Genomic DNA, 63,080 nt, shown 5'->3' on the forward strand with positions numbered 1-63,080 from the left:
TTTGAATACAGCGCAAGTAGCCGCTTCCCTTCAGTAGCTGACAGGCCCGAGGCCTCGTCCACTTCTTTGTCGGCAGAGAAAGACGTGTCTTTTAAAAGCCAGACTGACGGCACAAAGCCCCAAACGTACTCCTCCTCGATGATGGCCTTTGATGATACGGCCGCAGACTACGGCGAGAAAGGAGGGTGTTTGGAGATTGACATGCGAAAACTGACAGCAAAAGATGAGGAGGACTATGATGACGATGTTGTCGATGAAGACGACGATGACGAGGACGAGGAAGATGAAGATGAAGATGAGGATGAGTACGACGACGACGGGGATGCGGTTGATTCTGATACGGAGAAAGGCGCCAAAGAGAAGTCCGAGAAGGAAGTAAAAAGTCCGATCAGTGAAATGTTTGGCTCAGACAAGCCTGAATTTATGGTTTCTATGGCTGGATACGGCTACAACAGCCAGGGGAAGCCCAGCAGCTCTAGCTCACTCACAAAGACTGAGCCCGAAGCGAAGACTGACTCCTCACCCCTCAGTGGAAAGCCAGCAGATTTAGGTGCTACAGGTTTCTCTGGCTACTCCTCTGGGTTTGACTACTCGTATGGAAGTGGTGAGAAAGACTCATTTTTATCAAGTCAGACCACAGACAAAGGTAAAGAGGATTTGAAATCAACAGGGGACAGTTATTACCAGAATCAAAAGGTTGATGCTGATTTTGAGAAACAGAAAACACCCGACCTTCTGAGTAAGACATCGCTGGACTCCAGCTTTCAGTACACGACCACCGCTGCCCCCGGGTACTCCTCCTCTTCGGCCTATAGCTACTCCTCCTCCACCTCGGGCTCTCTCTCCACCAGCCGTCAGTTCGGAGAGGAGCTGGAGACGCCCGCCGAGCCTCTCTTTGAGTACTCCTCCTTTAAAGAGGAAAACACACTGCTCATGGACTCTTCTCTCTCCGGCTCCGCTGGCGCAAAAGACGACTATCTAGAAGTGTCTGAGAAACAGATCGCAGCTACAACCGCGGCTGAGTCCATCTCTGGTTTAGCTCGTTTCTCACCCCTCAGCCCGTTTGAGGAGGTCAAGTCCTTCCCGTCACTCTCGTCCACTGCCTTTGCTGAGGACAAGAAGGAGCATAAGAGCCCATCAGGTGGAGTTATGGACAAAGGCCCTCAGCCAGACTGCTTCTTTAAGCCCGAATGGTCCGAAGGGTCCAAGCTGGGCTCGGCTGCCGGGTTTGGGGCCTCAGCAGGACCGTTTGCTGAACATTCAGAGATCTCTAAAGACAAAGAGGCAGCTAGTGCCGCCCTGTTTGGCGTCACTTCCTCACCGCGCCCTGACATAGAAGGAAAGCATTACTTTGAAGAGACGGACAGCAGTGAAGAAGAGGATGAGGAGGCTTACATGCGCGAGATGACTCGGAGGTCGCCGTCCGGCGGCCTGGCTGGTAGCCTCTCATTTTCTGACAAACCTGTCGCTCCAGCTCCCAGTGAAAAGACAGCTGGTGCACTCCCTGATGTTCTCGGCTCCAAAGTGACCTCACCTCTCCAGGCCAGCAAGCCAGACACAGCCAACGGCCCCACGGAGGTCGGTGCAAGCGCCACCCACATCCCTGCTGGTGCAGCGGCAAGTGGTGCATTTTCAGGCCCGGCCAAGGTGGAGCCCAGAGAGGGAGCAGCATCTTACCGGAGCTCTTTCGAGTGGGAGACGTCAAAGTCCCAGTTGGGGATGGTGCCCGGAGACTCCCCTCCCCATTACCGTCACGATGAAGAGTTCGAAGAGGAGTGCGAGATGGAGCCGGAGCACCCGGCGCGCCCGCTGTCTCTCTCTACAACCGATCAGCCGTTTCGCTCTCCGTTTTACGCCGAAGAGTGCAGCCGAGGTGGGCATGATGACGACGATGACGACGATGAGGACAGCGATCAGGATCTTGGCGGCGATGTCCCCATGGGAGCCACCTCCTCTTACACCAGTCGCAGCTCTCCTGGGTATTCCTCCTCCGAGTACAGGCAGTCCAAACAGGACCTCTCGCCGTCCTTCATCAACCCGTGCATGCGGCAGTTATCCAGCGACGAGGACGACGAGGAGCGTGAACGCAGAAGCGATCAATCGCAGGAGGCCGACGGGCACGATCTGTCAGTGAAGACAAGGGCTCACAAGCAGCCGCATCATCACAGCATGGACGGCGGCGCTCTGCAGCAAGCCGGCGGTATGTCGGCAGGGCTGGGTCTGGCCACAGAGGACACACCGCCCACCTCCGTCAGCGAGTCTTTAGCCTCCCAGTCAGACTCTGATGCCCCTCCAGGCACCGAGGAGGGCAACATGGACTCAGACGAGGATGCAGACTACATGCCCATTGATAAAATGTCCGCCGCGGGAGGAGGCAGCCATCATTCCTCTAGGATGAGCAGCGACCCTCCTCCTGCTCCCCTCATGGACCCCTCCCCTCACCCACCACGCCCGGATGTTTGCATGGTGGACCCCGACTCTCTGGATAACGGTTTAATTAAGAAGGAGCCCAAAGCAAAGGGCTTAAAGAAAACTTCCGGGAAAACCAAATCATCGTCCCCGGCCAGGCGCAAGAGGTCTCCCATGCCCGTCAAACAGATGCCGTCTCCTCGCAGCGCCTCGCTGAAGAAGAAGGAGGCGGACAAGAGCTCCCGTATGTCTCGTCTGTCGGACGGACAGGGCTCCAAGGACGATGACCTCTCCAGGTCGAGCTACAACCCCGGCAAGACGCTGACTAACGGTGTCAAGAGCAGTTCAGGTGAGAAAAAATGTATTAGAACAATTATCCTGAAAGATTCTCACATATAATTTACATTTAATTCTACAAAACAAAAATCATTTGCACATAGATTATTTATTTGGAGCCAAGAGGCAATTTTACATCTGTAGTCCCTGGACAGATGTTAAAAAGTCACCCTAAAATAACCAGAATATGTGATTCAAATTACCCACAAAAGAGAATATTAATAGAAACATCATTCAGGACACTTTTATACTACATTGTACTGTAGTACAAGTCCTATTAAGACATGCAACACAGAGGCTCATAGAACAACAACATGCAAAGCGAATAAACGAGGGATAATTATGTTAAATAGATGTCAGAAGCATAAAACATAAAGGACATTCATGCATAGTGACAGTTTGGTTTCGTTCTCCCTCTCAGGTTCTCAGAAGTCCGGCTCTGCAGGTGCTCCTGGCCTTCCTATTTACGTGGACTTGGCCTACATTCCAAACCACTGCAGTGCCAAGAACGTGGACCAGGAGTTTTTCAAGCGCATCCGCTCTGCGTACTACGTGGTCAGCGGGAACGACCCGGCGGGGGGTGAACCCGGCCGAGGAGTCCTCGATGCACTGCTGGACGGCAAAGCTCAGTGGGGATCAAACCTACAGGTAACAGTTTTGAAGCTGACGGTTGACTTCTCTTCTTAAACGATCCACATATTAACGTGTTTCAGGGTTTTAAATGACCTCCTTCTATGTTTTCTCCATGGTATTAACTTGTTGTTTGTGCATGTTGAAAGATTTAGTCCCTGCATTCCACCATACAACCATTAGCATGAGCCGTAATTGACTCAAATCCAAGTAAAGCGTATAGCTCTCTATAAAAGAAGGTTTTTCTGAGCGCCATCGTCCTCTGAGTGAATGCTCCGAGAGAAGTCTGGTGGCTTTGAAGAGAGCAAAGGTGGATTTTAAAGATTTAAGCGGTGAAAATATTCCAAATATAGTGTACACTTAAACTGATATAGATTTTTTCAGGTGTCTAAAACATATTTTGCTCCTCCCTACCCTCCCCCGCTCCCCCTCCACCCTCTCGCCCTCTCAGGTGACGCTGATCCCGACCCACGACTCGGAGGTGACCCGCGACTGGTACCAGCAGACCCACGAGAGGCAGCAGGAGCTCAACATCATGGTCCTGGCCTCCAGCAGCACCGTCGTCATGCAGGACGAGTCTTTCCCCGCCTGCAAGATCGAGTTTTAAGGCCCCCCCCCTCCCCTCGTTTCCTCCCCCTCTCCTCCTCAGTGTAGATCTGGTTTTTAATTGCTCTTCTCTATAGCCTGATATGCAAATCTGTTTCTGCTTTGGGCACTTTAACCAAAGCAGGAGCAGAGCTGGATAACTGTCTATTTTTTTCTAGATTTTTATTCGTTTATAAGCTTGTCGTGGCTCTCACCACTTATATTACAAAGGTAGTTCTCAGACTACTATGTCCACCACTACATTATTATTTCTCAGTTTTGTTTTGTTTGTTGTTGTCCCCTAACTTGAGACAATGGAGTCTTTGTTCATTGGCCGAGACAAAATGCCCATTGTGTTGTAATAAGAAAAATAAGGATAGGGAAAAAACAAATTAATGTTTGGTCGCTTGTCTTAAAATTGGGTGAAATCAGAGCACAAGTTTGCGCACTTTAAAGCCGGCAAAAAAATGATTTTCTTCCACTGAAACTAAAACAAATTGAATGCGTTTGCTGATATAAAATCCTCATTACAAGCTCATTGTGATCAGCTTCACTTAACTCTCCTCTATTTCTTCTGTCTTTCTTCCAAAACAAATAACAGTCCCAGTGTTGAACTTTGTGCCTCCTACTGAAATAGTCAAATAGAAAAATATGTCGTTTACAGTATATTTGCCGTAGCGTAGAGGAGACCATATTCAAAAAAATCTGTCTTGTAGTGAGTAATGATATTTCTACGGTTATTTAAAAGCGAAAATCAAATCGTTGCAGTAGGACATTTCTCGGTGGCTGTTATTTCTTACAGTGGACTCCTGGAATAAGTTTCTCTCTAATTGTTTTCTGTAGTCTTTGGTGTATTTTTTCAGTGTATTTCCGGTTAACATATCGTTGCAGAGGACCTTGAGGAGAACTGAAGGCGGTGAGTCAAGTAACAAAAATCATCATTCCTGATCTTTGGATTCTTTATAAATCTTTACGTACAGACCGGCACTCAGAGTCGATGAAACCTCGTATCAGTTTGCTGCGTCTCAAAGATCTTTGTACTAAAAAAAAAGCTGCGTTGAAGAACGAAGAATGTATTCCACTACAACGATAGGAGCATGTGGCTGCGAGGAGGGAGCTGTGTTTGCGGTTGAGAGGTTGGATTGTCACCCACATGTGCCTTTCTGTCCTGCTGTGCTGGAAGGGGAAGTGTTTCTGAGGCGGTACGTCAGCGCGTCACGTCCACGGCTCTGTGGTTTGGAAGGTTTGGAAGGTTTTTTTCGGCGAGCTGGTCTCCTCTGTTGTTGTGCAAGTCTTGTCGGTGAGAACGTCAATGCACTTAAAACAAAAAAACTAAAAAGAAGTTGTACATATTGAGCATTAAAACGGCACTTTTAAACTCAGTATTTCAGACGTAGACTTTTAGAGTTCCTGGAGCTGCCACTCGGAGAAGCACAAACAGAAACCATTGTGCACAAACTTCAATTTAGCAACATAAAAACATACAATTACCGCACTGAAAACCTGATTTCTTCTGGTTACTTTAAAACATTATTTGCCGACATATGTTTTTAGCCAATTCTTTAATTTCAGTGGTTAATCAGTGGAATGTTTTCAAGTGACACTTTATTATATGTAGACATGCTTTTTAATTTGATATTAATATATATTTTGATAAGTACTTTAAAGAGATTTTAACAAAACAAAACAATCCAACAAACTACAGGACCAACACGCCTCACTAGGGTTGCTATTTTATGATCCGCAGTAGATAAAAAAACAAACTGTATGATATTTTACTCCCTCGACTGCGATGCATGCAGATTGCATGTACATACAAAAAAAAAAAAACATTAAAGGCTGCAGGGAGCGATAAAAAAAACACAACCTCCGAAGCTCCAGTTGAATGTGAAGATGCAGATTTACCTTTACGTTCTCCGTGGAGGACTTCGATCTCCTGGTTGCCTTGGTTACCGTGCAACGTATGGTACATCGGACTCAATGTGTGTCGTAGCCGGCGATGCATCTGGACCCGACACAGTTCTGTTCTTACGGATGAGAAAATGATTTCAGACAGTGACAAGCCGATGATGTTGGAGTCACGTTGTTCCTGTTAAAACAGGTCGAGCTGCATTCCTATTTAATACTTCACTGTAAAGGCTGATAACAACTCACACGTGAGCAGACCACTCAAAACCCAGACTGCCAGACACTCAACGTCAATACATTTTTACCTATAGAGGATTTCCTATTATTCACACTCTTTTCCAGACAAAGCTTAACACTCACACACACACACACACACACACACACACACACACACACACACACACACACACACATAACCGCTGCATTTTTACGTATTGTGCAAAAACAAAAACAAACAAAAAAAAAGAGGATAAAATAAAAACATCTGTTGCGTTTAAGCCGTGAAACAAATCATCATAAAGCCCGTTGGATTTCAGTGAGCCCTGCTTGTACGTGCATGTGTACCTTTTTTTTGTTTTGAGTTCTCCTGTAATGTAATAGCTGAAGAAAAAACTGACATAGAACTGCTATTTTAAAAGATTGTATATTTAAGAAGCTGAGGAGGCACATGTAACCTGGCTGTGCTGTAAAGAAAGCCTCGTGGTCGTTTCTTTTGCTTTTTTGGTTCCTCCTTTCTGCTTCATGGTTCTACTTTCATCTCTTGTTTTTAAGTGCAATATTCTCTTTATCGCTCTTTAAATGCTTACAAAAAGGTAAAATAGAAAAAAGATTTATTGTTGAAAAAGGGAAACAAGTGTGGTGAAGACCAATAAAAACATCATTTACTGAAAGAAAAATGTCTCCCTGTTCTTTTTTTTTTGCACAATTACATCACATAAATGTTTTTGCTTCTGTAAACTGATGAAAGATGTAAATCTTTTACTAAAAACCTTTTTAGCTTGAGACTCTTTGTAGCCGAGCAGAGTGTTTAAAAGCTTCTACAGCCACGCTAACAGCTCTGTGAGGTTCTACCGGGTAAATGCTAACATTAGCATGCTAATATGGTTCTGATAGATTGCTGCAGGGATGACGGATTGTTGTAGGACAACAAGGAAGTTAGCAGCACCGGTTCCCTGGACAAAAAGTATAAAAAAATAGTAGTTTTACATTGGAAATAAATCTTAAATTAAATCTTGACCTGATGATGGCACCAGTTGAAAAGTATGACAGTCACTAATGTTATTACAATTCATCCTCAGAGGAGCATGAATGTCTGAACTAAAGGTCATGGCAATCCATCCATAAGTTGTTATGATATGTCACTCAAAACTACAAATGTGATCCTCATGTTTGAGCTAGAGAAAAAGTCAGGGTAGCCCGAACAGTCATTAGGATTTATCTTCTGGGGACAATGATTGTTGGTGCATAATGTTGTTCCAGTCGTTCCTGTAGATGTTGAGATATCTCAAATGATGAGTGGAAACTTTGACCTGCTGGCAGCATAAAGAGAAAAAAGCAGGTAAATCACTAAACTTGTCAGGATTCATCCTCTGGGAACCATGAATATACCAACTCTCCTGGCAATCCAATCTGACAGTTGACGAGATGTTTCACTAAAAAGCTTTAAAATGTCAATCTCATGGAAGTGATTGCAGAGAAAAAAGCAATCACCAAAGTCCTTAGGATGTATCCTCCTGGGACTATGAATGTCCCAGAGAGAAACAGAAAAGAACCAGTCACACAGTTTTCCTTCCTCACCGCCTCAGAGTGTGAGGATGATGTCATCCACTAGCACTGAGGAACAGTGAGGTCTTTGTTCTGACTCTTTCCAACAGTCTGACAGCTCAAAGACGGCGAGGCCACGAGTGGTTGCCGCGGATACGAGACGTTTTGTCTCTTAGAACGAGACGAACAGAGACGGCACTGATTGGTGGAGCTTTTTTTTTTTTTGTGTTTCACTGTTTGGTGGCCTTTGTGAAGCTGATGCTGAGCTCTGGAGGAAGGAAGCTGCTGAATGGATGACATCACCTCCGAGGTCACATGATCAGGGTGGAGTACAGTGGGAACAAGAGGTGGAAAATAACCAAAACCAAAAATCGAGGAAAGGGAATTAGTTTCATTTAAAAATGTTCCACACAAGTACTGATTTCAACAGTGATACTCTTCTTGAAGACTTTACTTTGAGTGGTGGATTGTAACTAAGTAGAAATACTGAAGTACTTGAGGGGGATCGTCATGGTTCCCTCTGTAGAGATGAACTGGACGACTGTTTCATGCAGAACCTGATCACCAAACACCACCACGTCATGTTGGAAAGCCTGAAACCAGAAGACTGGAGGCAGATTAATGCTCATAGTTTTGAAAAGTCATATTCAAACAGTCAGTGGATGTAATGTTTGAGTGTCCACATACTTTTGAGTGAGACTTTTTCCAGATTTCACAGTGTTTATGAAACTAAGATCATCTCTTTTATCATTTCTGTGGATCATATTTCTACGACGGCATAAAAGATTCATTCTGTTCTACATGACATCTACTGAGCTACATCTCTCCTCTGCTGCTTCAGGGAGTTTGTTTTGTGATTCAAAATATTGTTTATAAACAAAATAAATTGAATTGAAAATTTAATAAATATGCCGGAAAAAAACAACAGAATTTCTGATATTAAATTCGGAAATCTAATGAATATTCTCCAAGATTAAAAAAATAAATAAAATAAAATAATTATGTTGTTTTCTACTCAATAGGCCCAAATCCCAGCAAAGTCTCTACAAAGTTTGCATGTTTATGAAATATATATATATATGAATCTGGGCTAAATCACAAGCATTTTCTTATTGATAAATCCGATTGCAAAGGATAAATTGATTACGTCATCCATTCCTTTTTTTCTTGGAAAATTGCAAACCGTAATTATTTTTCTTTTTGGCTGTAAAACGCCGTTTATTACTGACGGCTGCTCCTAAAAGGGAAATCTATCAAATCCATCTTTTATACTCTTAAACTGTTAATTATTAATCTGCCACATTTAAGGCAAATTTCGCCTTTTTATACATTTTGTTCTTATACTATTATTTATATATTTGGTTTCTTTTGAGAGGACAGAAACAATGATTCAAAACCAAACAACAAAACAGACCCACAGATGTATTTTACATTCCAATAGTTGTATTTTGTAACATTGTTAGACGTTTTACAGAATATTGTGCATGTTTCATATAATGAACTTTCTAAAACCAATATTTTAAACTTCACACAGAAGAACAGACGGGAAAAAAGGTTTGTGTAGTCGCTCAGAAGAAACACACATTGTGCATCTAAACCGAAGCTCGTTGACCTAACGGAGGGAAACATCAGAATATCAGCAGGGAGACTTTCACTGGATTAAAAGGTGGATTTCTGAGCAGGTTTTTAAAGGGTCAGTTCACCAAAATGACATTTATTTTAACCCCCAAAAATCTAGTTTCTGCTGAACTCCAGCAGTTTAACTTGTGACCTGTGAAACAGACTGAAAGCCAAGTTTTTTATCCAAATGTAGCAAACTGTATGACTGGCGCCTTTAAACAGTTGCAGAAGAAGAAGACGCAACAAGGAAATGATCTGATGTTTTCATCTGTTTTTTAGTCTCTAAATTCGACGTTAAAAAGTCACGATTCACATTTTGATTTATTCGTCCTTTTCCGTTGCACTTTGTCACATTTTGTTTTTAATCTTTATATTTTTTACCTAAACCAAGCGTTAAAACATTTATAGTGTTTTGTCTGTTTTTTTGTTGAATGCAAATTAAAAATCAGCAAAACAAACACAGAGCAGTCGTTCCAAAGACAACAGTGAGGTCTGAGGCTTCCAGAGCGATGGGGAATTTGAAATGTTTTCATCTCTCAAAACCTGAACAAATAAAACCCCAAACCATCTGCAAATAAGCAAATATTTAAGGCTTTTTGTTTTTAATATAATGTGAGTGAATTGACCCTTTAAGGAACCAGCAGCTGCAGCACAAACACAAACACGGTGATTATCTGAACACAGAGTCGTGTTTTCACCTCTACAGTCTCAATGTAACATGAATCCCACGGATTAAACACAGGACTGCACCTCAGCTACCTGAACTGGTTCATAAGCATGTGTGCAACCCACGCACAAACATCCACGCACACAACATCCACGCACACGCACACACGCACACACACACACACACACACACACCTGCTACATAACTGCTTGCCACAATAAAAGCACGTTTAATGTCAAATGCTCCTCCTGTTTGTTCAGTGATAAAATGAGAGATTAGCTTTCAGGTTTTTCCAACATTATGAGGTGATTTAACAAAAAAATATACAATAGCTATGGAACAATTAAATATCTGATGTGTATATCAAAAATACCAGACATTTTTTTTAAATTTTTTAAAGATGCAATTTCAAAATAAATATTTATTTTTCTCTCCATCATCTCTTATTGATTATATTAAATCTGCGATGAGGCTTAAGGACTTTGGCAGTAAGCGGCGCACGCACAGTCTGACCTGGGGATCGAACACTCGTTATGTTTTTTTACTGGCAGTTATGAAGATTCAGCTTTTGTTTTGAAATCACAGACGCAGGAACTAAACCACAGAGGACGGAACACGATGGCGTACGACGGAGAGCAGAAGAGACGCAGAGTGTATATTTTCTGCGAGTCGTTTCATGTGTTTGTCACGAGTCACCGAGTCTGGAAGCCATCGTATCCTGTAACAGACGAAGAGGGCTGAAGGTAAGGAAGATGCTGACACATTTTACAGTTTGAAGCTCCATTAATCAATATTTCTGTGGCCACTATGAATCAATTAAACACATCAAATGTGAAAAACTCGTAAAAGATTTTCTGTATGATTAAGACTCAACTCTCTCATCGACCAAAGATAAACCCTCTGTTCTCTACCTGACAGCACAAAAATGGCAGACTGACACCGACCACGTTCACAACCTCAAATATTCTGTTTTAAAACCTGCATTCTCTCTAGTGTCCATCAGGGGGCGACTCCTCTGGTTGTATAGAAGTCTATGAGAAAATGACTCTACTTCTCTCTTGATTTATTCCCTCAGTAAACATTGTAAACATGAGTTTATGGTCTCAATCTCTAGTTTCAAGTCTTCTTCAATACAGCATGATGTTCATTTAGTACATTATGTTTACCTTATTTTTCAAGCAGTTTATGCTCTAAATTGACATTTAATATATTTATATAAATGGAAATAAAGCAGCGAAACAGCTACTTTTGAGGGCTGCACATGCATAAAACATGGTGCTGTTCGTCTGCATGTGCAGCTGGTCTACGATCAGCAAGGTTTGACTTTGGGTACGTTACCGAACATTTATCAATTAACTTGACTAGGACTTCTTTTTCTCGTCATGATTTCAATGTTTACGCAGCAGACGCCTTGGATGGTCGGCCTGAAAGCAGACAGGTTACTGTGAGGTAAAGTAACATACGAGTAAAGAAAAAAACTAACAAAAAATGTATTAAAGTATTAAAAGTCCCCCAATGAACACTGTAAGTGGAATACATCTTTGTTTGGGAATGATTCTGTCCCAAACTTATTGATCCATATAAGATCACTAGAAGAGAGTTTACACTGTGGAATATTTATTAATATTTATTGTAAACGTAGTCGGTGTCAGCGACTTGCCGAACATCTCGCGGCTATGATTACATTTTTCTGAGGAGCTGACGGAGAGCAAACCAGAGTGAAACAGAGAGAACGTTGGATCTTAACCTCATCATGTTGGACTCAAACACAACTCCAACGTTAGGATCATTTAGTTTAGCTGGATGTGTAACACCTTTGACAGCTTTTTAGGCGTTTCTGCCCCCTAGTGGCCAAAATAATCGATTAACGCAGCTTTAAGGAAAGAGATTGTGCAACGGCAACAAAGCGACAGTAACAGAGAACAGAGAACAGAGTGTCTCCCTACATCTTTACAGACAGATGAACCGAACCAGTGGAGGCTCACTGGAGTCACTGGTGTGTCCCCAGTGTGCTTTTCTTTTTAAAAGGCAATGAACAGCACGTATGGCATTGTCATATGATCCTCCAACACAGAGCTCAGTGAGAGGATCAGCTGCCCATTCATGATCACTCAACACGCAGTCTCCTCACTGCTCAGTGACTTGACGAGGACGAGGTTACGGATGTAACCGCAGATCTGTGGGTGTGAAGGCTCCGCCCCTTTACGGTTCTGCTGCGTTCGTCGCCGTGACCTCTAGCGGCGTCTCTGGATGAGGGAGGCTCTCCGGACTGTCCATCCACAGCTCCATGGACTCCTGAGTGTCGAAGAACTCGTCGGGTCCCTCTGGAGACTGAGGCGTCAGGGAGCTGGAGCCGGCCTCGCTGCTGCTCTCCCTGAGCTCCAGCAGCACGGGGAGGGAGCCGGGGAGGCAGTAACCCTCCATCCGAGCCAGAGCCAGCTCCGCCAACGCAGAACACGGAGGCCTCGGCCCGGCGTCTGAAATCCCACCGGCGGAGGCGTCGCCGGCTGCGGACGCCACCTCTGCTCCCTCCGGTGTGCGTTCAGCATCGCTAACGGCGCAGAGCTCGCCGTCGTCCTCCGGTGAGTTTTTGGGAGTCAGAGGGACCTCGGTGGGGTTTGAAGTCGGGTCGACGGCGGGCGGCGGCTGACTGGAGAGGTTGTTAGAGGAGTGAGTCTCCTCGCTGCTCTGAGGGGTGAGGGAGATCTTATCGCTGAAGCTGAAGCGAGGCGAGGTGTCCGCTGTAGTGGGAGAGGACGGCCCGGCGCTGGACACGGTGCTGGACGGACCGCTGCTGTCTGCAGGAGGAGAGAGTAAGAGAGTAAACCCACAGAACCAGGATGAGAGGGAAGACGGACTGAACTGTGGAGGCGTAACGGACCGGTGTTGATCCGGGATACGTACAGATCCTTCCTCACGTTCGGCACACGGATTAAATACTCAGTTTAACCAGCGTAGTGACAGAAAGTTTAACTGACGATCATTAATCAGTAATCTCTTTTAAATCACTTCTTAAAACACATTTTTATAGATTGGCTTTTATGTGATGTCGTCGTTTTATTGGTTCATTTTCATTTGGTCTTGGTATTTTATCTTATATTTGTTTACTATATTTTACCATCATCACTTGATTTTATTTATTTCATTATTTTATTTATTTTGTTTGTTTATTTGATTGCCACTTGTTATTTCATTTTGTTTCTTATGCACTGTCTTGCTGGCTGGTTTGTCAAAGCACTTTGTAAACCTTGTTTTTAAAAGGTGCTATATAAATAAAGTTATTATTATTATTATCGGACGATATTCAGTAAAAATATGCGATCATGACATCATTCATTTTTTCTACCTCTACATTTTGAACAACAAATCAGTTGAAATTGACAGAAGGAGAGCTAGTAACGTTAGCAGCACTGCTAACGGAAAATGAATGGAGATGTTGTTAAGTTACATTATGATGCGTTCAGGCTCTGTTCAGTGAAAATGAGTATTAGTTGAAGGTAAATCAACACGCTATCATGATGTGTTCAAATGTAATCTTGTAAAATAGTTTTTTGTAAAAACAAGAATAAATCCAGTTGTTTGAAGATGATGTTTTAACATTAATATAAATAGATATTAAAGATGAATTTTGAGCTGTTTAACTTCCTAACCATAGCTCTAAGCAGATTATAATACATCATTAAAACTACTAATCAATGATTTTCTTTTATCAATAAAAATAGATATTTTATTGATAATAAATATTAAAAAAAAACCACGATAAATAACTATAACAAAGTAAAAGAATAACATTTAATATTTTTGACAGTTTACTGACTTCAGAGTGGTTGAAATTCTTTTTTGGAAGGTGGTAAAAAAACACCAACGTCTGCAGCTTTGTGGACCAGCTGCTATAATCAAACAAAACAACAATAACGATCCGTTTCTGCTGATATGGATCTTGAATGATCGGCAAATTTGTCGGCGGCACAAAAGCGTGATCAGGAGAGATATCCAAAAGTTATGTTTGCTCCCTATTCAATTTTGTACTGATCCGATCCGTGACTTTGATCTGTGATACGATCCGAACTGTGACTTTTATGATGGGTTGCATCACTACTAAATTGTCATATTTGTTTAGCTAAACATGTCAAAAACAGCACAAATAAAAATAAAAATAAGAAAAATAAATAAGTTTTCATCTGCAAACCCCCCCCCAAAAAAAACAAGTGTTGGTTCATTGGGTTCATCCTAAAACAGAACAAACAGACACTAAACAGTGAGGCTGTAACGGACGACTCGTATTCCAAAAATAATCGTCAGACGTTTGGAAATGAGACAGCCGAGAAATCAACCTAGAAATGTCAAATCATAGTGAGAAAAAAAAGGAGATGCGATACTCACACCAAGGGGGTCTGTCAGAGCGAGATCTGAGAGTGATGGAGGAGGTGAGGACTCTCTGAGGGATGTACGAGTCCACCGACGGCTGGTTGTGAGTGTCAAACATGGCCGTCAGAGCTGCAGGGGAGAAAGCAGAACACCCACGGGTCAAAGTTCAGTGATGATTATTCAGAATACACACTGTAAATAATGTAAATAATGACTAATTGTGTTGGTTCTTTACCTCTGGTGGTCCGGGTGTGCGGATCCCCGGCGCTCTCGCACACGCCGGTGAGGAACTCGTTGACCTGCTTCAGCGACAGCGAGTTGTGCAGCGTCTCCAGAGGATAGATGGAGGGCACCATGGAGCAGCCTTCGAAGCCTGAGGTGGGGGGAGGGGGGGCAGAGGAGAGACGAGACGCCCGCGGGCAACATCAGGCCTCGGTTAGAGCGCGGCGGTCCAGAAGAGGAGCAGGCAGAACCGCTCCAATGACACACACACACACACACACACACACACACACACACACACACACACACACACACACACACACACACACACACACACACACACACACACACACACACACACACACACACACACACACACACACACACACACACACAAACGCTCTGAGACGCTTCTGAAACGGGGCCCTAACCTCCACGACGAATCTCCTTCTAGCCTCTACGGGTCATTTCCACTCAGGCAAGTTGCAAAAATAACAAAAAAAATAAAATAACCATGCTGGACGCCAAGACACCATATCAAAACGGCAACAAGTCTACACATCTCAAAAAACGTCTCGCTGCATTTGCAAAAAGCAAGCAGGTCTAAAACATAACGCCTTCTTTGTGTGTGTGTGTGTGTGTGTGTGTGTGTGTGTGTGTGTGTGTGTGTGTGCGTTTGTGTGGTCGAATCCCGACACACAGCAGCTCTAACAGCACGGCGGTTAACAATCTGTCCAGACTGCAGCTCAGGTCCAACACGTGTTATTTCCACGGCAGTTCATCCACGGTTAGTTCACAACCAAGTCACCAATCACAAAGAGAACAAAAAACAAAAAAAAACAAACACAGCTCGCCTCCATCGTCTTAAAAAAAAACAAAAAAAACTTCTGAGTGTGTTTCATCTTCACCGGTAGTTTTGTGAAGACGCAGTCAAGCAGCAGTCACATGCTGGTTAATGTCTGGTTCAAACACAGCCAGCTGGGTCCAGAGAGAGTGAATGGAATGTGTGGATGAATGATAAATGACACCGGGTTCTGTACCTTTATGAAAACACCGAGGCTCAGGCTAGTGGTGAGAGATTATCTGCTTAGAGCTGGAAGTATAAATAAAAATATATATAAATCTTAAAGCCCGCTCTGTCAGCAGCAAACCGTATCTTTGTCACCTCAACAGGGAAATATTCACATGTGAAGTTGTCAAGAATCAACTTCTGGTATGACGCTACGTGAAATATGTTGTGGAGGAATGTCCTGATGAGGTCAATGTTTCTATTTAACTTCTACTCTATGTTGCGTGTCGGGGTGGGAATCTCCGTGAGTTTGGTACAAATATGATAAGTTTGAGTAACGTAAACATGTCCTTTCTACAAAACCTCTTATTCATCAGTGTTCACTGTTCACTAAACATGAGCAGAAGGATTATGACAAAATGAAATACATTCTAAAATTAGCAAAGGCTCCAAATTGAGTCTTTATATTAAAGTCATGTAATAAGCATTAGTTAATAGGCAATAAGGCCTTTATAAGTCCTTATAAGATGCTTATTAAAATTATTTTCTGTTAAAAGACTTTATATTAGTGTAATAGCATTATGAACAAGTTCATTGTTAGATTATAAAACATTTATTAACACTTCTAAGAAACGTCTTGAGTTTTTCTTGGCTGCAATTTACGTAAAAAATATTTAAAGTAAAGAAAAATAATATTTTAAAGAGTTGTCTTAGTGTTTTTTGTGCTTCGCTATAACATTTTTATTCATGTAGATCTTTGATATTTTATCAACCTTGAAAATGTGTAGTGCTCATTGAAAAGCATAGTTAACTGATAATAAGTGCATAATAAAGTATGGATTATTCTTAAGAAAGCTTAATTAAGGTTTAGCAACGACATAATATTCTTAAGCATTCTATTAACCATTTACAAATAAGTTTTTTAGAAATGCTTATAAATGTCTTATTACTATATAAAGACCTATATAGTCTTATTAGGACATAATAATGGTAATAATCATCTTTTAAGGACTTCTAAGGCCTTTTTTTTTTACTTTTAACTAGTGCTTATTACAATGACCTTAATATAAAGGATTACTGTTTGATACTTTCTGCTACAGACACATTCCAGTCTGCTTTAATCATTTGGAGCTCTGATGTCCAGCTGAGCCAGATGTCCTCGTGATCAGGGCAGGGTACCAAACATCAGCGGGTGAACTCAGCTTTTTATGATCGCTTTCTTTGTTGTTTGACGTTTTATGAAACCAACCATCGTCTCCCTCGTCTGTTGCTGCTGTCATTACAGTTCCTGCCCAGATAAAGTGTCATTTTTCATTTCAACTCGTTGGCCTCAATCTGAAAGCGACTGGAGCAGAAAATGGAAATGAATGTTTTTTCACTGTGCGCATAATGACGACAGTAATGTCAGTTTTACTCTTGTCTTGGTGCTCGTGGTGAGTTCACAATTCATAACCCAGTGTTGTGGAGTTCGGTAATATAGTTTGGGGAGAGCACAGAAAGTGGGAAGGACAAGAAAAGGAAGTCTCAAATTTGTACCTTCAAAGTGTTAAATGTTGGAGTCTGATATTTGAGTGCGTGCAGTTTATGGAACTTTGTTGTTTTCAGACTTCAGACATATGCCTCCTGTTATTTACATAAACTCAGCACTTCATGATTTATTTAAGCTGGTGGTTTCTTGTAAAAGAAAAATATACTTAAAAGTAAGCAACTGGAGCAGATGTTCCATGTACCAAAACAAGAGTCCCGGGTTCGAATCCGACCCACAACCCTTTGCTGCATATTGTCTCCTTTCTCTCCTCCATCTGTCTTATATACTAATATAAAGGCCAAAAGGTTTATATTAAAATCTATATTTTTGGCATCAAAATTATGTTATTATCTCTGCAAAGGAGGTTGACTTCAGTTTGATTTATTTATTTTTGGTCTGTCAGCTGGATTAGACAAAAACTACTGGCCTGATTTCATGAACTTGATGCATAAGCCATTGGAAAAACTGTACTCTCCAAGTGACCTTCTAGTTATCATTATTATTATTTTATACTCTTGATTAGAGCTTAAACAATTACTTGTTTGTCATTTTTAAGGAAAAGTACAAAGAATGTACCCACTCCAACTGCTCATATGAGAATACTAACTGGTGTTCTTTGTCCACTGTGATAAATCACACTTAACATCTTTGAGACATTTTACATTTTTAGAAATGGTTCCTGTTTTCTCAAGAAAGAAAAAAGGAAAATAGTTGTGAGTTGGAGCCTTACTTTTCCTGTCTTGTTGCATCTATTTTCCAAAAAGAAATGTGGCATACATTTACATTTTTTTATGGTTTAGGACCAAAAAAAAACGTACGGGGCAAAGATACCGACACCACTGCAGAGGGGAAGGATAGTGGTCGCAAAAAAATGTCCCAAACCCGCCCAAAAACAGCTCACACCACTCCAGCTTGCAATCTGCATAACCACAGAAACAGGCAAGCATGCAGGAACATCAAGAGGCAAAGCATGAGAGTCAACCACAGAACAAGCACAGTCCCAACTAAACCGGGAGCAGTGGTGGAACGGGGCGTGAGGCTTGGGTGGGGGGGGGGGGGTTGTTGGGGAGGGGAGGAATGGAGGGCGGGGGGGGGGGGGGGATAGGGGGGCCAGGGGCTAACCGTGGAGGTACTCTAGGGGGTCTTGGCCGGAGATGAGCCAGTTTCGGAAGAGGCGGAGGTGGTAGGAGCACTGGTGGAGGTGGTGGGCCAGCGCCCCGTCCAGAGAGAGGTGGCGGCCCAGACTGAGGTCGGTGGAGAAATGCCTCAACTGGGCCACACGGTGCTCCTCCAGGGGCTCTGAGGAAGAAGAGGGAGAGCGAGGAGGGACAGAGCAGTGGAGGAGGAGGAGGAGGAGGAGGAGGAGGAGGAGGAGGAGGAGGGAACGGTACAAAAAAGACATGAAACGATAGGATATAAGCGAGGAAGAAGAGGGAAGGCTTGAAGTACAATACAGATGAGAGGGGGAAATTAAAGGTTTGGAGAGAGAGAAAGGGAGGCAAACGGAGAAAGAGGAGGAAGGAGAAGTGGAGCGTGTGTGCGTGCGTGAAGGAGGCAGCCAACAAATCATCATGGCCGCCAAACAGCCGGAGATCAGAGGAAGCAGCAAACCATTTAAAAAACACAAAAACTAAAAAAAACATCAAGCACTTCAAACGAAGCTTGGAACAAGACACTGGAAACAAAAAGCATCATGTTGCTCCTCCGCAGAGTCTCTGCTTTTCTTAACAATCCAATTAATGAGACTCCACCAGAGGAGCAAGCTCAACACCAGACGTTTACAGGAAGCGGCGAAGCCCCAAAAACGTTGACGACAAACACTGCGGAAGCTTTTGCGTGTGCTGAAAGCTCTTGTGTCCACATCAACAAACAATTTGACTTCATCTTCTCACACTGTTTTTGCACAAAAAGCTGCAGCTGGACATTTTTGGAGCCAACACAAAACTGCATTGCCGGGGGGTGGGGGTGGGGGGGGGGGGCGTCGTACCTTTTGCAGTGCACCAGACAGGTGGAGCCACTGCTATGGTGGATGTGTCATCTTGTGTTCCTGTGGTGAATAATATATGTAAGAGGAAAGGCATGCCAATAGAGTGTGGGGGAGATTTACTGAATGTCTGTGGGTGGTATTATCTAAAACAGGAAGTGAACAGTTTGTGTGGTGTTTTGAAAATCTGAAAGTCGTGTTCACACTTTACTTCTCTGGCTCGGTTAGACTCTCGCCACCGAAACACTCGTGGATGAACATTTTTGACAAACAGGCCAGTTAAACAACAGAAAACTCTTCATCTGCATACGAAGCCATCCAACATGGCCGTTCAACCCAAAAGCTTTACAAAATCCAGACCGACCAAAACCATCTAAAAACCATCCGTTTCATCCAGATCAAGAGGAAAGACTAAAAAAGTATCCATGAAGTTCACAACATTACAATCTCCTTCTCGAAGCCTTCTGTCTTTAACTCACACTGCCACCTCCACCCGCTCCCTCAGATCCTCCTCTTCCATCCACCTCACTGTCCCCTCTGCCCGGCTCAAAGTATCCATGAAGTTCACAACATTACAATCTCCTTCTCGAAGCCTTCTGTCTTTAACTCACCGATAAATGTTCTCAAGAAATGATCCAAAAACCAATAGAAACATCAAAGTGGAGACATTCAGTTGAAGCCCAAAAACATTACACTTCTTCATCGGTTAGGGCTGTACCGAATAGTTCAGAGCTTCATTCATAACGTGGAAATTCAAATTTGAAATTAAAAAAATCAAAGCGCCGCAGCTTTCCTGCATATTCATACTGTATGAACGCGGTATATCTGCACAGCAGCACACAAAGATCAGGCTACACAAAGTTTTGTATTAAACTATTTGTAGACCCCGAATGCACTTAAAGTGAAAATTGACAATCAATTCACTGACTCTCCTGTGGTGAACTGAAGGCATCAGATATCAAATGCCAACACCACAGAACCAGCAGTATTTTAGGTTAAACAAACTATTTATCCACCATTATACCGATTAACACCTCATCTTTTTAAATGATTATGAATGAAAGTGTCGTTAGATAATGTGAAATTGGAATTTCAACGATCTGCTAGATGGAAGACGCATCGATCTGCTGGGAGTTCTTAGGACTTCAAACCGGCCATCAAGTAACGAAATTTAGGTTAAGTAGTGAAAGCTGATGTGACCTTCCGCCAGTAACGTTTTTTTGTCATTTAACCAGTGGAAGCGTCAGGAGTAGTTTTATTAATATTTAAGAATGTACTTTTTTGATAAAGTATCGTCATAAAAACAAGCAGCTTTGGTCACTTGGTCTTCATTTGACCCTCCAAAATGGAAACAAGGTCTAAGAGGCAGCAAAGCCTTCAGACGAGCCTCTTAACTCGTTAGGTGCGTTTCGACAATTTAACGATAAGTGTTCTTCAAAACGTGCGGGTCAGACTCTTTCAGTGTATTTGGCTTTATTGGATTCCAGTTGTGTTGTTTCTGACTAGTATGATCCAAACATTTACAATAACTCTAGAGCGTTGTTCAAGTGCAAAAGACGAAATTTATTGAAAAAAGATAGATGTAATAATTTGAAAAATTCCCAACAAGTTTTTATCTAGCGAAATATTTAGCTTCAATCCATAATTGTTGGCATTGAGCCTTTCAACACTCCTTTTTACACTCGCTGCACACAAAGATAAACATGCAAACGAACGGGCTACATTCATTAAAGCAAGTTTATGTTTTAGAAAAGAATAACTCATTTAATCTGATTAAGAACTTTTATCTTGAGTGCTGACGTCATAAAATATAATGACAGACATTTGAAGCATCATTCCAGAACCTCAGTAGAAGTTTTGAATGTTAAAAAATGTCATTCGGTACAGCCCTGTTATCAACAATAATATAATATTATTAATATATATTTGCCCTCAAGTCTCACGCACACTGGATAACCACATCTGTGCGCTGAAAACACTGAAAGCATATGTGTGCTTATGGATCAAAACAAAGCTGAGCGATGTTTCTCTCAGAACAGACACAGGAGGTGGGATGAGCAACGCTTTAACCCTTCCTCTGTTCATCGTCAATAAGAGCTGATCCTGGTTCAGTCCGCTGTGATCGAACCCTATTAACCCTTTAATCCTCATAATTACAGGCAGCCAAAGGCCAGCATTAATCAGAGGAAAGGTTAAACATTCATGAGCTGCTGGTGGCCGTGGAACAATGAGCTGGACTCACATCCTCAGCAATGGTGGTCGTGTGTTTGATGCAGTGTACACATGCACACACACACACACACACACATCTAAGAAAAACAACAACTGAATTATTGGATAATGGTGATCAATTTACAAATAGTATGCAGGATGTTAATCAGGGTTCCCACCCTTAGCTCAGTACAAATCTCCATCATGAGGCTCTCTGCTTTGTTAAGCTGCTTTTTGAAACATTAAAAATAGAGAATGAGATGTCGATAAGTTAAAAAAAGACAAGAGAAGATAACTGGTTGCTGTTAAAAAGGTCCAAAAAGCGGCCGACATATATATATACTACTGTGCAGTCGAATGTGTTCTGTGAGGAAAACAAGGTTATCTGTTTCATTCTCAACCTTCTTTGTTTCTTGCAAGTCCCCAAACTTTATTGACAGTAAATTGAAGTAGCCCTTTAATAAAAAAAAATTGATCTTGACCTTCAGGAATCCTTTTTCGACTGGCCCTGTGACAAAATAGTTTACTGATATCAGTTATGACTTGAAACCGAAAAAAAACACAAACCGAAGCACTTTGGTCTCAAAAAAAAGTTTTTCTAAAAGTGTGCACTTTGGAAGGAGTAAGGTTGTGCCAGAAATCATGACTCTGCTGGATATTTTGTGCAAAAAGACAAAAAAAAGCCCAAATAAATGACCTCATTACTGACTCAACTGTCCTCTACCAGAACAGGGATACGTTTAAGCCTGTGTCCTACCGCTCTGCTATATTTGCAATATATTTATGTCCGCCAAATGACTGCAGTGCAACTCTACAGCTGGCAGTGATGATGCAAAAATGATGATGATTAGTAAGTGTCCCAAATCTCAATATTGAGTAGATAATTTAATGTCTTTTGTGAAAGAGGAAGTGGTTTGGAAAACAAATCCACTTTTCACCATGTAACCAGCGGTAATGAAGCACTGGGAGACTAAAACTTAGACGTTTCCCAGAGGAAATCTAGCCGAGAAAATCTGATTCTCTAATACTTAAAAAAAAAAAAAAAAAAAAAAAAATACTGCAGAACCCTGACAGTAATCCGATTGTAGAAGCAATAATTGTTTAAGGCTTTTTTCATCCTCCACAGAGAGAAATAGACCAGTGCAGAGTCTCTGATTTAAACTGGACTCGGTTGGAAAGTAGGGAACTACAAGACACTATAATAATAATAATAATAATACTTCTAAATGGTATTAAACAGTAAAAGTAGGTTTTGCAGGGAACGAGAAATGTTGATTGTGAGTTAGCTGGCACAAGATGTTAGAATTGTTGCTATAACCTTATGTTAAGTCAGTTTAGGATGATTCAGTTAATTAGAATGGTCTTTTGTTCATCATCCAAAAGGTTAGAAGTGAAGACTAAAGGCCTTTAAACACCGGAGATCTCACAAATTAACAATCCGAATAATTGGAGATACTCACCTGCAAATATTTTGCATCAAAACTATTTATCCCGGCAGCGATGTTAACTTGGAACAGACTTTATAAATAAAAAGGTTTGAAGTTATCTCAGACTTTTATTGTGAAAGATGATAGTGCTACTACCACTATCATTATTAGTCACATTACTATTATTATTGCCTGTACTATTACGCTTATTGACTTGCTTCTACCCTGGAGTCTTTGTGCTTTCTCGCTTCGCAGGCTTCTATAAATCGTGGCTGTACCTGGACCGTGGTCGTGCATCCTGCTACGGCCCTGCTGACACCGACTGCTACCACCATTATTATTACTAGTCACATTACTATTACTATTACCTGTACCATTAAGCATTTTAGCTTTACTTCCACCCTGAAGCCCTTTTGCTTTCTCGCTCTGCAGGTTTCCATGAATCGTTGTGGTACCTGGACCGTAGTCGTGCCTCCTGCTGTGAGCCGACTGACACCCACTGCTACTTCCATTATTATTATTAATCACATTACTATCCCTATTTTCATAACTATAATTATACTGTAATAATTGCTGCTGTTATTATAAGTAGTCTTAATATATGAATCATTTATGTCATATACATTGAATGTGTTGTATCTCTGTTATGCTGTTCATTCTGTACACATGACATCTATTGCATTCTGTCCATCCTGGGAGAAGGATCCCTCCTCTGTCGTTCTCCCAGAGGTTTCTTCCTTTTTTCTCCCTGTTAAAGGGTTTTTTAGGGGAGTTTTTCCTGTGCCGATGTGAGGGAAGGACAGAGGATGTCGCATGTGCACAGATTGTAAAGCCCTCTGAGGCAAATTTGTAATTTGTGATTCTGGGCTATACAAAATAAACTGAATTGAATTAATAACAGAAATATCTGGATCTGGTCTGTGCTGCTTTTGTCAAGGTTGAAAGGAGAAATAAAGTTTTCCGTCTTGGTTTAGACTACGAAGCCTTTGTTTGTTGTAGAATAGTGTACGTTTGAATACGTTTGTTCTGCACGACGTGATTGGTCGATGCCTTCAATTGCAGTGGGAAAGCTCAGAAACTTGACCTCTCTCCCGGTGTATGAAGGCTTAATGAAGAGAATAAGGTTTCTTTGTTTTGTTTTACAGGTTTAAGTATTGTGAAGATGTTTTTATTTTCTGCTCCCCTTCTATGAGGTCTTTGCAAACATTCGCTGACATTCCCTGTCTGCTGATTTTTTAATATTTCACTAACTGAAATGACCAGTGGGAACCCTGGTAAGAAAGAGAATGTCAGGTAGTGTTAGAAAAGTATATGGGTAAACAAAAATAAAATAAAAAAAATAAAATAATTAGAAAAAAATAACGGAAAGCTGGAATGCTGGAGGGCCATGTGAAAATATTTAAATTAATAAATAACCCAAGGTCAAGAAACAAGTTTGAAGACATGCAAGACAAAAAGGGAGGTGAAGGTGAAAAATACTTGAAAGAAGCAGACGTACCATTAGTCGGATACTTTGCAAACGACACAGAAAATCGTTTTACTGCCGGCATAGACAACAACTCTGAGGAAATAAAAAAATAAATAAAAAAATCACTAGAGTTACTAGGAGCCACAGTAACTTGTATGAATCATGTTTGTTTTTTTCAAATCATTTCCCTATTCTTCTCTAAATGTGGACGCAAATGTGGAGAAGATCAACCAGCACCTAAACAAATGAGCTCTCTGTTTCTGTTTGTGAAGAAGACCTGACTGAAGTTAAGAGATATTTGATGTTTTGAAGATGTTGGCAACGCATGGATGGAACATCTTTCTGGTGACAACGTGAGATGAAATGTTTCAACTTAGGAGGTGATGAAAGTCACATCAAGAACTATGAAAACAAGCCCAATATTCATCCCCTAATATAACCCTGCCTGAGGTCTAACCGCGACAAGATGAACAACAATCCCAGTTAAATGCCGTTCAGCCTCATGCACAACAATAAAAAATATCAACCAGTGATCCCGACCAGGATTAAGATACTTCAGCATGGAAACACATAAAAAAAAAAAGCAATGACAGAGCTGGAGGAGCATGCACTGAATCAGCACAATGTGTGTGCACTCGACTGCATCAAGACCAGAACGCTTCCTTTAATTCTTGGAAAAGGAGGTGGAACAAGATGGATGACAAAGACCAAAACAGCGTGGGCGACAATGTGAGACGACCGGGAGGATGAAGGCTGAGCAGAACACTGTGTGTCTGTGTGTGAGAGCACAGCGACATCTGCTGGACGGCACGACGACAAACATCAGCTGCACAGTCAGGGCCGAAAGCACGGTGGCCATGACGCTTCATTCAGCTCCTGGCCACTGATTTTCACGTGTAATAGTAATGCACATTATTTGCACACAGTTACAGCACTAGATTTTCTAACTCCATCAGCAGAGGGTCGATGTATACAGAAAAAAATGAAATGTGGATGATGAGAACGTAAAAGATACTGAGTGACTTCTGCAATTGTGTCGAAATATATCAGATTAACCCGTTTCTCCCTGAAGTTATCACAAATGTTTCTTGTGTCGGCAGTGACTACGTTTACATGCATCAATTTATGTTGCTGTGCTCATTCTGAAAAAAGACAATATTCCAAATAAGCTGTTTACATTACTAATGAAAATGCATATTCCACGAATATTCCCGTTTACATGCAGCCTTGTATATTCCGAATAAGGTAAAAGGACCCCATGAGGCATCCTCATCTTACGTTGACGCCATTCTCGGCCGTTTGAGGGGTCGATGCCATAACATGTCGTTTGTCACCAAAACTATAGAAAAGTGAAACGTAGGAGCGGCTTGTGCCATTTTTTATTCTTTGCTGTCAAATGTTGGGGTTTTCCCAAAAAGTTTTCCACCTGTGGAGGACTAGTTGGATATTTTCCCACATCCAAAATGCCAGTGCTGGAGTGTCTAAAAACCTGCATTTTCTCTACTGTCCACCAGGGGGCGACTCCTCTGGTTGTATAGAAGTCTATGAGAAAATGACTCTACTTCTCTCTTGATTTATTCCCTCAGTAAACATTGTAAACATGAGTTTATGGTCTCAATCTCTAGTTTCAAGTCTTCTTCAATACAGCATGATGTTCATTTAGTAAATGATGCTCCATTTAGAGTCAAACAGACCATAAAGCAGGGGATGCTTTAGGGCGGGGCTACACACTGATTGACAGGTCGACACCAGAGACGTATACGGCGTCTCTACGTCACTCCTCCTCAGTCCAAATACGACAACTTGCGTTCATTGGTTGCGAAAAAAACCAACATGGCGATGGCCGTAATCCAAGATGGCTACAGCAAAATCGACGAACTCAAGGCTTCACACCATCAGTCTAAAATCCAATGTGTGACGTCACGATGACTACGTCCACTTCTTATATACAGTCGATGCTTGAGACGCATATTCCCAATGCGCTGTATAGATGTCCAAAGAATGCTCCTACAACCAGAATAACATCAGCATATCCCACATGTCTCAATCTGAAAATGTTCCAATCGGAAGTAACTCTAATTCAGAATGTTTGCATGAGCCATAATACATTCAGAATATTCTCCATATTCAGAATAATAGTTTATTACGAATCTGCATGTAAACGTAGTCAGTGATGCCAAAACGTTTCCAGGTGTTTGACTACTAGTACTTTCAACTGGCTGTGATATAAACATGGTTGTATTTTGCATCTACAACCACTGAGCAGCCTGTAACAGGAAGTCAGAGCAGCCATGGATCATGCAAAAATAAATGACATCGGAGGATGATGATTTTTGAGAATGAGGGGAAGTTAACATACACGTACTGATGAGCAGCGGCTTCAGACAAACTAGCTTTTAAGATAAAAAAAAAGAAATGAAGGGAATCTGAATAAAAAATCTCAAGCTTTCACTAAAATCTTTGACTTAAAACAAAGCTGACTGATCTTAAAATGACAAGTTATATCTGCACTGCAGAGTTAATGTTACCATTGACAAAAACAACAAAAGTCTATGTCACTCAGCTACAAATGAGTCCAAAAAACCAAGCGCACTAATTACAACACACAACTGTACGACGCTGAATCTGAAGAGACCGTTGTTACGCGTTATTCCCGTGCGACCACATTTCCTCTTGTGGCCTTCCCACATATTACACCATCAGTCTATATTGGGCCTGAGGCAGCATCTACACAAGCTGCTTAAAAAAAACAAATACACCAATTTGACTCAAAGTGGTGTGGAGACAAAAAATCAAAATAAAACGATGAAAAAAATCAAAATCCCATGGTTTTGGTGGCTACGATGAATATGGAGTCTTAAAAAAACACAGACGTTACTTAAACTATAAAATACATGTATGGGCATACATGATGATTATTCCTTTTTTCTCATAGAGCACACATTCTTCCAGTCCAAATACGTTCTACTGCTGCTTTTTTTTGCACATAATCAATACGTGTCCAGACTAAACTTATATATATATATATTTCTACTTAACGTGCCCAGTTTAACCACAGGGCATCACTCAGGATATCAAACTTTTTGAAATATTTTACATGTAAAAGGACTAAGAGGGAAACATGTGTGGGACTCTGATCTGCTGTTTCCCTGTGCAGGTTTTTTGTGATCGGAGCGCGGTCTCAAACACGTACCGTCTTTGTAGGACAGACTGCCGCTGGAGAATTTTTTGCGGTGTGCACGTGCGTAGTCCTGCAGGTTAGGGGCGCTAGAGGACCCACCTAGGACAGTGGTGCTGAAGAGCCCGGCGCACTGAGAGCCTGCGAGGGGGGGGCGGGGTTGGGGGGTTAGTTATTACTACATATCATGCTGTTACTCAAACAACTATTCAGAGAGAGAGAGAGAGAGAGAGAGAGAGAGAGAGAGAGAGACAGGAAAAACAGAGACAAAGAGACAGAAACAGGAAACCATGCATCTCGTACCAACAGCTCTCTCCATATCTGACCTCCTCACATGGAAGGAAAGAGAAAGATTTGAATGTTTAAAGGCTATAAAAGGAAAAATCCACCCTGAAATCCTTTCACAGTTTTTCTAATATCAACTTGTGAGACATTAAATGCATTATTTTGTAATTAAGTGTTAGCCCTGTCACTATAATATGACCTTAGTGATTTTTTAACGCAATTGATTTATTTTACGATATACGACTTCAATCATTTTGACTTTTCCGACTAATCATATATCGACATGACCTCAATTTTATTTACGTCATCAACTAATCTTACAATATAAGACCCTTATCATTTCAACGTTATCAACTCATTGTACGATATATGGACATGAACGCAAAATGTTTTACTCTATCGACTTATCGTACAATATATGGACATGACCTAAATCATTTTACATTATCGACCTATTTTACGATATACTGACATCTTATCGTACAGTATATGGACATGACCACGATCAATTTAAGGTTATCGACTTATGGTACATTAATGGACATCACCTCAATACTTTTTCAACGATTGACGTTATTGTACAAAATATGAACATGAACTAATTTATTTTGCTGGCCCGTCGTCTTGCATACACTATACCATTTTAGCTAATAATGATTGCAGAATAAACAGCAGGCTTTTCTCTACAAAAGTCTCAGCGCAGACATTATTACCAGAGTACCAGAGTCTATTTTATTATTTGTTTTGGTTGTGTTTATTTTTTTTTTTGTTTTTTTAAAATGAGTAAATCTTAATATTTTGTTCACATTTCAATTCCAATGTCTGAATTAAAAGTGAATTGGTCTTTGGAAAGGTTTACTTGCATTATTATGCTATTGTATTATTATATCAGTGACAATACATGGTATTAAAATTATTTATTTATGAGACAATATATTGGCCAACAAAATAAGTTCTCGTGACAGGACTATCAAGTGTATCCATTTTCCCTTTTTTTCCCTTTCATCTTAACTTATTGATTTCATTCATTTGCCAGAGTGCTTTTATGACATTAGTATGTCCAAGCAGAGAGCTCAAAAGAGGAGGATGGAAAGAGGAAAAAGAGGAAAAAGTAACAGAATTACATGGGGCCAGGGGACTAAAATGACGGTTGTTTCTTTAATTCTGAGGGACTGACACCAGAACGAGATGAGCATCTCTGATGTTTAAAGACAGCTTGACTGCACTGCTGCTTATGTGCTTGATGTGATTCAACACACATCCCTATGAAAAGACAGTGAAAGGAAAAAACGAACCACCAAACAACAAAATTGACACCGAAATGCAACGTTTGGGTGGATTTTTCTTTTAACAGCCTGCAACAGGATATTGTTAAACAGGGAAATTATCTGAGGCTTACTGTCGTGGAAAGAGGAGGCAATTAAACGGTTTAAAATCTTAATGAAACTGCTTAAATATTGAGATTTCAACTCCTCAGTTAAGTATCTGAATATGTCACTGGTACACATATTTAATGATTTATGTCGCATTTAGTTCACATGAATGGAGGGGAAAACTATTTCACAGTTGACTGAGGCAATTTAAAAAAACACTGGGCTCATTATCCAGACAAAGACTGTTGGAATATAAAAAAAAAAAGGAGATTCTCAATGCAAAATGCCAGTTATTACAGAAGGATGATAATCTCAGTCCAGGAATCAGGACCATGGTAACACTTTGAATTCTGAATCAGTTACCAAACTGGAATATTGTCAGATGCATAATGTTTTTTTATATAGATTCCAATAAAAGGTATGAAATGTAGCCACCGTCATAAGTCAGTACCTTGTAGTTGGACACTAGTTTTCTTCAAAAACAGGAAAATGTCAAAGACACTTTTACAGTCAGAGCAGAAAAAACGGCGTTAACGTTTTTTGTCTTAACCTGAGCTACTGTATATGAGTATAGCGTACAGTTCATGGTTTGTGTTAAACTAATGAAAGCAGTCATTGAGTGGGTGCACTGCAACAGTAAACATTATGTTACAGTGGCCCCGCCCCATTATAGAACTGGCACAAAGGTCCTGCAGTAATGCAAAACTGGAATGCTGTCACGATGAATAACATGAGAAAGTAATGACCCTTCCTTCTTTTATATATTCCTTGGCAGCTGACAGGAAGTATTCTCGGTCCAAAGCTGTTGTCCTTGCAATACAGGTGCAGTGATAATTTCTATATACACACACGGTTGCCAAGGAAACGATGCATTGTGACACGTACCTAATCCACTTTGTTTCATCTCGGGGGATTGACGTGAGCACAACGAGAAGAGACGATAACTGCCAACTTTGGAGGAAGATGTCTCTGACAGAACCTGATGAAAAAACACACAGAGAAACATATGTCGTTGGATGAAAACATGTTGTGCCTTGTAACAAATGAAAGGAAGTTACCATATTTGGAATGTGGATGTGTGACATAGAGACGCCGTATACTGCTCTGGTAGCGACTTGTCAATCATAGTAAGCCCGCCCTAAATAATCCCCTGCTTTATGGTCTGTTTGACTCTAAATGGAGCATCATTTACTAAATGAACATCATGCTGTATTGAAGAAGACTTGAAACTAGAGATTGAGACCATAAACTCATGTTTACAATGTTTACTGAGGGAATAAATCAAGAGAGAAGTAGAGTCATTTTCTCATAGACTTCTATACAACCAGAGGAGTCGCCCCCTGGTGGTCAGTAGAGAGAATGCAAGACAGACATGCAAAACTAAAAGAAGAAGCTGCACAGCATTTCTTGTGGAATTCGAATGAAATGAACTATTGGTACATCTCTAGATTCTGATGCAATGAATCTGCTTCCTCCTATGACTAGGTGCATCAGTCTGCCTCACCTCCATGGATCCGGTCTTGTGGTTGCGTATCAGTGGGGACTTCCTCTGGATGGTGATCGGCTCGGACAGCGGCACGGCGCGGTCGGTCTCGTCCCGTGAGAGGTCCTCCAGGCTGCCGGGGTCGGTCTGTTTCTGTCCGTTCTGTCCGAGCAGAGAGAGGAGAGAGAGAATACACATGCTGCTATCTGCAGGACTAAAACACAGGCTGGAACTCTCTGATGAGATTCTACCTGCCGTTCTACCTCTGCTGAAGCCGGCCTGAAGCCGAAGCCGGTCGGTGCGTTCTCCTCCTCCTCCACGCCTTTGACTCCTGGGCTGAAGTGAAGCTCTACGTGGAAGCGCTCCTCAGAGGAGATGTCCTTTAGGGGGAGCAACGGAGATGTTAGAGATTTCAATTTGTTCCAATACTTTTTTCAATCTCCTGCCGCACACGTTCATAGTGTATGTATTTTACCGTGTCCATATTTAGCCCTTACAATTTTATCTATATATACATCTCTATACACACGTTACTCAGCACTTTATGTTTTTTTTGCATATCTGGCTAGATGCTAAACTGCATTTCATTGTCTCAGTAACTTTACTCTGTTCAATGACAGTAAAGTGAAATCCAATCTAAAACGATGATTGGTATTTATTTATTATATTGTAATTTATTCCAATGCATGCTGCTCAGAGTACACTACAGTGATGTCTGCAGATAAATAGCTAAGGTAAACGGAATTGCATGGTGCATTCAAGCTCTACTCTGTAAAAATAAGTATTGGGACGAAGGTGCATTATAACGCTATCATGATGTGTTCAAATGTGATCTATAAAAATTGTACGTTTTTAGTGAGAAACTTATTAAACACTAGCTCTAAACAGCTTATAATACATCATTAAAACCACTAGTATTTAAATAAAAATATCTTCATGTATATCCTAATTATATGAATTGCGTGTTACCTCTGAATTGAAATAATTGTTTGGGACGTTCTGGGACGGTGGATTAAGAAAAATAAAATAAAAATTGGAGCCTTGCTGTCAATTCTAGATCTACAATCATATCCATTTCTGCAAATAGATCGCCCTAAATCCTACACATGGGATCGTTTAAGTTTCATTAATTCTTTCTACCTTTTATTTAAAGAGCGTGGGTCATGTTTATACTTGAAAATCTATTTAAAAAAAACACACACACAAATGTAAACACACACAGATGAGAGCTACCAGGATGATACATTGGCGGCCATGTGCAGAATTAATAAACAAGCCAACAGAAACACTACCTTATTGTTGTCCTCATACAGCATGATGACAATCTGAGTCATGTAGTTGAGTTCAGAGACAGCACTGAGGTAGTCCATGGCACGCTTCCACTGCTGGTCCTTCTCCTCCTGTCGATAACAAACAAACAGAAAAAAAACAAGTTTCAACTTCCACACCAATCAGAGGAAACATCTACAGTTCTGTAGGATTGATGTTCGACCGCTTACATCGAGCAAGCCTCCGTAGCGGAAAATGCTGAGCAGGGAGTGTACGTGACTCTCACTGGTGAAGTACAAACGTGTCCTGACGTGGCGCCCCGGTGACATCACGCCCCGAGAGTACCTGAAGAAGAACACACATCTGTACTGGCTACTGCGACAAACATTCAGTCAGTCCAAAGACTTTGCATCACGTCTTCCCGTCTCAACAGCCTGGTGTCGGGTTTCATTTCACTCACAGAGGGTGCAGTTTGTTGACGGACTCGTCCTCGTGGGTCCTCTGCAGGTCGAGCTGGATCTTCCTGACCAGTGGGAGGCAGTGGGCGTATGCTATGTCCAACTTCTCCACTCTATTTATGCCATATTCCTTTAAGAAAAAAAGAAAAAAAATCTTAAAATACTGCACAAGTGAAGTGATGAAACCTCTTCTTTGTTTCAAAGTATCAAAATAGGTTTCAAAGAAGTCTAAATCACCAGGGGATGCTAAAGAAATATCGATGATTTATGAGAAAAGGAGGTTAAATTACAGTTCAAATGTATCAGCACTTATCAAAATGTTTTTCTTGCTTCATTTCCTGATTCATTATGGTTACATTTCCATGTGTGTCTTGTTTTTTGTCTTGTTTTTTTATTCATAAAATTAAAACAAATCTATAAAGAATGAAAGTAAGTACATCTATAAATCTAGCCACTGTGCTTTCCTTCTCTATATCTTGAATATTGCAACAAAAAAATGGAAACTATCCATAAAAATGCTTCTTTGCAGTAGGCCACCTGTCTCCTCTCTACCTGAACTCCCTCCTCCTCCTCCTCTTCCTCCCCCTCCCTCACCTGTGGGATGACGATGTCGGCCAGAGCTCGAGACAGTCTGAACAGCTCCAGCGTGTCCTCCAGGCCCAGAGTAGAGTTGTGGATGACGTCGTACTTCACGCAGTCGTAGATGTCCGGTATCTTGCTGATGTCGTAGCGGCCGTTCTTCATGCGGAAGTCTCTCTCCAGTTTGGACCAGCGCTGCAGCATCAGCTCCAGAGTCTCACTGTGGTACAGCTGCAGGTCTGGTGGGAGAGAGGAGATCGTTTACATTACTCACAGTCAAAAAGATCATAATCACGACTATCTTAATGGAAATTGAGATCAATGATATTCAACACGATTAATCACTGACTTTGGAAATATCATTCATTTATTGAACATGCCTTTTTAGATGTGGATTGTCTTACTTCTCTCTTACTTTAAATAAATGCTCTCTTTGCATCATCTTGGCTCAAGCTAAACTGAACACAACACGGCCTGGTTTAGAGTGAGTTTGGGTTTATAGGGATATTTGTTGGTTCTCAGATTTTGTACATTTTATAGTAAAATGCATCAATCTGGAGGCAATCTGAGAGCAGAATTAGGAGGATAGATCTAAGGAAAACGTTGTGCTTTAGTTAACAATGTTGTGCTCTGTAAACAATCTAATAATAAACACATTGGTTGTATAGATATGAATGATGATGAGACAACAGAAAAGTCACACCAGCAAAGCATGGTAAACAAGCCAATCGCATCACAGCGCCGCGGAGGAAATGAGCTCCAATAAGGGGATCCTCTCACACACTGATAGAAAGAAAAGGGTCCGCTGGATTTATAGCACGATACAAAAAGATAGCATCACTGTGAAACACAATGCGGCAGGATAATCGTTTTAACACAATTATCTTGCTTTCATAATCGTTAGAAGCCAAAATCGTACTTGTGAAAATCAAATCTGATTAATCGCCCAGCCCTAGCATGAAGTGCTGATAAAGCAAACTTGATTTTGATATCATTTTTTTTCTAGTAAGAAGTGTCTTTTTCAAATGTCGCATTTCAAAGCTTAGAGGGCCACAACAGAAATGTGTATATATATTTAAGTCGCATCATTAAGAACACATCAAAAAGCAAAATATCTCTACATAATAGGGTCTTTATACCACTAGCCAGTCATTAAACGTTCTCATTGCAATGAAAAAGCTGGGAGCCAAATGAAAAAAAGCGTAAAACCTTGAGATAGTTCAAAGGCCATCAGTGGATTATATATTGACTCACCAGCTGACTTGGGGTCCTCCATCCTCTTGCGGATCTGAGAGGTGAGGCTCTGAATGAGGGCGTAGACCTGGTCACATGTGGCCACCGGGTTCTGGACTATCTTCATCGAATTCACCAAAGAGGCACTGGAAGTCGGGGCCAACTGTCACACACACACACACACACACATAGGTATTAAATTAGAAAGCCAATTAGATTAAAACAAATGAATACTGACTGCTTTCACATTACAAAGACCTCAGAAGCACAAAGGCTGTTAAACCGCTGTCATTTTAATTAATAGAGCAAAATGAAGAAATATAATTAATGTGCACACAGTTAGCTCACGAATGTCAATCCTTTCATTATAACAGGTTAGTAATCCTCTGAATGATCAAAGGAGATATGAGCCCAGACATTTAGGAACCCCCCCGTCCCTACATATCATCATCTCAGTCCAACAACTACTGTGGGAAACATTTGCCAAAAAACTACACATGAATTTGTAGGTTGTGAGTCTACCTCGACTACCTCGACCTCTCAGTTGCAGTTAATCTGTAAACCCTTGTACTTGTACTTGTAGCTGATTCCATCTCCTGCAGCAGACTCTCGGGTCACCATGACACAACACATGTGCTTCCTGTTTAAAAACCAGCGGCTGCACAGAAGGTGCACTGATCTTCAGATGTTCAACAAGAAAAGCTTTAAACACCATTTAGTTACGTATTTGTTATTCCTTTCCATTTACTCCTTGTATCCCTATTTTATACTGTATTTATAGTTGATTCACTCATACTGACATGTGGCATTACTATTGGTTATTAGTTAATGCAGGGGTATAAACCAATATCCCCCTAACAAACACAGGCACAAACACATTTTCTGTCTTTTTTTGCTGTTGATAATGTATTGTTATTGTTCTTATTATATATCCTACATCTTGTCAAAATACTTTGACATATTAGTAGTAGTATTACGTAGTCCTATCTTAATAATTATATGTATAATCATTTTGTGTTCTCTATAATATTGTGAAATTTGTGACTTTTAACATTATTTAGGTAGAAGCTTTCTGCCTCTTCAACACTTGATATTATTTATCTCCTTGATGTTTGTGCATTTTCTTTAAATTGTGCAAATAAACAGATTTCCTCTTTGTTCTTTTTCCTGCTCTCCTCCTCAGGGCCTCAGGGACCAGATTAAAGTTTAGTATAGCGTGTTGTGTAATCACCCTGTCGAAGTCCTCGTCGCTGAAGCCCCGGTCCTTCTGCAGGATCTCGTGGAGGCGGGCCTTGACGCGGTGCTGACAGCTGCTCAGCGAGTCGCTGTCGTTGTCCAGCAGCCCGTTCATGTTGGCGCTCTTCACCATCTGCACCAGGATGGGTGTGAGCTCGCCCTCCAGAGCCAGCAAACCCTACACACACACACACACACACACACACACACACACACACACACACACACACACACACACACACACACACACACACACACACACACACACACACACACACACACACACACACACACACACACACACAATGAAGTGTGAAATATGTGATTTGTTTTGCCAACATCTTTGATGCACAGTGAAAACTGGTTTGTTCATCAGTGAGGCCAAAACTTTGATATCACAGATGACAGCTAGCATGAGCTGATGAACGGGGACTAAAGGAAACCAAACACTTTGTCATTTAGTGACATTGTTGACATTGACAGTCTACATTAACACATTTTAGATTCTTTTCACAGTTATTACAAAACAGCGAGCAGCACTGGACATCACCCAGCAGTCCTTTCTCATCTAAAGCAGCTGTTCATCTCTGAAATGAACACTAACTCGTAGGGGGTTGCTTTCCTTTTCTGAAGAAGAGCTGGACGCTTGAAACGTCACTTCTGCCTATTAAATATATTTTTATGGGACCATTATCTAGTATGGTTACCTGTTTCCCCTCTATTCAACTAAGATTAAAAGACTAACACACATTTCTGTAGTCATAAATAATGACCTCCTGTAATTGCATATCAAATATGGACCCGCCTATTGATGGTTATAACAAGATTTCAACTGAAGATACGTTGAGTCCTTTTTGTTTGTACCGATGAGACACGGCGGCAGTAAAGAAACCTCTCTGTTGTACGGAGCTCTTTGAACACCACATACCTTTGCGAAAGCGGCGGCCGTCATCTGCACCCGGCCCTCGTCGGACGCGTATATCTTCAGGTCGTGCCTGTAGGTGCTGTGTAACCGTAGCAACCCACAGCCTGGAAATCCAGCATAGTCTCCTACAAAAAAACACAGAGGCAACAACGACATTAGTGGAAACAAGGACGAGGACCTGCTGCATGTCTGTGTGCAACAGGCAGAGTTTGATTTCTCCGCTCACATCTTACTGTCTGTGGCCTAAATCTTTACTGCAACTCACAAAGTCCTGAACTAGTCCTGAACTAGTCCTTCACATAGTTCACATAGTCCTGAACTAGTCCCTGAACTAGTCCCTGATAGTCCTGAACTACAACTAGTCCTGAACTAGTCCTAAAGTCTAGAACCCCTGAACTAGCCCTGAACTAGTCCTATACTAGCCCTGAACTAGTCCTTCACATAGTCCTGAACTAGTCCTAAACTAGCCCTGAACTAGTCCTGAACTAGTCCTTCATATAGTCCTGAACTAGTCCTTCATATAGTCCTGAACTAGTCCTTCATATAGTCCTGAACTAGTCCTTCATATAGTCCTGAACTAGTCCTTCATATAGTCCAGAAACTAGTCCTGAACTAGAAAGTCCTAGTCCTGAACTAGTCCTTCATATAGTCCTGAACTAGTCCAGAAACTAGTCCTGAACTAGTCCTTCACATAGTTCACAAAGTCCTGAACTAGTCCTTCACATAGTCCTGAACTAGTCCTTCACATAATCCTGAACTAGTCCTTCATATAGTCCTGAACTAGTCCTTCATATAGTCCTGAACTAGTCCTGAACTAGTCCTTCATATAGTGCTGAACTAGTCCTGAACTAGTCCTTCACATAGTCCTGAACTGAACTAGTCCTTCATATAGTCCTGAACTAGTCCTTCACATAGTCCTGAACTAGTCCTTCATATAGTTGATATAGTCCTATGTGAATAACATCTTGCCTGTATAGTCAAATTGTTTCAATATATTTAGTTTATCAGAAGTTGTGGTCATCATTTCACACCAACACTTCAGTTCACTTTAGGAACAAATAATAATAATAATAACTTTTATTTTTATTTATATAGCACCTTTTAAAAACAAGGTTTACAAAGTGCTTTGACAGACCAATATAATGGATCACTCAAGAAATTACAGATGAACATTTAATATCCAGGAATGAGGTCCTGTTTGTGTGTGCACATGATCAGGATGGAGCCATGTACATTCTGAGCCAGATAAAACCTCTGCAACGTTATCCTTTTTATTTTCAGCAGGAAAACGCTGCTGTGTGTCTCACCTTGACCTCCGGGGTACATGCAGCGGAAGGCCCTCCCCAGCTCCTCAGCCTGAACTCTGCCAGCAGGAGTCAGCTCTCCTCCCCACTTCAGAACCAGCAGCAGAGATGGACCTTCCTTACGCGTGTCTGAAAACACAGGATCCAAACGTAAACTTCAGTTGGCCAGCTTGAACGTAAAAACTTACTATTTTTGAGATTTTGAGAGAGAAAAAAAAAGCCTTAATATCTTCCTACCTTCTTCCTCACTTGAGGTTTTGGGCTGCCCATGGGGCAGGTAGGTTAGTTGCACTTTTCTGTTGATCCCAGAGAAATGGCCGTACCTTTAAATGGCAAGAAAATAAAACAAAAAGGTTAAGCTTTCCATTTCTAATCAGCATTAGACGACTAAAGATGTGTTTACTCGTGTAAAAACGGGACCGAGATGTTCAGTTACATGTGAGCATTACTGAGAGCATCCTCGACCTTCAAATCTCACAAGACACAGCGATCGTCCTCCCCTCCCCATGTGCCTCATCCAGAATAAATACTCTAAATCTTACTTCCACTGATATTTTGTATCATAGCAACCAGAAAACTGAGCCTCCAAAATGCTCTAAAGCGGTCCCAGCTGAACCGTTTGCAGCCCCTTCAGGAAGCCTTTTGTTCCAGTTGCCAATGGTCTGAACTTCATTTAATGAACACTGTACCGGATATCAACTGTTGCTTCTACACTTTATTAACCATTGCTTCATCTTTTATTGTCTGATTTGATTTGTTACGTCTTGTTTTTTAATAAATGATGTGTTTGTGAATCGTTGCTGCAAACCTAATGTCCTCTAGTGGGGCCATAAAGCTGAACTGAACCGGGTGTTCTGAAGAATTCTTGGCTACAGTTGTGCACATGTTGTGCCATTACAATCTGGGCATCTAAAAAAGGCAGTCGCCGCAATGTTTCTTGTGCGTAGAAGGCTGTTTACAGGTGAAACACTGCAGCCCAATCAATCTAAGCACATCAAAGGATCTTGTGTTTGGCAGACGGTGACCTTTTAAAGCTTATTTGTCACAAGCACGGGACCAAACCCAAAGACAAACTTGGAACTCTCTGTCCAAACTACTTTAAGGAAATTCTACAAGGTGAGCTCCAGAAAGTGAGGTTACGCACGTACCAAAACCATTACCATATCACCTTATAAGTTTACAGTATACTTACATTACATTACATTACAGTCATTTAGCAGACGCTTTTATCCAAAGCGACTTACAATAAGTGTATTCAACATAGGTATTCAAGAGAACTACTAGTCACCAGAAGTCATAAGTGCATCTCCTTTCTTAAACAAGCATCTAAAAGCATAAACCAGAGCACCATACATTGGAGTTCTTGCACAGTTTCACTACAAAACCAGTTTGGATTTAAAAAAAGTAATTTCCTTTTTGCAGTCTATCATGGTTTTGAAACAATTTGCTGAAACCACCTAGAGATGACATAAATGACTATGAGATCAGGGGGACTAGTGGTTGATAAAGTGACCCAGTTCACTTGACTCACATTTCCAGAACAGTCTTCAGCTGCTCCAGTTTGGACTTCTTCTCTTCTATCTCACAGTCGTTGTGCTGTCCTAGTTCTGCTAACAACTGCCGCGTGATGTCCAGCACCTCCTGTGGAGAGTTCAGAGTAACAAGCTGTCAGAGATCTTACACACACACACAGTTAATCACACACAGACTGAGGAGATACGGGAGTTAGGCATTACGAGGTCATCATGCTTTTGTCTGACTCATTGTTACCTGCAGTTGTTTGGGCTTCTTCAGCTTTAATTTCCCAGTTTTGTATCCACCGTATTTTTCAAATAGATCAAAGAACCTGGATGAATCGAAGACAAACTTCAGGTTAATCAAAAATATTTTAATCAGCCACAGAAAGAAAAGGAAAATAATAACAGAGATAACCTACATGGGGTTGCGAACTTCCATCTTCATCTTCTGTTTGGGCGTTCTGTCTCCGTGTCTGATGACAGCGATGACGCATCGTAGCTCCATCCTGAAGAGTGTGAGATTAAATTAAAGCAAACAACTATTTGCAATGTAAAGATTTTGCTTGGGTGATTCATATTTTTTTCATACCTTCCTGATACTTCAACGGGTTATAAGGTATATGACGGTATATGAATGACCAGCTGGGTAATTCTACCTTGCAGATCACACAAGTTGCTGGTCTACCGCTGACTGTTTTGTATGCTACATTTAGAATGTTTTCACCAGCGGCCTCCGGTTCTGTCGAGTGAGGTCAATGCAGAAGTGTCTTCAAACTTGCATTCTCTCTACTGACCAGCAGGGGTCGACTCCTCTGGTTGCAAAAAGAAGTCAGATTGTATAGAAGTCTATGAGGCTTCAAAACGTCAGTCCACAAACCAATGGGTGAGGTCACGATGACTACGTCCACTTTTCATAAACATTCTATGGTGATAATTCACCAAAGTCACAAACTACACCATCAAGCCAACTGATCGACGCAGCAGTAGACCAGCAACTTCTGTGTTTTGTTTAAGGAGTCTGGTAAATTTGAAGAGAGCATAGATAACGGCCTGAGCTCCCATTGATGGTTAAATACAAACAAACTGAATTCTACCTTTAAGGGACAACCCAAATTGATTTGGCCCACTGAACACACCTCCACTGCAAACATTCTGGATAAACTGTTCACTGTTCTGACTCACATGGTCCCTGAAGTCGTGGGAACAATGGGGATGTCCTCCGCCTCCGTCGGGATGGACCAAGGAATCTGAAACTGAGGAGCCAGCTCACGCATCACGATGTTCCTGAAGAAAGAGAAACAAATTCAACGAGGAATGAACCAAAGCAAGCTCAATGAGTTTCCCTTCTGGGGATTAATCATAAAGGTTTCTAGTCAAATCTCAGGAGAAAATAGTCCAGTAGATAAGGAATGACGTGAAAAATAAACGTGGTACCCGAGGATCTTGGCACAGTCGTCGTAGTACTTCATCGAGTTCTTCACGAAACTGAAACCGTTGACGTCACAAACATACGAGTGTCCGTTCGCTCGGAGCAGATCGAAGCCACACACAGTTTGCTGCAGTGAGAGGACACAAATTCAGCGTCAGCCATGACACTCCACAACAACGAAGGAAGAAGAGACGAGCGGGACAAAGCGATGTCTCCTCCTCACCTTGAATGCCAGGCAGACCTTCCGGGCCACCAGCTTCTCCATGGCTGAGAGCATCACCGGGTAGCGGACCTCCTTCCCCTCGCTGTCCCGCTCCACCTTCCCGTCCAGAGCGGGGGACTTCCGGGCCTCGGCGTGGGCGTAGTCGGGCCCCACGGTGTACACCTGAGGTCACACGAGACAACACCAGGCGTTCTCTCAGTTATTCTTAATGTAAACGTTGATTCTTGTCCCATTACACACAACATCACAATAATAAAGCTGTGATGTGTCAAGTGCTTTCCCCCCCCCCTATTCTGTATTACCACTTCAAAGTGTTATTTACACAAAATACTTTTAAAGATGACACTCCAGCTTAGTTTATACTGGCTGCAGTGAAGTCGGCGCGAGGTGTGTATAAACATGTCAGAGGGATTTATGCTTTTAAACGCTTTAGAAACCTTTTAGTCTTATAAATCTACACTTTGAGTATATATTTTTTTAGCCAAATCAAACTCTTAACAGGATATTTTAACTTTGTTTCTGTATAATGCATTTAGTACTTGACTTCCTTCTTTACAGGGCTTGCAGTCCATGAATATGAGAAATGACTTTACAGTTTATTCCTCCTCAGCATTGTGGCGGTTGGTTTATGGCGCTCTGCTGGTTACACTTCTTCACGGTGCATTCTATTCGTACAGGTTTTGCTTGTCCGACCACCAGCTCACACCGGTTTGACGAGAGGTGAGCCAAAAGAACATACGAGTGAACGTGTAAAATAAACACGGTGCGAGTTGTCCTGCTGACTGTGGTGCTGCTTCACTCGCTTCCTTTGTGTTCATTGGGGGTCATTCATGGTTCACCATCAGTCTCATTGTGTTCCACTGGGGAGCTGCTGCTGACACGTACTGGTTAAATGATGACGTATCACGGTCAAGTGTTTAGATTAATATCAAACCGGTATGAAAGCTTTTACACCAACAAATCAAAGTTCAAAATGTTGAAAAGAAATTCAAAACATATTGATTTTGTTTCAAACTTTTTCAAAACTGTATTCTTGCGAAAAATACCCGCTTATAGGATGTGTCTTTCTGAAATGCACCCTGGGAGTTTTAGTTAACTTCTACAGTTCTTCTGTACTGATGATTCAAAGGGCAGTTTTTCATGCCGACTTAACGGGGAAAATGACTTTCCTACAGAATCAGGGGCGCTTATAAAAGCTCCTCCCACTTCACAACTCTAGAAACGTTCATCTGAGAATTTAGTCACTTCCTTTCCTGTGAGTATAATCCACGCTCGGTCCATACTCTACCTTGACGTCCGTGCCGTCTGTTGGCATGAACTCTTCATAGATGTAGGAGCCCGTCTTCCTCACGTTGCTCTCCGGTGAGTACACGCTGCTCCGGCTGCCGATCTGCACAAATCAAACAGCCAGTGAGAAACCATCCAGTGCAGCTGTGACCTCTGAATATTCTCTTTAATATGCATCACGATCGCTGAATTAAGGGCGGCAGCACTGGGTTTGACAACAGTGGGCCTGATTTATGATAATGTGCTTTCTCTGGCAGAGCAACAGACTCATGTTCCATTACAGGACAAGCTATTAAGTTGTACAGGATACTGCAAGGGTTGTTTAGGAACATTAATCCTCTGAACCAGTTAACCGGGGGTTCAGAAGGAGTGAAAAGCATGTTCTCTCTAAACAAATCGGCAAAACGACACTGTTTATCAAAGCCAGAAGCTCTATAAAAAGTCATTATCGTCAGGTTTTCATCTATCCGACAGTCCTTGAACTTGCACTTCTGTCAATCTTGAAAAAGCAAACAAAACAAAGCTTAAAATTGTGATATTTCTTTAAAAACATTTTATTCGACATGTCTTATTTAAAATCTCGCCCCAAATAAATCTTTTGCTTTAACCAGATTCTGTAAAACACATTAAATTCTGAGCCCTTCAGCGCCACAAAGAAGCCATGATTGACTCCACTGAGACCAACAGTCACCTGACAAAAATTCTGTGAAACTTTGACTAAACTGCAGGCTGCTGAACACAGAGGAGAGGAAAGGACAGGAGAGGAGACAGAAGAGGAAAGGAGAGGAGGACAGGACAGGAGAGGAGAGGAGAGGAGAGGAGAGGAAAGGAAAGGAAAGGAGAGGAGAGGAGAGGAGAGGAGAGGAGAGGAGAGGAGAGGAGAGGACGTAATAGACGTTGTAAAAATGTCAATAGTTCGATATATAAAGCACGTGCAGCCTCCATTTATTGGTTACACTTGTGGGAACTTTGACAAATGTTGGATGTATAGATTCCAACGATTTCCATTTTTAGTAAAAATAAATTATCAAAGAAATTCAAATATATTTTTTTCTTTCTTTTATGAGGTATAGCATTATAACTGTGTGAAAATGGTCTTTATGCCACTGTAATCTGGTGTTGACGGGACAGTTTTAGGATGTTAAAGGACATAAATTTCATCCCATCTTGTCATCAGATGTTTCCTCTGATCATTCTTGGATCTATAGACTATAAGGACCTTTCTGAAGAGTCGCTGGCTGCCTCCACCAGCAGAGGTGGGGTAGTAGATGTAGACGTTGTGGTCCTCGGCGCAGACGGGCTTCTCAACGAAAGGTTTCTGGAATATCTCTCCGTTCACCTCCACGTGGTCCTCTCCTTCCACCAGGTTACACTCTGAGACACACGGAGGAAATGTTTCCGTGAGCCAGGAAGCAGCCTATTCATTATCGCTTTAAATATACACAGATGACACTCGCTCCACCCGAGGGTTTACGTTTGATCCCCGTGAAGCAGCTCTGCACTCCAAACCATGTAACACTCATTGGTCCTTACGAAGACATTATCATAACTGTCAAGGATGGCAGAGATATGAAACAGCTGATCAGTCCAAGGACTTTCTCTACGTCACGGTGCAAAAAAAAAAAAAAAAAAAAAGGATTCGAATTGCACACCCATCATACCACGGCACTTAAAACGGATAGTTTGGATGTTTAGAGGTTTGTTTGTATGACGAACGTCTCCATAGTCAGTGTTCTACCACAGCACAGGAGCAAAGCAATGTACTGCTGTGGACGTGAGTGTACGCTGTATTTAGAATATATTCACCTCTTCACCTTGCTGTCAGACAGACCTTTAAGTTAGGGAACTGAATTCGTTATCTGTGCTCTCTCCAAAGACACAAGACTCCATTGACAAAAGCATTCATTTTACCTAGCAGATCACAGGTGTTGCTGGTTAACTGATGCCTTGATTAGTTGGTTTTTTTTGTTGCTATTGCATCACAAAAATCACAGAATAACACAAACAGACGAACAAATAAAGGCAGCAGTAGACCAGACACTAAAATGATGTTTTTGTCAATGGAGTCTGGTAGCTCTGAAGCGAGATAACTGCTAGTTATCGTCAGAAAGGGCTGTCTGACGGCAAGGTAAAGCGGTGAAAACATTCTAAACTAATTTCCTGGTTTTAGGACTCATTCCTGCAGAACCCTGTGTGTTTTGATGCTGCTCCCGGTCCACAGCAGCACATATGCTGGTTCTCCTGTCTGTTTCTCCATGTATGTAATACACTAAATATGGTACCTCATACAACCACACATCCAAACTATCCCTTTAAGAATGGTACACTCTCAACTGCTTCACATTTGACACTATATTTATCCACAAGCTGAAATAAACCCAATGCAGTCTTGGATTAATGGCCTCAGGATGCTGCCTGGACGGAGCCTGTTTTTCTGAGGAACTAAAAGCTTGTGAGTGAATATAGTCAGCTTCCTATTGCCTTTTCCCCCATGTCATGTTAACTGTAGTAAAAGCAAAAAAAAAAAAAAAGGACACATGAGTAAATAGCTTATTGAATATCATTAATGAGCCGTCAGACTGACCGTCGGGTTTATCTGGGTCGCGGTTCAGCACAGCGTAGCGCGGTAAATCAATCCCTTCCTCCTGCAGGATGCGGTACACCTCTCTCCTGTTTAACAAATACATAAAATAATAATCATAATCAACATTCTCAATCGTAACCAATATTGTAAAAGTACAGTTAGGAGTGAGTCTGAGTACCTGTCCTGTATGTAGTACTGCATGTTCAGGTCGTTGAGGAGCAGAGGGTTTCTCAGTTTGGCATAGCTCACCGCCTTATCCAGCGGGAATCCTGGTTGACAAGCAGAGAAATCAATCAATGAATGAAGCTCATGGATAATATGATGTTAATAACAAGTAAGGGGAAACAAGTTCAGAGTGACGGCTGCTGGGACGGCGTTGGAGGAAACACAAACACACTTGAGACGCTGTGGACTACGAACATGGAGAGACAGAAAGACTCTGTTGGACTAAACATAATGCTGACATTGTGTTATAAGACAGTAACTCTGTTTAGTGTGTGAAATGACTGAGCAGTTGATGAAAGGCCCATGTGATCACACTGGCAGCAGTGTCGCCGCCGGTGACGATATGTTTTGGCATAAAAACAATTAAGAATTAATGTGAAATTGTCACGATTAGCATACTTTTTAGCAATGTTTTTTGTGAGTTTTTTTGATCAGATCGACCTTCAGTCCTGTTGGACATTTATGCCAAAATGTAGTGAGATTGCCTCAAGACATTCCTGAGAAATCACCATAATGGAGACGGACGTGAGGTCACAGTGACCTTTGACCCCCAAAATTCTCATCAGTTCATCCTTGAGTCCTGGTGGACGTTTTATGCTACATTTCAATAGAATCCCTCAAGGCTTTGCTGTGAGATAGTGGTTCCAAGAAATGGGACGGACAAACAAACTACACCAAAAACAATAATGCATAATGCAATATCACCTTCGCCTGAAACATCAAACATGTTTGTGTGTGTTTGTGGGTGTTTTTGTGTGTGTCTTGTACCCTTGGAGTGGAAGGAGATGAGGCAGTCGCACAGAGGCCATTTCTCCACGGGCTCGTTGAGGATGGCGTCCTCTGGGAAGATGACCACGGTGATGAACTCGAACTTGCACAGCCTCTCCAGGATCTGGGTCATTGGCTTGGACTTGGACTTCTTCATCATGCAGCAGATCCCGACCACGATCTGTTGCTCCGGGGGCTGAAGGAGGGGAGACGCAGAGAGAGAGAAAGAATCTGTCAGAGGAAGCAGGAGAGACAACGGCAGCTTTGTCCCACACAATCCCCCACAAAACCTCAAACTGAAGGACCGACTGAAATAGACTTCCGTAGTGTGTCCTCTTCTAAGACGGAGTGGTTGAAAATCTCCAACTTAATTTGATAGCACCAACCACAGTCCTTAAAGGTTGGTTTGTTTGCAACCATGACGGATGTGTCCCGTTTATAGCCCTGGACCTTCTCGTCTGTTAGCTGCTATCCAGCTGACGAATTCACCAGAACAACCAATGTCAATGTTAACGAACAGGCTCCAAGCTAACACAGTCACATTCAGTGTGTTCACGTGCACTGTTAGTCATCAACTATTTTATTTTTGAACACGTTTTCGTTATCTGGATAAGTGATTGGAGAAATTTCCCCAGAAAGATTTCTCCTGAAGGAGGCCGATCGTTTACGAACATAATCTGTTTTTTAATCTATTTATTACATGTATTAAAAAATACCTCACGCCAAGAAAATATCACTTTGACAGCAGAGCAGCGGCATTAGAGGTTAGATTTATTTATTTATTCACCAGGGACAGCAAATAAATTAACATTTCAGTTTCCACTTAAATGTAAATGTGCCAGAGTTAGCTAGAGCGCGAATTAGCTAGAGAGCAAATTTTTCATCTGTAGTCCCTGGGCAGGTAGTTACAATTACGTGGTAGCTAACAGGCTCCACTACTTTTGACTTATTGTAAAAAAACAAGACACTGTTGTGCCTGTGAGGAGAAGCTGTTCTCTTTTAGTTTATCTGTCCTCTCACTGTGCTGTCAGTGTGCACCAAGGCAAAAAGAAGTGACCTCTGACCTGCTGCTATGACAAAGTTACTCAAGGGCATCTAATAATCTACTATCCACTGATTATCTGATGCTGAGGAGGAACGCTTCAAAGTAAGGAGCTAGCGTAGTGCGAGTTCCCACCGAGTCAGTGTCTTCGTCGTCCTCATACAGCTCCATGTCTGTCCTCATGCTATCTTCCAGGGGCTCGCTCTCATCGTCCTCGCAGCCCACGAAGAATCTGGGAGCGCCACGCCGGCTCTCGCCCGGGCTGTTGGGCTCTGACATCACAGTCCCCCGCGGCAGCCCTCAGGGTCCCACCGCGCCATCGTACACCAACACGCCGCCGCGGAGGGCCGCCGATGGGAGGGCCCGAGGCCTGAGGGAGAGAGGGACGGGACCACTCTGCCGGGGGGCCGGAGAGCAGGAGCCGGTGGATGAAGGCGTGCGTGAGGAAGAGGAGCGGAATGAGACCGAACCAGGGGAAGAGGTTAGGTGAGAAATGATGGCGCCGGTCAGTCCTCTGTGATGACGCCGTTATTCAAGCTACTCATTCTTCTCTCAGCTGATTCACGTCTCAGACGGGCTTCTCAAGAGCTCCAGTTATCTGATGACAGTCCTGTCCTCCATTTGTGTGCAAGACTGACAGTCCTAGAAGAGACACAAAACATTTCAACATTATTACAAACTCATTATCAGTTTGCACCGCATAATGCCTACTAAACAAATGATCACGAGCTTTCTGTTTACTGTCCACAAGCGTCTCCGTCACATCTCTGAAAATGTTGCAGCGAATTTCCAAACAGGCGTTATTTAAATAAACTGAACACATGTTGGGAATCTAAACAGCCAAAAACAAATTAAAACAGTAAGAAGGGCCACATGTTAAAAGCTTTAACTCAAAATCTCACGAGACTGACGCCCGGTCCCAAGGCAACCAGACGCATTGCATTGTGGGGCATTCCAGTGTAAGCAAAGAGTCTCATTTCATCTCATACTTAGACATTCTTCCAACACAGCCAAAGTCTCACTGAAAAACAAACGGTCCACTCCTCCTCCATGCTTGTTTACGGCAACACTTATCTTAAAAAAACATTAAGAGCATCTAAAACACAAAACTAGAACTACGGCCTTGCGGTTGTAAGCCTCAATCAACCGGTCAAGTTTTCAACTCTTGACAAATCTCCTGCAATGATTATCTTCTGATTTCATTCAATTTCCAGTTTCCTGCATATGTGATAAAATGTCTTCCAATATCAAAAGATTGTAGCATAAAAAACACATCAATACAATTGATCAAATCCAAAAAGAAGTTTGATGGTTTCTTTCCAACATAGTCTCAATATGCCAAGCTGTGTTGAGGATTTTATTTTTTCCAACTAAAAAAAAAGAATACCATGTGTGGAACTGCATATCCCAGCCATTGTCCCATCACCTTTAAGCAGAAATGGCCGTGTGCTTGGTCAATAATTACCTCCAGGACCTGCTCTACCGTTACACATCTAACCCTGAGGCAGCAGTCTGCAGGGGCATCGGCTCCGATCCGCACTCCCATCACCACTAAACATTAGCCAGTGGAGGAGACAGGACGGCCAGCGGACCACGAGTGCGATGCAGACAAACCGCAGCTACTCATTACTCCCTGGCACGCCATAAGACGCCCATCTGAACAACAAAACCGCTCCGCCATCGGGCACAGTCACTCACGGGTCAAGGGGCTGACTATTTGCAGTGGAAAATACCGTTATTAGCATAAGCAGCCCAGAAGGGGTCGAAGACCAGATAATAAACAAACACATTACTGTTCACAGACTTGAGGATCTCCAGCTGAGGAAACACAAATAAGACTGCAAAAAAGACAAAAGTTTTCTCCACTGGTTTAGTTGAAGGCCCCTGCTAATCATCCTGGGATCCAGAAATAATAGTAAAGCATTCATTTTCACTTAAGAGTGTTAAGTCCATGAATCAAGAAGTCAGTCAGCAGAAAAAGATTGGCCACTATTTTGATAAACGAGTACTCAACCAAGTCATTTTGTAAAAGAAAAAAATATCAAAAATGATTTACATTTTTTGTGCTTTCTTTGTTTTCTCTGATAGTAAATTTGTCAGAAAAAAACGGCTATTTAACCTTGGAACTTGGGAACTTTTGGGAAATTGTAGGCACTTTTTATTATTTTTGGACATTTTAAAAACCATTAATCAAGAAAATATTTAACAGAAAAAAAAAAAACATTATTTTACATAAAAGAAACAGAATTTCAAAGAACCATTTGAGTGACTGAAGAACTGGTTAAGCCTACTGCTGTCTTCCACCTAATAAACATTATTAAGCGGGTGAAAGAAGATAATAATAATAATAATAATAATAATAATAATAATAATAATAATACTTTAATTTTATATAGCGCTTTTCTAGATACCCAAAGACGCTTTACATAGGGCGAAGACAAGATGTGAAGAAGACGGTAACAGTCGTACTTAATAAATGTATTTGTGAAGATGTTATCTTTCAGTTTGAACATAGTTGTTACCAAAGTGCCTCGATATCTGTCACATCCATTTTTAGGCAATGCCAAAAAAAAAAAAACAGGGGTCCGTGGCTGCTAAGTATTACTTTATAAATGTTCCACTGTTGCCTGGTACCCACATACAGACGTTTATTCTCACTCCCCATCGTGGCACTGAGTTGATTTAAAATAAACTCTTCCCATGCCTAAGTGGATTAGTGTTTCAGAGCCTGAGCGTAACAGTTAATCTCTTCTATTACACCTGCTTACTTGGGGCCATAGCTCACCGCTGAGAAGGCTGAGGTCATGTCCTCTTTATTCTTGAGGGGTTCTTTCGAGGTTTAGGTGACCCGCGAGTTCAGTTTACACCTTGATTTCATGTTAAAACCCCTAAATCCCAATTATGCCTAGTTTTTAGTATTGTATCTTGTTTCAAACTTATGACACAATCCTGTTGGTTTTAAAAGTGTTTTTAAACTTAAGACACATGGAGGCAGAATCGAATTGTTCACTGATCAAACAGGAAAGCCAATTTTTGCATTACCAATTAATCTGCTGAATATTTCCTAGATCAATTGATTGCTTAGTCAATAAAATAGCCAATAATGACTACCATTGCTTAACAGAGCCCAAAGTGATGCCTTTAAGTATCTTGTTTTGCCCAACGGACATATATAATAATAATAATAATAATAATAATAATAATAATAATAACCAAATAATATGACTTTTACCATTACAATTATATTAAAACTTAAAATAGTTGGAAAATCTTTAAAACTTGAGAAGTGGGAACCAAAAATATTACTTTAACAATTAATAGATTAACAGATTTGCCTATTCTTCGAGATGCATCAGGACAGTAAAGGCTTGGTGGTTTTCATAAATGCTGATGTGACAATATAGTAAAACTCCAGTTCATAAGTGGAAAGTTACTGATGTTCAACACAGAGACGGTGCCAAGGCTAAATTTGCACAATGACTCAAGTCTGGCATCTTCTTCTCCTGTCTTTGACCTCTCCCTTCATCTCATAGATAATAACAGTAATTGCCACATGAGGTTCTGGATCTCTATTGCACCACTTTATATGCAGAAACTTGCACTTTTCCTACAATTCAGCTCTCCACCTCTACCCCACCTTGAACCGGATGAGTCAGGACTCCTTGCTGGGACAGGCTCAGACACCTCCTGCAGAGCGCTGAGCCCGGATCGGCTCCAGCCTTTATCCCAACGGACAGTGGAGCCCGAATCTGCGCAAGAACTTTGTTCCTATAAAGCTCTGCTCATTCATGGCTGCCACGGCCTTCTTTACTATATTAAGGAGGGGAACGTTTTAAAGATATTTATGGTGCCGTGTTGCCACCTAATCTGACTGGCAGACTTAACTGGGTGTGTGGGCGCCACTGGGAGTCGATTTCTTGCAAAATTATTAATTCAAATAGCCACGATGTGCACGCAACCTCCTTTGTTCATTTTTAACTGCTGACACTAATGATTTCTGATCTCTGGGTCTTCACATTTGTCTATTTTGAAGAAGAATTCAGCATTTCAGCATCAGAACTTTACAAAGTCAGAAAAACTGTTTCAGTTTATACCTATAGAAACTAACGCCTTGAAGTGACACATAACTTAATTTAAAACTTATTTACATTCATGTATGGTTGCAACTGACGAGGACATTTGTTATTAATCTGCTCATTGTGTAAGTGATTGTGACAAACATGTGACATCTTCAATTTACGTGTTTTGCTTGACCAACAATCCAAAACTGTCACATTAGGCGTCTTCACATTTGTCTATCTTGTCACATTTGTTCACATTTGTCTATTTTGAAGAAGAATTCAGCATTTCAGCACCAGAACTTTACACCTTCCACTGTCAGAAAAAAGTGTTTCAACAGTTTATACTGGTATAGAAACTAACGCCTTGAAGTGACACATAATTTACATTCATGTATTGGTTGCCCCGTCGCTCAGAGGTCCCTGCTGCCGATCCACCCGGTCACAGCTTTTTTCTGTCCTGGCCCCTCAGTGGAGGAATGAACTCCCCACTGACGTCAGGACAGCAGAGTCGCTGCCCATCTTTAAACTCACCTCTTCAAGAAGTACTACCCTGAGCCTTCCACGTAGCACTTATTGTATTCTATTAGTTTGTTGCACTTATTGTATTCTATTAGTTTGTTGCACTTATTGTATTCGTATTATTTGTTGCACTTATTGTATTGGTATTAGTTTGTTTCTGTACTTTTGCTCTGGTTTATGCTTTTAGATGCTTGTTTAAGAAAGGAGATGCACTTATGACTTCTGGTGACTAGTAGTTCTCTTGAATACCTATGTTGAATACACTTATTATAAGTCGCTTTGGATAAAAGCATCTGCTAAATGACTGTAATGTAATGTAATGTAATGTAATGGTTGCAACTGACGAGGACATTTGTTATTAATCTGCTAATTGTGTAAGTGATTGTGAAAAAACATCCATAACAAACATGTGACATCTTCAATTTACTTGTTTTGCTTGACCAACAATCCAAAACTGTCACATTAGACAGAGAAAAGTAGGAAATGAACGAATGAGATCTATTAAAAGACAGGAAACAGGTAGTGATGCATGTTCTATAATCAACTTATTGATTAATCTTCTCATCGGTTCTGCTGTAATTGAGTAAAACTCAAGCATTAATTAGATTGTATTTGGTTTCCATTCAGAATGTTCTGCAGAGGAGAGAAGGGATTTGGACCTGCAGTATAAAAATCATGAGCATTTACAGTACCAGTCAAAAGTGTGGACACACCTTCTCATTCAACTACTCTGAAGAATCTAAAATATAAAACATATTCTGGTTTGTTGAGCATTTGTTTGTTTACCACATAATTCCATATGTGTTCCTTCATAGTTTGGATGTCTTCAATATTAATCTACAATGTAGAAAAAAATAATAAGAAACATAAAGAAAAACCATTGAATGAGAAGGTGTGTCCAAACTTTTGACTGGTACTGTATATATATATATTTTAAATTGCCAAATGTAATTTTCTTTAATCAAGCACGTCACGTTATATTACTTTCTTAAAAGACCAATTAGACCGTCTAATGATGTTGTCTTTGGTTTTGATATTTTCAAATGCGTCCCGATTATTTATTTATTTAGATAGATAGATAGATAGATAGATAGATAGATAGATAGATAGATAACATTTTAGTTTATGTTGGGAGTGTTTTCTGAAGAGGTACCAGTCAAAAGTTTGGACACACCTTCTCATTCAATGGTTTTTCTTTATTTTTATTTTATATATATTTTATTTTATATATATACAGTACCAGTCAAAAGTTTGAACACACCTTCTCATTCAATACTTTTCTTTATTTTTTTTTTTTGTTTGTTTACTACATAATTAATATTGAAGACATCCAAACTATGATGGAACACATATGGAATTATGTGGTAAACAAACAAATGCTCAACAAACCAGAATATGTTTTATATTTTAGATTCTTCAAAAACCAGTTGAATGAGAAGGTGTGTCCAAACTTTTGACTGGTACTGTATATATATAAATAAAAATATATATAAATATAAAAATAAAAAATAAAGAAAAACCATAATGAAAAATAAAAATATATATCAAATAAAAATAAAAATAAAGAAAAACCATTGAATGAGAAGGTGTGTCCAAACTTTTGACTGGTACTGTATATATATAAAATAAAAAAATATATAAAATAAAAATAAAAATAAAGAAGAACCATTGAATGAGAAGGTGTGTCCAAACTTTTGACTGGTACTGTATATATATAAAATAAAAAAATATATAAAATAAAAATAAAAATAAAGAAAAACCATTGAATGAGAAGGTGTGTCCAAACTTTTGACTTGTTCTGTATATATATAAAATAAAGAAATATATAAAATAAAAATAAAATAAAGAGAAACCATTGAATGAGAAGGTGTGTCCAAACTTTTGACTTGTTCTGTATATATATAAAATAAAAAAATATATATAAAATAAAAAAATATATAAAATAAAATTTAAATAAAGAGAAACCACTGAATGAGAAGGTGTCTAAACATTGTCTGGTTCTGTCCTTCAGATTAACACATGTCTACAACTCAAATCTCCCAGCTGCCCCTGAAGGCGTCTCCAGTCTGCAGATGTTCCTGAGAAACGACGTGAAATGACAGAAAAAGGAACAAACGTGGACATTACAGAAACCTCAACCCTAATATCTAAATAACTAATGTTAATAATAGTGCATCTAACGACCTGGACAGCCCCCCCACAGCTAGCATACCGCTATCTAAACACAGCTAGCATCCAGCTAGCTAGCTAGCTAGCTAGCTTCCACCCCCGGCTCAATGCAATGTAAACACGTCTTCAGCTGCCATTTTGTGCCAGTTTGCATGTAATAAATCCAAATGTCTGTGCGGTTATTAATGTCATCGAGAGTGATGTTTGTGTTACCAGAGAGTGATGTTATAAAATATGGACTCACAGTGCGGGAGGAGGGTTTGTGTGGCTGCCATCGGCTCGCTTCCTTCTCCTCTTGACAGTTTGCATGTGCAACCAACCTTGGTTTGACGCACAGGGTGATGGGCAGCCTGTGACAGCCAATGGGAGAGGAGGAGGGCTTTGAGAGGGGGCGTGGCGTATGAGCCAATCAACAACGAGAGAAAAGTCAGACGGTGTAAGAAGAGCGTTAGCGCCCTCTGGTGGTCAAATATAAACAATAAAATAGTTTTAAACTGAAAGGCCCTCAATTAGGGGCCAGGGAGAACAGTGTGAAACAATGCACTGATCACAAAATAATATAGTGATGTTGCACTTCAAATTAAACAGCAGAACCTGGGCTACAAGAATATATAAGCCATTTTTACATGATCCAAACACAACTCAAACACCAACTAAATGAATTACCAAATATCAGTACACACAAACAATATCTCAAAAGAACAAGATAAGATAAGATAAGATGAGATAAGATAAGATAAGATAAGATAAGATGAGATAAGATAAGATAAGATAAGATAAGATTAAGATATAAGATAAGATAAGATAATCCATGATTAGCGGGGAAATTTGCAGGCTTACAGCAGCGTAGAGTAAAGTGCACACAAGAGACATAGTAAAAGAAGACAAGATAAAAAATAAAAAATGAAGATAAAAAAAAACAAGTATTATAAATAAGCAATAAAAATAAATAAAAAAAAACAGTAGAAAAACAACAATAACTGAAATATTATATTTACAGACAGAAAAAAACTATTTTAACTATTTTAACTTTTTTAACTATTATTGCACAGTGTAATGTGTAATGTATTGCACAGGTTTTTTATTGTCATGTTATTATTGTCATGTTATTATTGTCATGTGGTCTGCTGGGAGCAGAGTTGGTTGTGCAGCCTGACAGCAGCTGGAAGGAAGGACCTGCGGTAGTCTGCAGATAGTCCACAGATTCCGGACATATACATATATACATACATATACATCAAATCCCTCTACATCAAAGCATCAGCGAGATGTGAGCCAAAGAACACCAACAACAGAAATGGCTTCATCGAACGATAGTTGTATATTTTCTCTTATCTGAGCTGTTTTGCCGTGAAAGGTTTATTTTACCGGTAAATATGCAATTTTCGAGCAGAGGCCTAAAAAATAGGTGTGTTTTTAAAAGGTTAAGAAAGAATAAATAGATAAATAACTTTTATTTGACACCTACAGTTTTTTATTCCCCCATAATGACCTTCAATACAATTTGTCGTCATAAAAAAAAACACATTTCTAGTTGTTTCTAGTACACATTAAATGTTGTATATAGAAATGCATCCATCATGACATCATTGTAACACAGACAGGGGTCAATATGCTTCACTATAAGTAATTGATTTGACAATTTACTGTATTTTAATGTTTTGTGTCTTTTTTCCTCTCTGGTCAGTCATATATATACTCTCATTACGCTCTCTTATCGTTCTATTTTATTTTTATTTTATTTCATTGTATAATATCTTTTATTTATTATCTTAATCTGTTTACTCTGTACTTGAGCTGCTGCAACACCCGCATTTCCGCCATGGGGATCAATAAAGGAATATCTATCTATCTATTAATTATGAATACTCTATATTTGTCTCTCTTTTTTTCTTTCTGTCACAAAAAGTTGAGGAGGAATAGAAAATACTGAATGATAAATCAGAAACGTATTAAATGTCCAACAGTGTCAACATCTGTCTTCTCTTATTACACAATAATCAATCAGTCATGTTTATAAAATAAAAACAGACTCATGAAGACATGATGACAATATAAAAACATGTGATGAAACTGACAAATTATTTTTTTATTATTTTTATTCTCACCACCGTAATCTGTCAGCTTCAAGATCGAAGTCATTTGAAGACTTAAATCCCTCAAAAACATAAAGTATAAAGTTTATTTCTTTAGAAAAACTTATTCAAGTAATTTCCTGGTCACAGCTTTTTATCAAACACACTTCATTTTATTATACACATGACTCAACAAGCAGAGTTTCCTAAAGATAGAAGTGCTCCCTCCCACTTTAAAATTCTGCAGAAAATGAATCAGTAAATCTGGTTGATCTGATGACACTCAGGTGATTTGCTTGATCTCATGATGCTATCCAAAGGCCTTTACGCACCAGGGGAGCTTATTTTTGTCAGATTAATTCACACAGCAATATATTTTTATAAACTGATGCAATTGTAAAGCAACGTCATTTTTTTCCATAACAAGAATATTCAAGATTCAAGAGTCAATCCGCTTAAACAAGTAATAAATTAAGTAATAGTAGTTACAGTTAATGAATAGTAAATATAAAAAAGACATATAATATACAATCTAATACGATTAATGTAATAACAAAAATAGGAATAATAAAGAAAATTAATAAAACAACAATAAAGTGGTTAAATATTGAACAGGGGTTGAATTGCACTTAATGTGTGTTCCTGTATTCACAATAACCTTCTTCATATTGGTAAAATTTTGACTATTGTAGTTTGATTTACATTTTACATTTCCATTTATTTAAATGCAGAAGGGACATTTCGTGTACATGTATCTATGTATCTACATGACCATTAAAGCTGATATTCATATTCATTCATTATGATTGCAGGACTTTTAAACACTATTGCTACTTTTACTTAATTCAAATATATGTGAGTACTTACAGTACTATCCAGTCCTTAAACTTTAAGGGAGCAAGTATCACTTCTGCTTAAAAAGCCACTTTTAGTCTGAATTCAGTTTCAAACTAAGAAGCCTCCCTACAGCACCTGTTACCTCCTCTGCTGCTGGTAAACTTCAATGATTGTATTGTTTCTACAGAACCCAATAACAGGAAGTTTAGTGGTTTCTCCTCCTCAGACTCAGCATTTTCCAAAAGGTGACCCTGCCCTCCTTCAACACAGAGACTCAGTGGAGCAAACCGCCGCCTGCAGCTGATGAACGAGGCCAACACTGACGTCAACGTGAGCTCAAGAGCGGAGTCTGTTTGACCACCGCGCCGCCCCGACCGTTAGAAACCAGATGATGCTGCTGTGAACTCTGCAGGGTCACAACGGACCGCCAGGCTGCTTATGAAAAGAGGAACAAGGCTCTTCTGTAATCAAAGAAGAAGAGAGCGTGCATTTACTATTTGACAAATAATATCTGTACAGAAATAAAAACACATTTTAGATCATAGGGGGAAAATAACATCACTGTCTTCAGCCCTTTTATTGAAAAACATGCTGAGAGAGGCAACGAGCCAACACACAGTCTGAACCCAGAATTCAAGGTGATGCCTTCAGGGTACCAAAATGTATTCATTCTATTGTCATTATCTGGATTGATCGCACTTGGTTTTATTATTTGAAACATTGTCTTTTTCTTTTAATTTTAATTTTATTATTTAAAGTAGTACTGTCTGGACATATCAAAATAAGCACATTTATACACATTTTCGTGCGGTATTTTTTTATTTTTTATTTAAATAAGCGACTCCTCGTTTTTTGCCAATGAAAGTCCAGCAACACGTCTCAATTTCCGCGTCTTACAATGCAAACAGTCTTTTCAAAATAAACTTCTGTCTTCAGAGGAATTAACTGAGTTAGGTTTAGGCAACAAAACTATCAAGTTTGGTCTAGGAAAAGACTTGGTTTGGATTAAAATAACGACATTTTCTTTACTGAAATAAGCAGGTTATGTGACAAATAAATCAACGTTATCCTCTTGTGTCACACGGGGATCAAACAGCCGTTTCCTGGCTGAAATATCAGTGTCTCCACTCCTTCCCCTTCGTGTGTGCTTTTTGCGTTCTTTATACGTCCTTGTTCAAGATTACCTGCATTATAAACAAATTTATTTTGTGGGATATCTACGAATTACTACACATTATTTTTCGTAGGTATTTCTACGTATATGGCGGATGAGACCAAAACTCAAATGCGGTCGTTGCATCACCTCGTCACTTTTGACAGAGTATAGATTGTGAGATTTCAGGCTCTGATAGTTCCCCGTCCTCTCCTCACAGCTCCCCGTCACAAAGACCCTCTGTGAGGAGCAGGAGGAGGAGGTGGAGGAGGTGGAGGAGGAGAAGCAGGAGGCCCTCCGCAGCCTCCGCCCCTCATATGGCTTCCATTTGCCAAAGTCAGGGGTGTTACGCTCTCTGTGACTTTCAGCGAACAGGTCAGACCAGGACAAGGAGGCTCATTATGAATGCAGGTCCTCTCTGTGAGGCCTCTGGTCTCTGAGGCCCCTGCAGGAACCTGGTGGGGTTTTCTGACTGCCTGTTAAAACCACCAAGTTGTTTCTGCCCATCTGATAAAGTGTGTACTCAGCCGTGTGGATGAGGCAACCCCTCAGCTCGTAGGTGAAGGTGTGGCAAGTGGAAAGATTTCCACACAAAGGTCAAATACATGCTGCTTTTCATTCTCATTAATGTGCTCTTGTGAATAAACAGTCAAGCAGAGGGTTTCATGTTAAAGCTAGGGCTGGTAATCTACCCAACCTAAAAAATACAAGCTCAGTGTTGCCACTTGTTTTCCATAGAGTGTAAATAAGAAGTGCAAATAGTCATCGTGACTTCATCCACTGGTTTGTGAACTGATGTTTTGAAGCTTGAGTTCGGAATCCATCTTGGATTTTTGCCGTCGCAATGTTTGTTTTTATCACAACCGATGAACAGAAGTTAACATAATTGTAAATGAGTGACGTAGAGACGCCGCATACATCTCTGGTAGAGGCCTGTCAATCACAAGATAGCCCCGCCCTAAAGCATCCCCTGCTTTATGGTCTGTTTGACTCTAAATGGAGCATCATTTACTAAATGAACATCATGCTGTATTGAAGAAGACTTGAAACTAGAGATTGAGACCATAAACTCATGTTTACAATGTTTACTGAGGGAATAAATCAAGAGAGAAGTAGAGTCATTTTCTCATAGACTTCTATACAACCAGAGGAGTCGCCCCCTGATGGACAGTAGAGAGAATGCAGCGTAAAGACACTTGACTTCAACATGGCAGAGGACCTGCTCCCTATATAGATATGACAGACTTATTCTAAGCTAACAACAACAATTCTTAGATTCAGGTGATTACACACTAATGAAAACATATTTATGAATATTATATTCCATTTCTGCTCATCGTATCTCTAAAAAGCTAAACACTGGCCCTTTAATCTCCACTTAATCTTAGCAGGGTAAAGATCCCTTCTCAATGCATCGAAATCCCTTCTCATAGTTATGTTGTAATCTTTATTTTGGATTAATTGAAACACAATACACATGCAGAATTGGAGGTAAACTGGGCTGGAAACACTGGAATTCATTTCCAGGGTCACACTGCACTTAGATCTTTGTTCAACCCATTTCATATTGTCAAATTTATATATATCGTTGTCATGTAAAGTTGCTTTGAATTTGTCTTAAGCACAGGTACAACCAGCTGGTAAGTCAAGTGTAGTAATAAATCTCTGAAGTACTTCAGTTTAATCTTTGCCTCTATAAACAGAAGCTGCTCAGAGAGGGTGTAAACTATAACAGTTACCCAAGAAACTCCGTCAAAGTTATTTTAACATGTGAGTGCGTCCTGTTTGACCCGGCGCAGTGAGAACGGTGTCAGAGAGCCAAATAAAAACACGCACAGGACTTCTTTCAGAGGGCGAGGGCACGTGTCACGACACCCCTGGAGTTATGTGGAGTTATGTGGAGTTTTGTGGAGTTATGTGGAGTTATGTGGGGTAATGCGGCGGTTAATGACTCCGGGTGTCGGGTAAACGCCGTCTTTTATCAGCTGTGTGTTCCAGCTCTGCTCACTGAGAAGAACGTCTGTTCTGTTTCTCTGCCTTAAAAAGGAAACAGTGTTCTGTCACTGAGAGAGTCCACAGGTCGAGCTCTCACTCTCCTTTTTAACAGGGAAACGTTATGACATGTGCTCAAGCATATCAAGCTGTAACTGTACTTTCATGTTTTCACCTCAACTGGAGACTGTCAGGTAGAGACTGTCGGGAACAAACAGAAACGCTTGGTCATAAAGTCAAAGATTTCACTATATATCTTCATTATTTTTCCTAATAGACATTTGTGTGAAATTTTCATAATTAACATATGTAGTCCAAAAATATGTCGAGTGAACTCGACCTTTGACCTTGGACCACCACAATCTAGTTCATTCGAGAGTCAAGGTAAATATTTGTGCCAAATTTGAAAGATTTTCCCTCTAGATGTTCCTGAGATATGAGGTGTTGGTTTCCTCTTTCCTTCTAGGAGTTAGGAAACAACAAGCATTCACTAGAAAAGTCCAAAGACTGGTTTAATGGGGTAAAAGAGAGGTCCATTATTCATACTGGACATATAAATCAATATACAAAAATATGTACCACGTAAACTCATTCTGGGCTTTTGTTCTACAGTACCAGTCTAAAGTTTGGACACACCTTCTCATTCAACTACTTTGAAGAATCTAAAATATAAAACATATTCTGGTTTGTTGAGCATTTGTTTGTTTACCACATAATTCCATATGTGTTCCTTCATAGTTTGGATGTCTTCAATATTAATCTACAATGTAGAAAAAAATAAAAAATAAAGAAAAACCATTGAATGAGAAGGTGTGTCCAAACTTTTGACTGGTACTGTACATAAAATTGAGAGACCTTCACTTAACGTTTTAACCTTAAATTTGCTCTAACATTAAAGTTACTATAAGGAACTTTATATTTTGTGTTGATTCTGGCGGCCCCTGTGGACTAAAGTGGTAGTGTTTCTGAGCACCAGTCCCTTTAGAAAACCTTTCACTGCAGCAGGGTCTGACAGTCTGCCCCGCTCAGTCCTGGTTCTGGTTCTCCTGTGCCTCCCTTCCCTCCAGCGGGTCCATTAATACGGTCTTGGGCTCCAGCAGTGTGGTGTTGGTGTTGGAGGAGTAGAGAGGAGAAGCTCTGCTCCTGGAAGAGGAGGAGGAGGAGGAGGAGGCTGCTGTTTTTTTGTTTCCTACATGGCCTATATACAGAAGAAGACTAGTTTCCTCTCATCAAATCCAAATGCACTGATTGAACACTTTTTGAGCTTAAAGTTTGTACTCCTGTGAGTTTAAACTTGCTCAGTATAATCCAAGATGTATCCAAGTCTACAACATCCTTTTTCCCAACATGCAGCAGGTTTAATCTGTTTTTCTTTGTCTTGGTATGTTTGTCCTGTTTAAGTTTAAGTTGTAGACTCAGAGGAGACACGTTGTAGATGTTGTAAAAAGTCTCACGTGCAGCAGGAATCAGGAGCTTGTTTCTGGAGCTGAGGCTGCAGACTCGGTTCTGTTCTGCAGGAGAGCAGACGGCACACAGAAGCCATTCATACGTACGAGGCATGAAAAAATAAACACACGCTGCTTTCAAAACATGTTCTCCTGAGAGGTTTCTAACAAAATCCTTTCAGCGGCGGAGAGCCGACTTCCCGACTGCAGGGAAGCTTTTCAGGAATGAAAAATGTTTAAATGGATTAACAAGAAGTCAATCAGCTCAGAAAACCCACGTCTTTCTACAGAACAATGAACACTGACACACCTCCAGGAAAAAGGACTTAAAGTGTGGGACACGTGGGCTTCTTCTCAGTTCTCTGTTGCAACAGATCAATATCTTGTTAACAAGCCTAGTAATAGTGTTTGATTTCAATTTAGTTTAGAGAGAATGATTTAAATTTTGTTTCATATTTATTGTCTTTATTATCTTCCTCGTTGCCAACGTTTTGGTACATTTTGTAAAAAGAAAAAAAAAGTTTAATGAAATCTAGTAAAGAAAGTATGGTTTACATTTTGTACGACCGTGTCATTTGCAAGTGTCTTCAACCTTTTAAGTTTGGATTGTAAAAAGAAATGTGATTTAGTGTTGATTCAAAAATATTTTTATTATTTGCCAAAACACACACTGCTTTTAACAATCTTACTGTAAAGTGTGTCTGTGTGTCCTTTGCGTATCTCTAGAACCGTTCATCCAAACTATTTTATATTTTGGGGGTGTTTTGCTGGAGACCAAAGGATGTGCAGTGTTGAGTTTGGTAAAATTTGGTTCAATATTAATAAACGTAAACAAGCGATAGAGCTCTGTGCAGCAGCGAAGGGGCGGAGCTACGTCCATGGATGGATGTCGGCAGGTCCCCTACAGCTACAAACTTGTATAATTATTCACAGGTTAATAATTTGAACAAGTCAAGTAGACTGAAGTGAGAAAACACACACATTTACATAATTCAATAGTGAGCTGCAGGGATGACGTATTTTTATAGGCCAGTCCAGAAGTTAGCATCACACTAGTTCCCAAAAAACATTCATAAAACACATTGACTTAAGACTCATACCTTCTTGTCTTTTGGAGCTTGCTAAGGAGAACATACCACCATGTCTCTGCTCAATAGATTATTGTTTCACATCCCCTTTTCTCTAACCATATTTGAAGTAGTTTTTCCAAAGCAAAATTGTATCTTAGCTAGCCCCTCAATGGTTTGTCCTCTCCCATGCATTTCATGCCAGCTTCATCACACAACAGCCTTCATTGTTCATTATTGTTCTCCCCGTCACAGACTGAAGCACTTATCCTGACCAGGAAGCCGCCTCGTTCTTTTGTAAAAGGAGCTTATGAATAAAGAAATGTCTGCTGATCCCCGAGGATTTAACAGGAACCCTGTCACGGATCCATGGCTGTGGGTCTCTTCAGTTCGACTGATGAAGACAGAGATGAAGACAGAGAACCATAGACACAAATATAATCTGCCACAAAACTGCCTCAGACGCCTGAATAACTTGCCGTTAACGGTTATTCTTATGTCATTGCAACACATGTTGATGAGGTGGAGCTGGAGTGAAAATTTGTAGAACAATTTAGTCATTACCCCCGACCCTGTGTCCAGTATAAATAGTCCCGTTTGTAGCCACACCTTGACTCAAGCTCTCTGGGCAAACACAACAACAGTGGAAAAATCTAAACATGGCAGAGGAAAATATGGGACAATTGCTGACAAAATCTCACTTTACAGGCCAGAGTTTCTCCCCTCCTCCCTGAGGTCTGGACACTATTCAGATTTAAATCCAGCCAGAACAAATCCAGTTACACATAAAGTTACACATTGAAAATGTCATCTTGCTGTGTTGTTTTGTGCCACGATCAATATCACTATAGCGCTACATTTGAGATGATAAACTGTGAAACTAGCAGAAACAATATCTCCGAAGCGTTAAAGAGATGAAAACAACATGAAATCAAAGTACACTGTTTGTTAAAGTATCAGAAAGTCAGTATAACTCAATATGGATTTACCAGAAACTCGTATATTTAAGTTAATGAATCAATGAAGCAGATTTAAAAACAGATAAAAGAACATCATCAACATATTCTACATCCCTGTTACATGGTTATTGTTATTATGGAGATGGGTCTTATTTACTGGACAGTTTACTTCTGTCTGTAAATTATGATATGTGATGAAATGTGCCTCACAAAGAGAGCAAATATGATGATAAACTGTGAAACTAGCAGAAACAATATCTCCGAAGCGT

The 63,080-nt window shown here is 40.6% G+C and overlaps 2 protein-coding genes across 10 annotated transcripts in view; one reads left to right on the forward strand and one right to left on the reverse strand.

Moving 5' to 3' along the window:
• map1aa (microtubule-associated protein 1Aa) overlaps positions 1–3,982 on the forward strand; it is a 7,942-nt gene extending 3,960 nt beyond the window's left edge. Inside the window, exons 1-3 of the mRNA XM_054613881.1 lie at positions 1–2,758; positions 3,167–3,393; positions 3,827–3,982. The exon at positions 1–2,758 is cut by the window's left edge and continues 3,960 nt beyond it. Coding sequence (XP_054469856.1) covers positions 1–2,758; positions 3,167–3,393; positions 3,827–3,982 — 3,141 coding nt within the window. The remainder of the gene's footprint in view (positions 2,759–3,166; positions 3,394–3,826) is intronic.
• A 7,527-nt stretch (positions 3,983–11,509) lies between these two features.
• On the reverse strand, positions 11,510–53,608 carry ppip5k1a (diphosphoinositol pentakisphosphate kinase 1a). Of its 9 annotated transcripts, XM_054607729.1 has the most exons (31): positions 53,528–53,608; positions 46,670–47,176; positions 45,493–45,688; positions 44,678–44,768; positions 44,500–44,585; positions 43,135–43,289; positions 41,917–42,018; positions 40,629–40,790; positions 40,411–40,532; positions 40,159–40,260; positions 39,396–39,482; positions 39,230–39,305; positions 38,991–39,100; positions 37,697–37,782; positions 37,463–37,588; positions 36,159–36,280; positions 35,226–35,408; positions 34,016–34,157; positions 32,777–33,000; positions 32,185–32,312; positions 31,955–32,069; positions 31,748–31,855; positions 30,719–30,835; positions 30,477–30,617; positions 29,858–29,951; positions 27,330–27,455; positions 24,167–24,229; positions 18,169–18,345; positions 14,523–14,660; positions 14,303–14,416; positions 11,510–12,717 (listed from the first exon to the last, which is right to left on the reverse strand). In XM_054607729.1, the coding sequence occupies exons 2-31, from the start codon at positions 46,811–46,813 to the stop codon at positions 12,122–12,124; spliced, it is 4,233 nt and encodes a 1,410-aa protein (XP_054463704.1). In that variant the 5' UTR covers positions 46,814–47,176; positions 53,528–53,608; the 3' UTR covers positions 11,510–12,121. The 9 variants fall into 9 exon arrangements, with proteins under 9 accessions (XP_054463704.1, XP_054463664.1, XP_054463656.1 ...); XM_054607689.1 differs by lacking the exons at positions 18,169–18,345; positions 24,167–24,229 and adding an exon at positions 19,034–19,093; XM_054607681.1 differs by lacking the exon at positions 18,169–18,345.
• Positions 53,609–63,080: the final 9,472 nt, after the last annotated feature.

The sequence above is a fragment of the Anoplopoma fimbria genome, chromosome 2 (genome assembly GCF_027596085.1).
Source record: "Anoplopoma fimbria isolate UVic2021 breed Golden Eagle Sablefish chromosome 2, Afim_UVic_2022, whole genome shotgun sequence".
NCBI lineage: Eukaryota > Metazoa > Chordata > Actinopteri > Perciformes > Anoplopomatidae > Anoplopoma > Anoplopoma fimbria.

Bases quoted from the DNA above. Each gene is read 5' to 3' on its own strand.
- ppip5k1a (XM_054607729.1), bottom strand. From the start codon at position 46,813: ATGTCAGAGCCCAACAGCCCGGGCGAGAGCCGGCGTGGCGCTCCCAGA. The intron at 40,791-41,916 runs GTAGAGTATGGA...GTGTGACCTCAG, and splicing joins CAGACGGCACGGACGTCAAG to GTGTACACCGTGGGGCCCGA. The intron at 32,070-32,184 runs GTGAGTGAAATG...GTTCTTCTTCAG, and splicing joins GTCAACAAACTGCACCCTCT to GTACTCTCGGGGCGTGATGT.